This window comes from Catharus ustulatus, chromosome 6, assembly GCF_009819885.2.
Source record: "Catharus ustulatus isolate bCatUst1 chromosome 6, bCatUst1.pri.v2, whole genome shotgun sequence".
In the NCBI taxonomy this organism is placed as follows: Eukaryota; Metazoa; Chordata; class Aves; order Passeriformes; family Turdidae; genus Catharus; species Catharus ustulatus.
In genome coordinates, this window is record NC_046226.1 from 54,912,586 (window position 1) to 54,981,948 (window position 69,363).

General features: G+C 49.3%; 4 protein-coding genes across 10 annotated transcripts; 1 reads left to right on the plus strand and 3 right to left on the minus strand.

Moving 5' to 3' along the window:
• Positions 1–245: 245 nt before the first annotated feature.
• LOC116998060 (mas-related G-protein coupled receptor member F-like) lies at positions 246–12,356 on the minus strand. 3 transcript variants are annotated; one of them, XR_004418292.1, is made up of 2 exons: positions 12,272–12,350; positions 246–483 (listed from the first exon to the last, which is right to left on the minus strand). XR_004418292.1 is itself a non-coding variant. In XM_033063388.2 (2 exons), exon 2 carries the CDS (start codon positions 11,914–11,916, stop codon positions 10,996–10,998), a length of 921 nt encoding a protein of 306 aa, XP_032919279.1. In that variant the 5' UTR covers positions 11,917–11,954; positions 12,272–12,356; the 3' UTR covers positions 10,118–10,995. The 3 variants fall into 3 exon arrangements, 1 of the variants encoding a protein (XP_032919279.1); XM_033063388.2 differs by lacking the exon at positions 246–483 and adding an exon at positions 10,118–11,954 and having other exon boundaries at positions 12,272–12,356; XR_004418291.1 differs by lacking the exon at positions 246–483 and adding an exon at positions 11,945–12,026 and having other exon boundaries at positions 12,272–12,356.
• Positions 12,357–24,739: 12,383 nt separating this feature from the next.
• LOC116997897 (mas-related G-protein coupled receptor member H-like) lies at positions 24,740–26,780 on the minus strand. 2 transcript variants are annotated; one of them, XM_033063099.1, is made up of 2 exons: positions 26,601–26,780; positions 24,740–26,321 (listed from the first exon to the last, which is right to left on the minus strand). In XM_033063099.1, exon 2 carries the CDS (start codon positions 26,281–26,283, stop codon positions 25,363–25,365), a length of 921 nt encoding a protein of 306 aa, XP_032918990.1. In that variant the 5' UTR covers positions 26,284–26,321; positions 26,601–26,780; the 3' UTR covers positions 24,740–25,362. The 2 variants fall into 2 exon arrangements, with proteins under 2 accessions (XP_032918990.1, XP_032918988.1); XM_033063097.1 differs by having other exon boundaries at positions 24,740–26,396.
• Positions 26,781–29,259: 2,479 nt separating this feature from the next.
• LOC116997726 (mas-related G-protein coupled receptor member H-like) lies at positions 29,260–40,654 on the minus strand. Its single transcript, XM_033062805.2, has 6 exons — positions 40,411–40,654; positions 39,172–40,206; positions 30,502–30,508; positions 29,746–29,941; positions 29,383–29,439; positions 29,260–29,328 (listed from the first exon to the last, which is right to left on the minus strand). Exons 2-6 carry the CDS (start codon positions 40,094–40,096, stop codon positions 29,260–29,262), a joined length of 1,254 nt encoding a protein of 417 aa, XP_032918696.1. The 5' UTR covers positions 40,097–40,206; positions 40,411–40,654.
• Positions 40,655–65,021: 24,367 nt separating this feature from the next.
• On the plus strand, positions 65,022–69,130 carry LOC116997175 (mas-related G-protein coupled receptor member H-like). Of its 4 annotated transcripts, none has more exons than XM_033061480.1 (3): positions 65,022–65,238; positions 66,613–66,792; positions 66,995–69,130. In XM_033061480.1, the coding sequence occupies exon 3, from the start codon at positions 67,105–67,107 to the stop codon at positions 68,038–68,040; it is 936 nt and encodes a 311-aa protein (XP_032917371.1). In that variant the 5' UTR covers positions 65,022–65,238; positions 66,613–66,792; positions 66,995–67,104; the 3' UTR covers positions 68,041–69,130. The 4 variants fall into 4 exon arrangements, 2 of the variants coding, with proteins under 2 accessions (XP_032917371.1, XP_032917372.1); XR_004418116.1 differs by lacking the exon at positions 65,022–65,238 and having other exon boundaries at positions 66,145–66,792; positions 66,995–67,110; positions 67,922–67,984; XM_033061481.1 differs by lacking the exon at positions 66,613–66,792.
• The last annotated feature ends 233 nt before the right edge of the window (positions 69,131–69,363 follow it).

The window sequence follows — 69,363 nt, forward strand, 5'->3', positions numbered from 1 at the left end:
TCTCCAGGATGATAAAAGTACTTCCAGCTGGAAGTTTACACATAAAAATAAATTCTAGGAAAATGATGTTTATGTGTTACATAGAAGCTTTTTAATGCCTATGTGTGTTTATGATGGATGAAACCGCTTTTGTAAAGTCTTACCACACACACATCAGGGAGAGATCCTTGTGTGTGTCCTGTGCAGGTAAAGAATTCCTGCTTCTGAATGCGTCCCACTATGTTAAAAAACTAATTCCAGCCAAATTCAATGTCAAGATACAGAAGGGAAGCACAGGGCAGAGGAGGGGGGACCTGGGGAGGGCACTGCGGTCACCAGGAGAGGGTGGCAGGAACAGAGCAGCTGCTGGAGGAGAGGAAGGTGGGGCAGGGAGGAAGGAAAACATTGCACTGACCTGTTCACTGTGGGGCAGCAGCAGGCACAGGGGGTCTGTGCAGATCAGCGGTGCTTCCTGGTACCTCTTGCTCCTTTGGGATCCATGTCCTAAAGTGGATCCTCCCAGGTCAGTAACATGAAGGAGAAAGTGCCCAGATCACCAGGAGCTCCCATTCCTGTCCTGCTGACTCCTCTCCCTGTGCCCTGTCCCGCTGTTGTTTCCAAAATAATCAATGGGATCACGGTGCAGTCGGAACGGGTTTTGCAACTTCGGATCCATCAGAATTCCACAGCCTCTGGCTTATTGACTTTGATTTTTTTCCCCCTACAAAGCAAGTGGTCTGTTTCTTTGTTGAGAGAAACGACGCCGCACTTCATAAAAATTTAAAAGTTTATTAAACCATACCAAGGGAGATAATAATGTAAAAGGAACAGCACTGAGTGCTCATCTGCAGCCGCAGGCACACTGCCACACCAGTATCAGGCCTTATATACTCTGGGTAAGCCAACCCCTGGTAAGCCAAGCCCCACACTCAAACATTTTCCACTCCTCCGACACAGCTCCTCCTTCGTCCCGGAGCTTGTGCATTCCTTGTGGCTTCAGCTCCCCACAATGGTCAGAGATCAGCATTACAGCATTCAGCATGAACACAACACTCACATTAGAAAAACTCCACATCTGAACAGAGCTTCTTTTAACATTATAACACACAAAATATTCATTCAACATTGTGAGAGACAATCACCATACCCCCTGTTTATAACATTTGGGAATGGCTCCTCATTTCCCCCTAATTAGAAACACTCCTTGCCAGGAGAGTGTCCCATTCTCCAACTTCCTTCCCTCACCTGACAGGTTTCTACCATTTCTCATTTCCCTTTCCTGAGGGCTCATTGTCCCTCCAGCAGCAGAGGGATGCTGGTGGTGCTGGTGGCACTGGAATTCTGGCAGTGCTGGTGAAGCATCAGGCTGCAACACCCACCATGAGAAGAGCTCCAGAATCATTGCCGAAACCTCCCCTGGCCTCATGAGAGCACCCCTGGGCCATGAACTCCCATTTCCATCATTCCAGTTCAGGCTCACACAGCCCAAGGGAAGGACAGCAATCAGCTGTTTGCAGCCAGGTTATCAGCACTTGGAGCCCACATTAATTACAGCAATCCCCTTGATGATGCTGTGAAAGCTACACCAGAGCTCCTCCTCAGTCTGGGAACACTTGTGGTTGTTTTTACCTGATCCCAAACTGTCTCTTTGCCAGCAGGGACATCTTCCACTATGCCAGGTTGCTCGAGACTCCATTCAACCTTGTCACTTCCAGGGATGGGGCAGCCACAGCCTCCCTAGGCAACCTGTGCCAGGGCCTCAGCACCCTCACAGGGAAGGATTTCTTCCCAATATCCAATCTGAACCCACCCTCTGGCAGTGGGAAGCCATTCCCCCTTGTCCTGTCACTCCATGCCCTTGTCCAAAGTCCCTCTCCAACTCTCCAGAAGCCCCTTTAGCTCATGGATCATGGAGTGTTTGCAATTGCAAGGATTGTCCTGGTGAGGGGAAGTGAGATTCCATAGCTGGGGACACAAACGCGGTGTCAGCAGGGAAGAGAGGTGACAGTTCTGGTCCCAGGGCCACCACAGGTGCCAGTTTCCAGCAGGAACAGCCCAGATGCCTGAGGCATGTCAGCCCATTTAGTAATCATGTCACCTCAGTTTTCAAGGAATTCCTTGGAATTCACTGTGGGCTGCTCTCTGGCTCCCAGGGGAGTGTAAGAAGACTCTAATGAAAGCTGGAACTTTCTAAGTGTTGCAACCAAGAGAGCAGCATTGATTCACCTCCTCCCCGATAAGTGACATTGCTGAAATCCTGAATCACCCCTCTACTTAGTGCTTGTGCTCCAGCACATGCACAAAAGTTATTATTCCATTAATCTCTTGGAAACTGCCTGGTAAAGGTGAAGTACCACTGAAATTGTGGCACACATGTGGCAGAACTAGATTTGAACTAGAGATCAAAGTTTAGCAGCACATTTGTATTGCAGGGTCCACCCCAGGACAGAAAGGGGGCAAGTTCGGAAAGCTGAAAAGACAAGATTTTGGGATTGGGGTTGCTTTACAATGAAAGAGGATGTTTCACATGGAGACAAACTGCTTTTGCCATAGCTGTCATTGCTGAGGCTCTGTGCTGTTCCTCATTTCCTGGAGAAAGTCAGGAGCAGATTAGAAGCAGAGCCCTGATCCCGTCACAGGCTCTGCAATAGTTCCCTGTCTGTGAGAGCCCTGGAGAACAGGAGCTAGCACGGAGAACAGGGCTTGTGGCAGGAGCTGGGACAGACCCCGTGCCAGACGCTGCTTGGGCTCACCCCGAGGGCTTTGCTCCCCTTTCCCAAGTGACCATTCCAGGGAACCTCTGAAGATCCTGACCCAGGGACAGCAGCTGGTGTGTGTGAGCTGATGTGAGTGCACTGTGGTGAAGTTCTCCAGTCTGGCAAATCGGTGTGTGACCTTACGTGAATCACATAGAGGGATGCTCTCCATGTGAAATGAAATAAATTACCGTGATTTCACACATATAAGGTGCACCCTTTTGACTAAAATTTTGGTCCGAACCCAGAAGTACGCCTTATACCTTGGAGCGCCTTATACGTGGACAAAGTTCGGAAATTTTCCAACCCTGAAGGGCGAGCCATGAGGCGCAGCATGCGGGGGGGCGAGCCGTGCAGTGGGCAGGGGGGCCGAGCCGCGAGGCACAGTGGGTGGGGGGCCAAACCACGAGCCGAACCGCGCCAGCCGGTGCCTGGGGCGGGCGGGAGTGCCGGGGACCGCAGCAAGGGGAGGGCACTTGGGGCTGTGTTTAAAGGGAATGTCAATCTGTGAAAAATGTTTGCAAATTGAGCACCTGCCAGTAAACCCTGCTATCGCATGATTCCGTTACTAATTCGTTACTTTGTTGCGCGCAGATCCTCTCTGAAAAAAAAAGTGCGCCTTATACGCTGGTGCGCCTTATTTATGGACAGAGTTTGAAAATTTGCCGACACCTGGAAGTTCGCCTTATACTCTGGTGCGCCTTATACTCGGGAATTACTGTAATTTTGAGAGCAACCTGAAAAGACGCTTGTTCTCGATGTCTTTGAGAATGCCTGCTCCTCCCTGGACACTAACCCCCTCACGCAGGCTGAGTCAGTTACCAAATTAATTGGCTCCGAGAACTTCTCAAAGGCTCTCACGACTGCAGCCAGTTCGGCTACCTGGGGCCACCCTTCCACAAACTCAACATCAGCTTCCCAATGCTGAGTCTGGGGATTTCTCCAAGTCATCACTGGCTTGTGGGACACCATGGACGCGTTCCTGAGCACTGTGAGAGCTTTGAGCGGCCTATGGCTCCTTTTCTCACGAGGAATGAGGTGGAATTCCTCATTAAACAATTTGTGTGATGGGGCATGGACTGATGTTTGTCCACTGTAGTTGTCCAAAGACAGCTGGAGGTTGGCATTGCTCTGGAGCAAATGCACAAACATGTCTTTGGTCAACCTCTCGGGAGAGTTCCTTCCCTCCTCAGAAAGTTTGACCAGGAGGTGAATACACACAAAGTCACAACCAGCCAGTTCACGCAGCCTTTTCCTGGTCTTTCGGATCAGCTGAGCCATCATCTCTTGTGGCTTAGTGATGGTCTTGGATTGTTGGTGGGAGAGGAAGACCCGCTCTATGATTAAGAGTAGGTCTTTCTGCCCTTTGATCCATTGGAGTATCAAACCATGCAAGTGTGGCAGCTTTCCAAGGACAATGAATTTGAAAGGCAGCTCGGGCTGATAACGATGAGCCTGCCTCTCGGCCAAAGCCTTCTGTGCCTTTTCGATTGCACCATTTGCCTCTGGGGTCAGTTCCCTGGGAGAAACCAGCTCTCTCTCAATAAATTGAGGAGGGGGTCTAGGTCCTCACTGGTGAGGCCTAGCCTGGGCCTGACCCGGTTCAAAGACCCACACAAGGAATGGAGATCTGCTGGGTTTTGGGATCACCATCGATTTCCAGTTTCTGTGGAACAACAGTGGTCTCCAAGCCCAGGTATTTCCAGGGTGATAGCCTTTGGACTGTGTCCTCCTGCAGTTGAAATCCAGCAGAGGTTAAAACTTTAACCACTAGGTCAAGCCTGTGTTGGAGTACAGAGCCATCGGGGGCGCACACAAGCACATCATCCATGTAGTGGAGGATGACAGCCTCCCCTTTTTTGGGTGCTCACCGGGGACAGCAATGGGGCCACGTACCACTGGCAGATGGAAAGGCTGCACTTCATGACCTGCAGTAATACTTTCCAGTGGTAGTGCTTCACTGGGGCTTCTCGATTGATAGAAGGAACTGAGAATGCAAAATTTGGAAGAAACAGTCCTTGATTTCCAGGACAGCCAAGTGCCAATTTTGGGGAGCTTTGTTGGGGAAGGCATCCCAGGTTGGAGTGACCCCATGTCCTTAATCTCTTTGTGCATTTCCTGGAGGTCATGTAGGAGCCGCCACTTATCCTTCCCTGGTTTCTTTATTACAAAGGCTGGGGAGTTCCAAGGGCTTGTCGTCTCTTCTATGTGGCCCTTTGCCAATTGCTCCTCCACGAGCTCCTTGAGCGCCTTAAGCTTCTCCTTACTCAATGGCCATTGTCCTACCCAAACTGGGGTGTCATCCAGCCACATTAACTTGTGGGTAGGGCGCTCTACAGTGGCTGTCTATAAAAATCCTGGGGAGTCTTACGGATAACTAATTTGACTCCCTGCTGGGACGTGGTGTCTCTCCTCCATAGGGGGCACTTGTAGTTGGTGACAAACGGACGGTCAATTTTCCATCTGCCCCTTCGATGTGCACAATGCTTTTTGACAACTTTTCCATTTTGATCCCTCCTACACCTTGGATTTTGCCAGCCCTGAGCTGCACCTCCCAATGCGACGGCCACATCCTCTCGGGTATGATCGTCACATCTGCCCCCATTTCAAGCAAACCTTCCATGTGGAGATGGTCTGATCCACAGGTTAGGTTGCATGCCAAAGAGGGTTTGTCCTCACCAACCACTTCTGCCCAGTAGACTTCAGGTGGTTTTCCATCTACTGGGACCTCCACTGCAATGGGAATGGTCTGGGCGAGGATTTGCCCCTTGGCCAAATTGAAGGGTGGCTGAGGGCAGTGCACCAGGAGAATGAGGTGAGTTATGCCTCCCGTGATGGTCATGGGAGACACCTCAATCTCCAGGGGTGTGTGTGCGGTGCCCCCAATAACAAAATACTCACTGTCCAATTCCATGTAGTTTATCATCATGTCCAGTGAGTTTTCCGGCAGGTACACTGCAATGATTGTCCAATCAGCAGACCTGAAATGAAAGGCTTTGGTAATCACGAGCCTGAAACACCCATGAGGCTGCCAAACTTTGTTAAACATTTGTCATTTTTATTTTCCAGCTGTCCTGAACCCTGCTTCTGTTTCTCCCCATTTTTTTGTTAAGAGAGAGACTTTCATCACTGCAGAGCCCGCTGTATTTATACCATGGCACGCATTTATGTTAGATGCGGGTGTGCACTCTGGTCTCAGTTTTTTTGTTTGTTGGTTGCTCCTTCTTTCTGGTTTTCCTTCTGCTGCTGCTGGCTCTGAGGACAGTCTCTGCCAAAGTGTCCTGGCTTCTTGCACTGATGCAGATGACCTGTTGAAGCTGCTCTGGTGACATCAGTTGCCTGTTCACTCCTGATGTTACAGCTGCCACAGTCTCTGGGTTTGGCAGTCCCAGATTCCTCTCTGGTGCACAGAACAGCTCTCCTTTCTTGGCCTCTGTCATCTGTGCTAGTGTAGGTGCAGGGTCAATGGGCAATCCTAGGATTACCCTGCAGCAGGCTTTGCTGGCATTCCTCTGAGCCACTTCCTTAATTCACACTGCCTGTGCCATTGGATCTTTGACTTGCCTTTCAATTTGCACTTGAAGACAGTCAACAAACTGCAAGAAATTCTCTGAGGCATACTGTTTAATATTAATATAACTACCCTTGGTTTTGACTATTGGTAACTGGTTAAAAGTCTTTTCTGCAACCCTACAGATCGTCTTTAAAACAAATTTGTTAGCCCCTGAGTTTGGTTCTCGGGACTAGTCATGTCCCCTTCACCACATAAATGTTCAAAAGTGATATCATTCCCATCGGCATCATCCTCTCCCTCAGAGCTTTTTGAAGCTCCACTGGGAGTCCCTTCAGAGATCTTTTCCATGTGCTTTCTCACAGAACAAGTTCTGAGGGGGTTAAGAGACACCAGAAAAAGTCTCAGAGGTTGGCTAGGACCAACTCATATGAGTTTAAGGCAGCTGCATCATCCCTTTAAAGATCTCACTGTCTCAGCCAAATTCCATTTGGGTCTTACAAATTTCCTTTTTATTTTGGTATGAGAAAGGCTGATCACTTCTGCTTCATTTCTCCTACCAGAATATATGACAGGAGCAACTGAGGGTAAAGCTTCTTGTTCCTGGTTCTGACCCCTGGGTTCCTGATCCCTGGACTATTGTGTGCAGAGTCCCGTTGCTCTGAGGAGCAGGTGTAGAAACACGGCACTCCCAGCTACGGCCTGTTCGACAGCCGCGTACCATGGCAAGCACAGCTGTGACCAGACCCTTGTCGAGCATCCACCTCGGCCAGGCCAGGACTCCTGCCCAATGTGGGGTCCTCAGAGTCTTAGTCTCTGATCTTGGACAGTCCTGAGGCAGATCAGGGAAACTTTGGATCGTCTCTTACTCAACTGGGTCTACAAAAGAAAAATCACATTCTGCAATTTTAGTAAAGACACAAAGATTTGAATGATTTTTAGCACACACTACTAAATCTTCTATGAAAATGCTATCAGAAGCAGTTCTTAAGCATGCACACCCATTGCCTGTAAACACCAGTACTGTTTCAGGAATCTCAAATGGATGAATTTCAAAGATAAAAACATTTTGTTCTGGGTCTAAACAAATATCTTGAGCTCTGATTGCATTACTTTCACAGATAAACCCTTGTTGTTCCCAGACAATGCAAGTTTCCAAATTAACAGTTTGCCACTTCTCACCAATTTGACAGGCCCATTCTCTGTGATCTAAAGGACAGAGAACAGCTCCATCATGATTCAGCCCTAATGAGAGGGAATATTGAATGCACTGAAGCATTGCGTATCGCCAGTACAAAGGCCGTGTTTGTGCTGGGGTCGTAGGTGAAGTTTACTGAGTTCCGCCAGGATTGGAATTCTCTTTCAAAATCAGTGGCACTATCCCAGATTATTCTCTGAATTTTAGCAGAAAAAGTGCCTTCCTCGCCTTCTCTTATAACTGAGGCAGCAACTGAGTGCATCCACAATTGAGCCTGGATACAGCTGAGAGCTAAAGAGATGTTATTTTATGTAGCGCTGAGTGCACCAACATCAATTTGTGGTCATTTACATTTACCTTTTCCCAATTTGGTAATATGTTTGATAACAACCACTGCTGGGTTCCCAAGGCTGTTAAGGATGCCTGCAGTGATTGCTGTAATTTGGTTAAATCTGCAGTTGCGGTAGCCAATTTATTCATTAATACTTCTGAATCAATACTACTCAAAATTCCCAATCCTGTTCCCACAACACCGGTTGTGTGTCTTGCTGTTCATTTCTTAAAAGGATCCTGCTTTCACAACCAGGTTGACCACCCCTCAAAAGAGGCTTGCAGAAAAGGTGAACAAGCTGGCTGAACTTCTGAGACATTGTTTTGCAATGACAATTTGACTTGTTTAAGAGACCATGCCAGATTAAGCAATATTTGTTGTTGGCCAGTTTTCCTAATTACGTATGGTCCAACTTCAAAAATTTTCGGTTGTGAGGCAGATCAGGGAAACTTTGGATTGTCTCTCACAGGAACATGTCATAAAGTACCACATTCCTGATCATGCACCAGCAGCTGGGAAAGTTGAACGGTGCAATGGCCTGCTTAAAACCACCTTGAAGGCACTGGGCAGGGGGACAATCAAACACCGGGAGATTAATTTACCAAAGGCCACATGAACAGTGAACACCCGAGGTTCCACTAACCCAGTAGGCCCTACCCAATCTAGCCCCTTAGAAACACCAAATACAAATAAAGTTCCAATAGTATGACATAAACATAAAGCATACGATATGACATAAACATATAGCATATGATATGACATAAAAAGTATGCTAAAAACCTGTTTGAATTAAATCTGCCTCCAGCAAAGACAATCCCATCCTTGGGGCTGTCTTCACTCTGGGACCAGGTTGCACCTGGTGGGTGATGCAAAAGTATGGGGAAATCCAATACACACCTCATAGAAACCTTGTTTTAGGGCAAACTATCCATGACTGTGTCTGTATCAGTATCTGCATGTATATATGTATATAATTAAGGTACTGATGTATGTATATCATTTTAAAGTTTAAATTTAATGTAACATGTTAGTACTGGAAAAAATTTGGGGTGGATACTGTTGGGGATTAGTTTTTCCATTCCTCTTTGCCTATGGAGTTTTTTCCCATTGACATGCCAGAAAGTACAGATGGCGAGGTCCTTGAGACAGGGGGAGGGGGAACATCCCTGGTTTCTTGGGAGTTTCTCTCAGAGGGAGGGGAAAGTGGGGAACGTCGAGAGATTAGAAGCAGGTAAAGGAAGGTGGAGGGCAGTTGCTGTCTCTCACTCGCTCTTGGCTTTGGAGGAGGAAGTTTGTTGTTAACATCACCATCCCAATGCTGGGAGCTGCCCCTCTGCTGTTAAACACTGTACCCGTGCCCTTCTAGGATGCCCTCCCACTTTCAGATTGCTGTTTTAAGGTGTCCTGCCTCCCCTCCATCCCTTCCCATCTGGGACACAGCCACCACCACCCCAGTGCCCCTGCAGCCCCAGGGATCATCGCACCTGCCCATCAGGAGCCTGACAGTGCTCACTGCCAGCTGTGACAGTAACTGCACCACGGGAAAGTGCCCGTGGCCAAGAGGACTGGAACTAGGTTCCAGTTCTGTTTGTTGTTAACTCCATAGTTGTTTTGTTGCCCTTGTTATATATTCTAGTTGTTATTCCTATCCCCATGTCTCTGCCTGAAAGGCATCTTGATTTCCAAACTGTACAAATTCAGAGGGATAGGATTTGTTTTCTCCATTTCAAGGGCAGGTTCTGCTTTCCCTGACAGACACCTGTATTTCAAACTCCCTGGCTGAGTTATTCTTTCCTTCACAAGATGTTGTACTGTGGAATATTTCTGCTTTCCAGTGGACAGGAAAATGGGAGAGAGGAAGAAAAAAACATCACAGATGTCAGTCTCTTCTGTTAATTATAAACAACTCTGTTAATAAATGCTTTCTACATGTTTACTGCAATGTGTGTCTTGGGTTTCCAAAGCCTGACTCACCACCCACGGCTTTCACTTTCCCTTTCCAGAAGCAGTGGCACCTTGGTTTACTCCTGGATTTAAGGCAGTAGGAAAAGAAGGGACAACTTCCCTCTGGATAAGAGATGTGGCTGCTGCCCAGGTCTGTCCCAGGAGGAATGAGGAGATCTTGGCACTGCCAACATCATCCCAACCACTGCAGGCACTGCCTTAGGAAGAGCTCTGGTATGAGACAGGTACCTGCCTTCCTCAGAGACAAGCCAGGATCTTTAGAATGGGATAAAATAAGGAAATGAGCCATTTTGGACACTGTTCACCAGGGACAATCTCTGCAGAGAAGCCTGGATGTTGTTTATTCAACAAATTCTGAGGTCAGAGTTATCACATTGGAAACAAACAAACAAAAAAGATATAAACCAAATGCTGCTGTAGGGGTAGCAGCAACTCCTCCTGAGGGTGGCCAGGTTCAGAATGGAGGTGGTCAAAGGCTTCCATGGACACGAGAGGATGGCCCCATTCTGCAGAACAACAGCATAAACCCCCAATTTCCGTGCAATTAAATGGTCCAAGTCTGGTGATGTGAATTTCCATATTGAAAGTGCTTTTTGGTCTCAGGACAAGGGTGCTTTGACTCTGCTATTTAAAAAGAACAATTTAATTCTGGAATTATAGAATGTGACAAATTCCCACTGAAAGTACACGGGAATATTGCTGTCCCTGCCCAGCTCTGCAGCCCTACCGGGTGTCTCTTCCCATCAGCTGGGAATGCAGGGCTGGCTCTGCTGGACAGAAGGGAAAGGAGGCTCGAGGTGATCCCAACACTGCTCCTGCCATCCAGAGTCACCAGCCCCAAAGGGATTGGGAAAATCAGCACCGTGTGCTGGGTGTGTCCCCAGGCTTAATGTGTGCAGGCAAGAGATCCTCAAAACACCAAGAAACTCATCTGGGCAGCCAAATGAGATGGAGTTCGTTCCCTGGGGCGCAGGCAATGAGGGTCATTCCATGGGAATAGAGCTGGGGAACAGCACTGAGCCCAGCTGCACTGCCTGGAGCCATGTGGGCAGGGCAGGGAGGAGGAAAGCCATGCTCCAATGTGCTCCATGGCAAAGCATCCCTCCCACATTGCCCCTGGCAATGCCCCTGCTCCCTTCTCCTGCAGGAGTGCACCAGCACAGGGAGGGTGATGCTGTGGATATTTATTCATCAGGTGACTCAAGGAAAGCTGTGCCGAGGTCCTTCAGCAGAGCAGTGGAAGGGATCAAAAGGCTCAGATCACTGTGTCTGTATTGTCATCATCTCTGCTGGCAGTGTTTTCTTCCTTCTCCACAAAAACCCTGTGGAGGGAGAGCCGGAGGGAGTCCATGGAGCAGGGACTCCAGCACCTCCCTGCCAAGAAGTAGATGAAGGGTTTGATGCTGCTGTGGATGCAGGTGAGCAGGAAAAAAACCTCAAAGGACACATGGAGATATCCGAGTTGCTGCAGGATATTGCAGAAGATGAGGAGGAGAGTGAGGAGCACAATGATGAAGACAATGATGTGTCGCCACTTGAATTGCTGCTTCCTGGAGCCCCTTTTGGCCTTGGTGATGTCGTTTGTGCGGGTAATGACCACGGGGGCAACAAAAAGGAGCAGGATGATGGCATACACAGAGATGAGAGCTGCCCGGCACTGCCCCTGCTCATGGGATGGGCATAGGAATGTCAGCATGGGAATGACAGTGAAAAGAACAAAGAAGACCCAGGATTGGACCATGTCCACCACCAACAACAGGCGCTCGGGAAAGTTGCCACGGCAGCAGAGTGTCCAGAGCTTGTTCATATCCCTGTCAAAGCTGCTGGCCATCAGCCTGAACAACCCCCAGTAGTAGGAGACCATTGACAGCTGAAAAATGAAGCTCAGGTACATCAAGGGCAATATAGGAGAGCAGGACAGGTCCTCCACCAGGAGGAGGAGGGCAGAGGGGACCGTGAAGAGAAGGAAGAGGAAGTCGGCAACAGCCAGGTGAAAGATGGCATAGGTACGGCTTTGCAGGCTGTAGAGGCAGAGGACAGTCCCGTTCCCAGCCAGCCCACAGAGGCAGATGAGCAGTGTCACACTGTGTATGGCCACGTTGGTGACATCTGTCTCACAGAGATTGTCCCCTTCAGTGGATGAGGCAGGAGACGGGGACACAGGGATCACCTCCATGGATGGACACTGGGCAGGCAGTGGGATGTGGTCCCTGGCTGTGGTCAGAGTGGATGGGAGTCAGTGCTTGGAGAATCCAGGGATGGACCATGCAACTCCTCAGCAGCTCCCTGCAGTGGGAAGGATTCAGTGGGGAGGAGTGAGATGTGCAGGGGAGGAGGGCGGTAGAAATTGTGGGGTGAGAGTGGGAAATGGGAGGGCTGGGATGTTCTGCAGGGGATGTGGAAGGGAAGCTTAGGGAAAGGAGGGGGGACCTGGGGAGGGCACTGCGGTCACCAGGAGAGGGTGGCAGGAACAGAGCAGCTGCTGGAGGAGAGGAAGGTGGGGCAGGGAGGAAGGAAAACATTGCACTGACCTGTTCACTGTGGGGCAGCAGCAGGCACAGGGGGTCTGTGCAGATCAGCGGTGCTTCCTGGTACCTCTTGCTCCTTTGGGATCCACGTCCTAAAGCGGATCCTCCCAGGTCAGCAACATGAAGGAGAAAGTGCTCAGATCACCAGGAGCTCTCCATTCCCATCCTGCTGGATCCTCTCTGTGCCCTGTCCCGCTGTTGTTTCCCAAAGACTCGATGGGGTCACAGGGCAGTCAGAAGTGGTTTCACAAGTTTGGTTCCATCAGAATTCCACAGCCTCTGGGGTATTGATCTTGAAATTTTTTCCCCTTCCTAGCATGTAGTCGTTTCCTTTGTTTCGAGAAACAATGCCACATTTGTTAAAATTTCAAAAAGTTTATTAAACTATTATAAGGGACCAAATAAGGCAAAAGGAACAGCGCTGGTCACCTGCAGCCAGAGGCACAGCCACTGGCACACTGCCCACCCCAGTTTCAGGCCTTATATACTCTGGGTAAGCCAACCCCTGGTAAGCCAAGCCCCACACTCAAACATTTTCCACTCCTCCGACTCAGCTCCTCCTTCGTCCCGGAGCTTGTGAATTCCTTGTGGCTTCAGCTCCCCACAATGGTCAGAGATCAGCATTACAGCATTCAGCATGAACACAACACTCACATTAGAAAAACTCCACATCTGAACAGAGCTGCTTTAACATTATAACACACAAAATATTCAGTCAACATTTGTGAGAGCCAATCACCATAGCACCTGTTTATAACATCTGTGAATGGTTCCTCATTTCCCCTAATTAGAAACATTCCTGCCCAGGAGAGTGTTCCAGTCTTCAACTTTGTTTCCCCACCTGACAGATTTCTACCATTCCTCATTTCCCTTCCCTGAGGGCTCATTGTCCCTGCAGCAGCAGAGGGATGCTGGTGGTGCTGGTGGCACTGGAATGCTGGCAGTGCTGGTGAAGCATCTGGCTGCTTGTCAGAAACAACTCCCATTCTGGGAAGAGCTCCAGAATTATTCCCAAAACCTCCCCATGGCCCTTGGGAGCACTCCTGGCCCTTGAACTCCCATTTCCATCATTCCACTGCAGGCTCACACAGCCCAAGGGAAGGACAGCAATCAGCTGCTTGCAGCCAGGTTATCAGCACTTGGAGCCCACATTAATTACAGCCAATCCCCTTGGTGATGCAATGAAAGCTATTAGAGACCAGGGTGCTGTGAACCCCCTTCCAGGCCTTCACCAGAGCTCCTGTTCCTCCTCAGTCCTGGGAACACTTGTGGTTGTTTATACCTGATCCCAAACTGTCCTTTTGGCACCAGGGATACCTTCCAACCGCTAGGTTTCTGCAAACCCTCTCCATCTTCCAGGGATGGGGCAGCCACAGCCTCTCTGGGCAACCTGTGCCAGGGCCTCAGCACCCTCACAGGGAAGGATTCCTTCCCAATATCCAATCTGAACCCACCCTCTGGCAGTGGGAAGCCATTCCCCCTTGTCCTGTCACTCCAAGCCCTTGTCCAAAGTCCCTCTCCAACTCTCCAGAAGCCTCTTTAGCTCATGGATCATGGAGTGTTTGCACTTGCAAGGATTTTCCTGGTATGGGGATGTGAGATTCCATAGCTGGGGACACAAACGCGGTGTCAGCAGGGAAGAGAGGGGATAGTTCTGGTCCCAGGACTACCACAGGTGCCAGTTTCCAGCAGGAGCATCCCAGATCCCTGAGGCATGTTAGCCTGGTAGCAATCATATCACAGAATTCCAGGAATTCTTTGGAATTATACGTAGGCTGCTGTCTGAGTTCCAAGGGAGCGTAGAAGATGAAGGCATCTGGAAAACCCCCGGACTGGAGGAACACCCCACTCCTGCTGGCACTGTGGTATCAGAGCCCAAGAACCCCGGGACTGGTACGGAGACTCGAGAGTAACTGGATAAAAGTGGTGTTGTGGTTTAGCACCTCTGTTAGGTATTTTAAAGGATCTCCTGTAATTTTGTTTAGTGTGGAAGGGCCCCAGGGGCCCAGGCGGAGTTGCTGGTGCTCTCCGTGTCCCCGCTGGTTTTAGGAGAGGCCGCTCTCTGAAGTGCAGGGTCAGATTTCAGTGCTGCTGGCCTGAGCCCAGCGATGGTGTGCTGGGGAAATTCCCTTGCTGTGGCTGTGAAGGGAGGGAGTTTGAATCCTGCCTGCTGCTTGTTCTGCTCCCGCTTCCTGCTTTTTGGATCTCCACGCACTATCTTACTTGTAACTGTTAAGGTATGGCGTGTATATTCTCTTGTGAGTGTTGCAATAATAATATTCCCAGAGACAGCCCTTTGGGGTTAGTATTCAAAATCTGAGGGCACCTAAGAGGGGGGAACTGTTCGTTTTTAAATCCAAACTTATCAAACTCTCAGAAAAGATACAGTCTGCTTATGAACTTAATAACGATGAGGCATTGCCAAAATTCGGCAGTTTTGATAAGAAATTAATATCAAGTTTGATTTCCTGTATCCGTGAAGACAAATACCTCGATGAATTAAAATATGCTGGGCTTTTTATGATCTTGTCATGTAGCAAAGCCCACTAGCAAATAAAATGGAAGGGCATATCTTGGTCTTAAAGAAGAAAGAGGAGAAAAGTAAAAAGGAAAAGCTGATATTGAACAGTAAATGTACAAGTAAGGAGGAGGCGGAGTTGGAGCTCAGGGCCCCTGAGATGGGAGCAGGGACGGCCCGGCCGTGCCCGCGCTGGGCCTGGCTCCGGGAGGGGAGAGAGGGGAGGGAGAGGGGAGAGAGGGGGGAGAGAGGGGGGAGAGGGGGGAGAGAGGGGAGAGAGGGGGCCGAGCCCCGGCAGGTCCCAGCACTGAAGGAGCACGAAGGCCTTGGCAGCCATTCCCCTCAGGGCAGGGGGCGGCGGGCACGGGCAGAGCCGCCCTGTGCAGCCCCGGCACCGCCCCAGAGGAGAGGCCGGCCGCGGGGCTCCTCCGGTGCCGGCCGCGGGGCTCCTCCGGTGCCGGCCGCGGGGCTCCTCCGGTGCCGGCCGCGGGGCTCCTCCGGTGCCGGCCGCGGGGCTCCTCCGGTGCCGGCCGCGGGGCTCCTCCGGTGCCGGCCGCGGGGCTCCTCCGGTGCCGGCCGCGGGGCTCCTCCGGTGCCGGCCGCGGGGCTCCTCCGGTGCCGGCCGCGGGGCTCCTCCGGTGCCGGCCGCGGGGCTCCTCCGGTGCCGGCCGCGGGGCTCCTCCGGTGCCGGGAGGGCCGAGAGGGGCCCTGCACGGGGAGCGGCGGCTTTTCCGCTCACAGCCGGGCAGACGCCGTGGGTACCTGAAGGGCAGGGAGCTGCTTCAGGAGATGGTGTCAGTAAAGTGAGCCGGGACACAGAGCGGCTTCCAAACCGGTGTAAATCTTGCCTGGTGCTTCCTAGAATTGGGATTCGTGGAAGCAGATCTAATACTCCAGCTGAGTGTGCAGAGTCGGACAGCTCTTGCTCGAGTGGTTCTGGGGAAGCGAAGGAGGGGAAAGACAGCTTAAAAGGCAATCAAAGAATGGAGCCAGTAGTGAAACATACTCGATCAAAAGTGCAAAAAGAAAAAGAACCAGTTTCACAAGCCCCATTACAACAAGCAGTTGGCAACCAGGAGCCACACCAGTGAGGCAAAAACAATACCCTTTGAAATTAGAGAACCAAAAGGGAATGGCATCTATAATTGAAATATTCCTACAGCATGGTTTATTAGTACAGTGTGAATCCAAATTCAACACCCCCATTTTAGCTGTTAAGAAAGCAGATGGTAAGAGTTACCTATTAGTAGAGGATTTAGGAGCAATTAACAAAATTACAGAGGACATACACCCTGTGGTAGCCAATCCCTACACCCTTTTGGCCACACTGACAGACGATTTAGGGTGGTTTAGTGTTGTAGACTTGAAGAATGCCTTTTTCTGCATTCCTATACACAAAAACAGCCAAGAGCTTTTTGCTTTTGAGCGGGAAAATCCCGAGACAGGGCGGATAAGTCAGCTTACTTGGACAGTTTTACCCCAAGGTTTCAAGAATAGCCCAACAATATTCTGAAAGCAGCTAGCAAAGGAATTGGAGGACTGGAAAAGACAGGAGCCAGAAGGAGTTATTCTTCAATATGTGGATGACATCCTGATCGTGGCTAGAACCAGAGATGACTGCTTACAATTTACTGTAAGTTTACTAAACTTCTTGGGATTGAGTTTCTAAAGACAAAGCACAGATTGCTAAAGAAGCAGTAGTTTGCCTGGGGCTTGAGATCTTCCATGGACACCAACAGCTCAGCAAGGAATCTGTCAACTCCCAGAGCCCCACAGAGAGAGATGCAAGCTTTCCTGGGAATGGTACGTTGGTGCTATTTGTGGATAGCAAATTATGGACTGCTGGTAAAACCCCTATAATGGAGCATTAAAAGCAGCTGATAAAGGAATTATAACATGGATGAACACCGTAGAGCAGCTTTTATACAGCTGAAACATTCACTGATGCCAGCTCCAGCACTGGGACTGCCAGACTTGACTAAGCCTTTTGAACTTTTTACATATGAGAAACTGAATGTGGCTTTGGGGGTACCAGCACAGCACCTCAGAAAGCAGCAGAGAGCTGTGGCCCACTTTTCCAAACAGCTACACAGTGTTGCCAAGCCTGGCCAGGGTGCTGAAGGCCGTGGCAGCCACTGTCATCTTGATCCAGGAAGGCTGAAATCCCACCCTTGGGTGGCACACTGTAGTGTGTGTACCCCATGCAGAAGCAGCTGTCCTTGAGCAAAAGGGGGAACATTGGCTGTGCGGCAACTGGATGCTGAAACACCAATCACTGTTATTAGAGCAGGATGATGTTACCTGGAAAACAACTTCTGCTGTTAACCTGCCATGTTTCTGTCCTCCACCCTAGCTGATGGGATATCTAAGCATGACTGTTACAGACAATTGAAGAAATCTGTTCCAGCCAACCAGACCTGAACGATGTGCCCCTGGAAAATCCAGATTGGAAGCTTTTTTCAGATGGAAGCAGCTTCATGGAAAATGGTAAAAGGATGTCAGGTTATGCAGTAACCACGCAAGACAAGGTGATTGAGGCACAGACTCTGCCAGCAGATGTCATCACAGAAAGCTGAATTCATTGCTCTGACGAGAGCCCTAGACCTGAGCGGAGAATGTAAATATATGGGCTGACTCTAAATATGAATTTAGTGTTGTCCACGCCCATGGAGCCATCTGGAAAGAGAGAGTACTTCTGAATGCTCAAGGTAATCAAATCAAACACTGTAAACAAACACTCGCCCTCTTAGAGAGTATTAAAAAACCCACAGAAGTAGCTATCACGCATTGTAGGAGATCAGCGATAAGGGAAAACCACTCCAGAACAGGGAAATTGTTTTGCTGATACAGCAGCAAGAGGAATTGCAGAAAAAGGTATTCTCGCAGTAATTCCACAAAAACAGATTGATTTGTCAGGTTTCACCCCAAAATATGACCAAGCAGACAACCTAATTAAGTTTTTTAAAGCTGAAATCACGGAAAGTGGATGAGTTGTTACAACAGCAAATCAGGTTGCAGCCCCACCCTTGATCCTTTGGGAGCTGGGTCAGAGAGAACATGAAAACACACATTTTGTGGTTGTAAATCTTTTGAAACATCTAAAAAGTAGTAATAGGAGAAGGAATGACTGACATTGTACAATCAATAGTGAACAAATGTGAAATCTGCTATAAAAACAACCCCGACACAAGGAGAAGAGTTCTGTCAGGAGTGACAAAGGCAGGGGATCCCCCTGGAGATTACTGGCAATTGGATTTTGCACAGTTACCAGGCACAGAGGGATACTGGTACATACTTGTATTGGCTGACACCATCAGTGGATGGCTGGAGCCTCAGCCCTGTCGTACTAACACAGCCAAGGAAGTGGTGAAATTTTTACTCAATCATATAATTCCAAGGTTCAGGGTTCCCTTGGGGATATCATCAGATAGGAACCACACTTTGTTGCAACACTGGTTAAAGAGGCTAGCCAGATTTTGGGAAATATGTGGGATCTGCATACACCTTACAGACCCAGGTGAGTGGTGAAGTTGAATGTATGAATGGGACTCCCAAAACACAAATTAGTAAAATTTGTCACTAAATGTCCATGACATGGGTTCAGGCCTTACCTGTGGCTTTACTGTGAATTGGCATACAACCCAGACAGAGGGATAACATCAGTCCCTATGAAATACTGTATGGCAGACCATATCAAATCCCACATATTCCAGGTGAAATTCACATGGAGGAGAAATGTGATTTGCAGAGTTCTCCAAGGAACAGCTCCAGCCTGCAGAGCACACAGTTAGTCAAACTCTTGGGACCTCAAAACCGTGTTGCTAACACCCAGCCTTTCCTGGTAAAACCCCCCATAGTCTTGTGGGGAAGAGACATTGTATCCCAGTAGACAATACACCTAGAGATAAATTTCTAACTGAGCCATTGGGCAGAGAGAGTCTTAAATTGACTTAAAAACCCTATAAATCTGTATGGAGAAGGCCACTGCTGCAGCTCTCCAGCTCGATCATCATCAAGAAGAAGATACAACGATACTCTACAAAATACAGAGACTGTTATAATTTGTTCGATTTAAGAGCATTTTCTATGTTAATATGTCCTTTTAATTTGGTTAACTGGTTTTGTTATGCTGCAGGCATCCTTGAGAAAGCTGAAAATTAATTTCTAAAGACAATTGTTAATGATCAGTTTTACCCTTTGTTCAAAATTCTAATTTTTATGTCTTTGCCAGGACTCCTAGCGGAAAGATATACACAAGTTGGCACTCTTGTGGCACAAAGAATAATGTAAGAATTGTAAGATTTGGAGCACTGCTTACCATCAAAGGACTTCATATAGTGCACATATCATGTGAATTGTTTACCCAGATAATGATGCAACAATCTTCTAAATGTTAGTTTACAAGTTATTTAATGTATGTAGCTTTTCTTTTCTCTCTGTTAGAGAATTGTGCATTCATCTAGTCTTCTTCTTTATTCTACATGTCCTTCTTAAATGTAATTCTATCTTATTACCTGCTAACTTTTACTAATCTTGTGATACTCAGCTTTGTTTTCAAAAGATCTTGAAAGCTATTGGGTGTACTGACCAAAAAATTTAGTCCAATTCACTCAGTTCGTGAAACTTCCCTGCCCCCAACACCTGCATCTACTACTCCTGCTTATCTCTCACAACGCCCACTAACGAAAGAAAGGGGGAATAGGGAACCTACCCATAGTAAAAAAGCCATATGTGTATTTTAATTTTTAAAATAATTAAATAATTCCTTTATGGAGCCTAACCCCCAATTATCAGATATTTTTCTACCACCACACAAAGCATGGTTCAAAGAAGGACTGACTGTTCTAATCAAAGATCTAGAATCCAGACCAATTCTAGGGCCTTTTCCACAAATTACCTAGAGAAGTGGATATGTTTGTGTCTTTTCAGGTAGAGGACCCTGCTGGGTTCCAGCAAAAAATGTAACACTGTATCTACGGCCTCTACAGGAACACCAAGATGCTCCATAGGAAGAACCCCAAAAGGATTCTGAAGAGAGGACGTCTTGAGGACAGCCACCAACCTGCTGCAGAACTCTGCTACACTTCCCCAGTTTTCTTAGCTTTCCTACAGATTGTTCCATCAAATAGGACTCCCAGAGCACTCCTGCTCCCTTCTACCATCCTGATCAGCTCCCTGCTCCTTGTAAAGACTTGGGCAGTCCCACAGCCAAAACACAATGTGTGGATAACTCTGGCAAAAGCCATAAAACAAGACACCCTGTGCTTGTCTGTTGCTCGCCCTGATGACCCCTTTTCCACCTGGCTGGCAGGGCTGCCTACAGATGTATGGCCAATAACCAATAACCTGTATGAAAGATAACAATCCTAATGGCTTATGGGAACACAACCCTGAGACCTCACGTTGGGCGCCAGCTGCTGCAATTTCTCCCCCACTGTCCGACCTTTCTGGCTGGCTTTGGGTCAGAGATAAAGGAAATTCAGCATTTACAAAAGCAAAAGACCAAGAGAGGCTCTCTGTCCCAGGAAAATGTCCAGCACTTTATTCCCAAAACACGTCCAGGGAGAAAGAGAGAGAAACAAAGGAATGGAATAGAATTTCAAACCTAGGTGGGGGGAGGGGGAAACCAAGTTGAATCCAATGAGATTGTGCCCGTGGGGAGGGGCTAAGGGAGGGCTGAACCATCTTCACAAGCCTCAGGGAAGTACAGAACAAACAATTTTCAGTGCAATATGAACCATACAATACAACCCTGTAGATGCCTGGGATCTCTGGACCCAGGAGCTCCCACATGCATCACTGGAACCTCAAGAGCTAGAAATTCTTGGCACTGTGAAAATGGATTTTTGTGTAAGGTTTTCTTATAAACCAGAGTGGGAAATCATTGAAAGACCCACAATCATAAAAGAAAGAAAAAATATTAGGAAAGATGTTTCCCCATACCATCCAGCTTGCAAAAATCAGAGCCAATGCTGGAATTCCACCTCGTCCATCACTTCTTGGTCCAGTAATCACCTACTCCAGTTTCCACAGGATGTGTTTCTTATTTGTGGGGACACAGCATGGTCCGGAATACCATCAGATATTAAGGGTGGACCTGGTAGCTTGGGGATACTTTCATTGTGGGCACCCAATATAAAAATGATCCATAGCAAAAAAAAATAGGGCAAAAAATTCTACACATTACTTTGAACCTAGTTGCAATGATGATGTCACATATTAGAGTAAAGACAAAAGAACATTGCATCCCTTTTACTGCCCTGGGTGGCCACAGCAAAGGCTTTAGGTCAATTAGATCACCTCAGGTGCCTCCTGAGTAAACAAACCAGTGCTACCTCCCTTGCATTAAGTGCTTGCTCTCAGATGTGGATGCCATCAGGCACGCCACCTTGAAACCACGGCAGCAATAGAATTTCTACTCTTAGCACATGGGCAGAGCTGCGAGGACTTTGGTGACATGTGTTGAATGAACCTTGCTGATCACAGTGAGTCCATTCATCACAGCATTCAGATTCTCAAAGAAAGATTCCAGAAGCTACACAAAGAAGATGACTTGTTCAATGGACTGTTCAAAAACTGGAACTTGTCTAGTCGGGCTCTATCTGTAATCAAAACAGTTTTAGTAATTTTTGTAGTCCTTCTTATTGTATTTGTGTTGTTACCCTGTTTGTTAAATTGTGTGTCAAGGGTTTTCCAAAATTTTTTACCAAATGTTTTTGCAATTGAGAAAAAAGGAGCAGATGTGGTAATTGGATCAACTGAAATTGGAGACATAAACCTGAGACCCTGGCAAACCAGGCACTGTGAACATGTTAATTAGCACATTCCAAAGGCAATCTTATTCCTAGAGCCTTGATTCTCAATTGGTTCGATACATTTGGCCATAAAAGTTCAAATGTCCTTTGGGATTGGACCTTTGCTCTCAGGTATTCTGTATGTATTATAAATTCAAACCCCTGGCCCTGTGTTTGGTTCCTGCCTATCCTTGGATAACACAGCTTTTGGAAAATGCTTCATGGACAATGTGGATTAAAGAATATCCTGGCAGACCATCGCACCCAGCCCTTTACTATTTTACAGTCACTGTATCACCCGGCTAAACCGGTGAGGTTGTTGCAAGAGGGAGAATTCCTCTGGGATGTGGCATGTCTGCTGGAACCAGCCCGGTGGGAAGGCATCCAAGGGGAGCTGGAATGAGGAGAACCACTCCAACTGGACCCACTGTGCCCACAGCCACTGGAGCAGAGTCCCTGTCACGCTGCTGCTGCTGTGCCTGTATGGAATGGTGGGAACGGGGCTGTGCTCTGGCTCCTCGGCTTCCGCAGCCACAGGAACCCCATCCCCATCTGTGTCCTCACCCTGGCCATGGCTGACTTCACCTTCCTGCTCTCCATCCCCATCGCCCTGGGGGGATTTTCTGTCCCTGAGAGCTTCTGCCACCAGCTGGGCCCATGACAGGGCTGTGACAGCTGGGCTGAACGTCTCCATCCTCTTGGCTTTCCCTGCTGGTATCTACTCTGTGACAGCCTTCAGTGCTGGGACAGCTCTGTTTGTCCTCCCCTCATTTTGGGTTCTGGCCCTTGCTGAGGGCGTTTGACTTCTCTGCCTTTGCCCTCAGCACCTCTCTCCCACTCACCTGTGCCAACAGCAGTGCCCACCCTCTGATTGACTTCCTGGCTGGGAGCTGTGCAGAGGAATTCACCCTCTCTGTTGGTGTTGCCTTCCAGAGGGCTTTTGAGGATGTGCCAGAGCCAGGGAATAGGGACAACACTGTGGAATCATCATCAATGGTATCATCATGAATTAGAGTCACAGTATCACAGCATAACTTGGTTGGAAGAGACCTCCATGATCATCAAGTCCAACCAACCCGGTGACTAAACAATGGCACCAAGAGCCACATCCAGTCTTTTTTCAAATACATCCAGGGATGGTGACACCACCTCCTACTCAGGAAAACCATATCAATACATTTTTATTCTTTCAGTAGAAAACTTTTTCCTAATATCCATCCTGTATTTCCCCAGGTGCAGCTTGAGACTGTGTCCTCTGGTTCTGTCGGTGCTGCCTGGTGCAAGAGACCAACCCCACCTGAGCACAGGAAGTTGTAGAACCTTTCAGGAAGTTGTAGAGAGTGATAAGGTCACCTCTGAGTCTCCTTTTCTCCAGCCTAAAAGGAGTCGTCATAAAATAGAACCATAAAATATCCAGAGGTGGAAGGGACCCACAAGGATCCTGGAGTTCAGCTCCTGGCCCTGCACAGGACATCCCAACAATCCCACCCTGTGCCTGAGAGCATTGTCCAAAAGCTCCTTGATCTCTGTGAGCCTGGTGCTGTTTGCAGCAGGGGAACTCCTGCCTGGAGAGGATTCTGGATGCCATGAGGAATCATCATGGAATGGATTGGGTTGGAAGGAACCTTAGAGATCATCACATTCCAACCCTTCTGCTATGGGAAGGGAAACCCAGGAAACCTCTTACTTTGAAATCCTTGCTTTGAGTCTTTCCTGTTTAACAGGTCTGAGCTTTCTCTGTCTCAGAAATGAGCTTCCCTAACCTGTGGAATATTAAAACTGAGTCACCAAGGCTGAGAACTTTTCTCAATGGATTTTCTTGGTGTGTATCCTTAAAAACAGCATGCAGGTGGATAAGAGATCTCGGCACTGCAGTACAGAACAATTCCTGGGCAAATCCATTCCATCTCCCACAGGTCCTGACACATGGGAAGACCCTGTGGAGCCTTCACACTGAGCTGTGTTGTGCAGGGCAGTGTGCAGGTGTTTGGGATGGCCCCTGGAAGGCTTTGCCCAAAATGCACACTGAGTTTGGGGCTGTGGGCTGTTCTGTGAGTTGAAGGATGGTCTTTAATGATCCTTCCAACCCAAAACATACTAGGATTCCATGGAAAACAGGAAGCTCAGGTAGGGAGTGGCCTGGGTGACACAGGAGACAAGAATGTGCTTGGAAGGAGAAGTACATTGGAGGATCATGATCCTTCTGCACTTGTCTTGAGAGGGACTCCCTAAGTTGTTCTCTCCTAGACAAGATGTTGTGCTGTGGAAAGTTTCTGCTTTACATGAAAATGGGAGACAGGAAAATGGGAGACAGGGAGAGAAAAACCCCTGTCAGGTGTGGAAGTTGCTCTGCTCTGTTAATCATTAACAACTCTGTTAATAAATGCATTTTAGATATTTTACCTCATGTGTGTGTCCAAAGTCTGACTCAGCATCCACAACTTTCACTCTCCCTTCCCTTTCAGAAGCAGTGGCACCTTGGTTTCCCCTGTATTTAAGGCAGTGGGAAAGGAGGGACACCTTTCCCCTGGGTAAGAGATGTGGCTGCTGCCCAGGTCTGTCCCAGGAGGAATGAGGAGATCTTGGCACTGTCAACATCATCCCAACCATTGCAGGCACGTGACTTAGGAAGAGCTCTGGTATGAGACAGGTACCTGCCCTCCTCAGAGACAAACCAGGATCTTTAGAATGGGATAAAATAAGGAAATGAGCCATTTTGGACACTGTTCACCAGGGACAATGTCTGCAGAGAAGCCTGGATGTTGTTTATTTATCATATTCAGAGTTCAGAATTATCACAATGGAACCAAACCAAAAAACCAAACCCAAACCTGATGTAGGGGGTAATAACAAAATGACAAAGATCAGTACAAGATGGATTTTGGGTGCAGCTGCTGTGCAGAGTCCCTGTTCAGCTCCTCCTGAGGGTGGCCAGGTTCAGAATGGAGGTGGTCAAGGGATTCCTTGGACTTTGATGCTGGGGAACCAGAGGGTGGCCCCATTTTGCAGAACAGCAGCATAACCCCTAATTTCTGTGCAATTAAAGGGTCAAAGCATCTGGTGATGTGAATTACCATGTTGAAAGCTCTTTTTGGTCACAGGAACAAGGGTTCAGAAGAGGCCACCTTCGGTCCTGCACTTTATTCAGAAGGATTTAATTCTGGAATTAAAGAATGTGACAAATTCTCATGGAAAGTACAAGGGAATGTTGCTGTCCTTGCCCAGCTCTGCAGCCCTACCTGGTGTCTCTTCCCATCAGCTGGCAATGCAGGGCTGGCTCTGCTGGACAGAAGGGGAAGGAGGCTCCGTGTGATCCCAACCCCTCTCCTGCCATCCACAGGCACCAGCCCCTCAGAGATTTGGGAAATCACTACCACTTTGTGCTGGGTGTGTCCCCAGGCCTTAATGTGTGAAATCCTTTGCAGGCAAGAGATCCCTCAAAACACCAAGAAACTCATCTGGGTAGCCAAAGGAGATGGAGTTCATTCCCTGGGGCCCAGGCAATGAGGGTCATTCCATGGGGAATAGAGCTGGGGAACAGCACTGAGCCCAGCTGCACTGCCTGGAGCCATGTGGGCAGGGCAGGGAGGAGGAAAGCCATGCTCCAATGTGCTCCATGGCAAAGCATCCCTCCCACATTGCCCTGGCAATGCCCCTGCTCCCTTCTCCTGCAGGAGTGCACCAGCACAGGGAGGGTGATGCTGTGGATATTTATTCATCAGGTGACTCAAGGAAAGCTGTGCCGAGGTCCTTCAGCAGAGCAGTGGAAGGGATCAACAGGCTCAGATCACTGTGTCTGTGATGGCATAATCACTGCCGGCAGTGTTTTCTTCCTCCTCCTCACAGACCCTCTGGAGGGAGAGTCGGAGGGATTCCATGGAGCAGGGACTCGAGCACATCCCTGCCCAGAAGTAAATGAAGGGTTTGATGCTGCTGTAGATGCAGTTGAGCAGGGTAACAACCTGGGTGGACACAAGGATGTAACCGAGCTGCTGCAGGAAATTGAAAAGGACAAGGAGGAGAGTGAAGAACACAATGATGAAGATAGCAATGTCTCGCATATTGAGTTGCTGCTTCCTGGAGCCACATTTGGCCCTGATGATTTTGATTGTGCGGATAATGACCATGGGTGCAGCAAAGAGGAGCAGGATGGTGGCATATATGGAGATGAGAGCTGCCCTGCAGTGCCCCTGTTCGTGGGATGGGCACAGGGAAGTCAGCGAGGGAATGACAGTGAAGAGAGCAAAGAAGGCCCAGAATTGGACACCATCCACCAGCCACCACAAGCGAATGGGAATGTCGCAGCCACAGCAGAGTTTGCACAGGTCGAGAATATTGACCATATAGCTGGTGAGCATCAGCCGGAACAGGCCCCAGAAGTAGGAGACCTCTGACAGCTGGAAAAGGAAGTTCACGTACATCAAGGGCATGATAGGAGAGCAGGACATGTCCTCCACCAGGAAAAGGATGGCAGAGGGGACCATGAAGAGCAGGACGAGGAAGTCGGCCAGAGCCAGGTGTAAGATGTCGTGGTTACCAGCATCCAGGCTGAGGAACCAAAGGACAGCCCCATTCCCAGCCAGCCCACAGAGGCAGATGAGCAGTGCCACACTGTGTATGGCCACGTTGGTGCCATCTGTCTCACAGAGATCGTCCCCTTCAGTGGGTGAGGCAGGAGATGGGAACACGGTGGTCACCTCCATGGATGGACTCTGGGCAGGCAGTGGGATGTGGTCCCTGGCTGTGATTGTCAGAGTGGATGGGAGTCAGTGCTTGGAGAATCCAGGGATGGACCATGCAGCTCCTCAGCAGCTCCCTGCAGTGGGAAGGATTCAGTGGGGAGGAGTGAGATGTGCAGGGGAGGAGGGTGGGAGTTGGGAGGGATGTGGAAGAGAAGCACAGGGCAGAGGAGGGGGGACCTGGGGAGGGCACTGCGGTCACCAGGAGAGGGTGGCAGGAACAGAGCAGCTGCTGGAGGAGAGGAAGGTGGGGCAGGGAGGAAGGAAAACATTGCACTGACCTGTTCACTGTGGGGCAGCAGCAGGCACAGGGGGTCTGTGCAGATCAGCGGTGCTTCCTGGTACCTCTTGCTCCTTTGGAATCCATGTCCTAAAGTGGATCCTCCCAGGTCAGTAACATGAAGGAGAAAGTGCCCAGATCACCAGGAGCTCCCCATTCCCATCCTGCTGGCTCATCTCTGTGCCCTGTTCCAGTGTTCACTCAGTAGGGTCACAGGGCAGTCGGAAATTGTTTTACAACTTTGACTACATCGGAGTTCCACAACCTTAGGGGTTACTGGGTTTTTTTGTGGGTTTTTTTTTTTTTTTTTTTTTTTTTTGTTGCCACAAAGCAAAGTGACCTTTGTCTTTGTGAATGGCTCAGCATTTCCTCTTGATAAGAAACACTCCTTCCCAGGAGAATGTCCCTTCTCTTACTGGCTTCCCTTTACCAACAGTTCCTTGTTCTCTCCCCTAAGAGGAGAGCTGCTGTGCCTCCAGCAGCAGAGGGATGCTGGTGGTGCTGCTCACACTGCACTGCTGGCAGTGCTGGTCAGACAGCTGGCTGCTTGTCAGAATCAACTCCCAATCTGGGAATAGCTCCAGGATCATTGCTAAAAGATGCCCTGGGCCCAAGGAAGAACAACTGATCTGCTCCCCATTCTATTCCCATCTCATCCTCATCCCTGCTCCCCACCGCGCTGCCCATCCTCACCCCATCCCATCACATCCCACAGGTTTCCCAGGAGGCAGCCACTCCACCACTGACTGTGGTAGGTCAGGCTCTGCTGTCCTCCAGTGGGGAGATGTGGGATTGCCGGCATCCAGATCACCTCCAGCCCTCTTCTGACCGTCTCCTGACCCTCTGAAAGTGCCTCCAACACCCCAAACCATACTCTAGGCCACCTGTTTCCCCCCAATTCCCTGATCCTCCCCAGCCCACCAGGGACCCCAACAGTGTTTCTGCTCCTCCTGGCAGAGGAGCCAGAGGAACCAACTCCTGTAGAGTTCTAGGATCCAGGTAGGAGGAGGGAAGCCCAGATCCAATGTGCTGACAGGAGAACACAGGATGATAAATGGGGCTGGAGCCAGTGGAGAAAAGCATAAGGAGGTCTGCAGTGGTTTTTGGGTGAGTCCTGTAACAAGAACCAAGAGCACATGGCCAAAGGGAAAGTTCAAGGCAATGTCACCTTTAATATCACAGCACTCAGTGAATATGACCAGCAGAGACCCCTCTGAATGATTCTCCAGGGCCATGAAAGGGCTTTGAGAAGGAGATTAATTAATGGAAATGAGTCCTAGGAAAGTGATATTTAGGTATTAGATAAGAAATACACTTTAATGACTGTGTGTGGTTGCAATGGATGAAGCTCATTGTAAAGTCTCACCACATGCAGAGCAAGGAGAGATCCCTCTGTGTGTCCAGTGGAGGTAAAGAATTCCTTCTTCCTGATGCTTCCCATTGTGTTAGAAAATTTATTCTGGCTGATTTTGGTATCACTCCCAATTCCCATCCCATCCCATCCCATCCCATCCCATCCCATCCCATCCCATCCCATCCCATCCCATCCCATCCCATCCCAAGGCCACTCCCTGCCTTGAAGTACAGCCTGTTGGGCTCTGCTACCCTCCAGTTAGGACATTTGGCACCAGCAGCCTCCAGAGCCTTCCCAACCACATCCAGACTCTTCCAGAACCCTCCAGACACCACTGACAATCTCCTGACCCACTCTGGGGCTGCCTTTTCCCCTAAGTCATTCAGGATCCTGCTCCGCTCCACCAAGGACCATGAGCAGTGACTCTGCTTCTCCCAGCCATTCATGCTTTTGCAACTTAAAATCAACAATTTAGCAAAGAAATGACAGTTAACAGCATTTAGCTGAAAATGTCTCTCCTGACTTACCCTCACTTACAGGCCTGACTCACTGAGATGTCTCAGGCACTGAAACTCCTGGGAGAGCAGCATTGCTCCCACATTTGCCATGGCAGATGCACACGTGTGTGCACACAGACAGAGTCAGTGCAAGGTCCCTGTGAGAAATTCCCCTCGGAGGCAGGGAAATGCTCACTCTGGATCCGTTTGCATCTCCTCACTGTGCCAAGGGCTGAGCCTCGAGCACTGGGGGATCGGCCCAGGACCCGTCGGTGTTCAGGGATCACCCGAGGGCAGCAAACGGGAGAGATCCCGGCTGGGAGAGGCCCCACTCCCAGGGAGGTTCTGGTCAGCACTGCTGGGGCCAGGAGAGCTCCAAGGGTCTCCTTTTGGAATGCTGTTTGCAGGGCCCCAAGAGATGGGCTTCAGTCACAGCCATGTTTCATCCTGGCCACACTTTGGGTTGGCAGCTTTCTGTGAAAGTGTGAGAACAGGGATGCTGTGCCATCCAGGGAAGTGAAATAATTCCCAAGGGTGTCCATAAAACCCAGGAGGCTGTTGGAGAGCAGCAGTTCCTGGGAGCAGAGGGTGTTTCTGATGAGCTGCAGAGGAGCTGAGCCCAGGGGCTGCTCCTCAAGGCTGATGGCTAAGGAGCATTTCTGAGATCCCAGTGCAGCCTGGAAAGGGGGAGGGGATGCACCAGCACAGGGAGGGTGACACTGTGGATATTTATTGATCAGGTGGCTCAAGGAATCCCTCAGCCACTGTCCCAATGTCCCTCAGCTGTGCAGCAGGAGGAATCACCAGACTCAGAGCGCAGCATCCACGGCAGGATCATCGATGCCAGCAGGGTTTTCTTCTGGCTCCTCAAAGATCCTCTGGAGGGAGAGCCAGAGGCACCCCACAGAGCAGGGCCTCCAGGAGCTCCCTACCAAGAAGTAGATGAAGGGTTTGATGCTGCTGTGGATGCAGGTGAGCAGGAAAAAAAACTGGGAGGAGAAAATGATATAGCTGAACACCTGCAGTAAATTCCTGAGGCTGAAGGGCAGAGTGAGTAGCACAGAGAGGCAGATAACAATGTCCAGCCTCTTGAGTTGCTGCTGATGGGAGCTAGACCTGACTTTAATGAAGATGATTGTGCTGGAAATCAGCATGAGGGGAGTACAGAGGAGGAGATCAAAGGCATACTTTGAGATGAGAGGCACCCAGCAGTGCTCAGGTAGATGGGATGGGCACAGCAAAATTGCAAGGAAAGTGAAGACAATGATGGATAGTGCCCAGAGTCTAACACATACCACCCATGTCAGGTGCTGGGGACGGTGGCAGCAGTACCAGAGTGGGCAGAGGATGGACCTGCACCTCTTCATGTTGATGAATGTCAGCAGGTACAGCCACAGGCTGCAGGACACCAGAGGCAGGCGCAAAACCAGTGACACGTATTGCAAGGGCATGATGGCAGAGCAGGACACATCCTCCAGCAGGAAAAGCAAACTGGAGGGGACCAGAAACAGGAGGAAGAGGAAGTCAAAAAAAGTCAGAATGAGGATGTAACGGGTGGTGCTGTTCCTGTACAAATGGCGGGAGAAGAGGAGCCAGAGGACAGCCCCGTTCCCAGCCAGCCCACAGAGGCAGATGAGCAGTGTCACACTGTGTATGGCCACATTGGTGACATCTGTCTCACAGAGATCGTCCCCTTCAGTGGGTGAGGCAGGAGATGGGGACACGGTGGTCACCTCCATGGATGGACACTGGGCAGGCAGTGGGATGTGGTCCCTGGCTGTGGTCAGAGTGGATGGGAGTCAGTGGTTGGAGAATCCAGGGATGGACCATGCAGCTCCTCAGCAGCTCCCTGCAGTGGGAAGGATTCAGTGGGGAGGAGTGAGATGTGCAGGGAAGGAGGATAATTTGGGAGGGATGTGGAAGGGAAGCACAGGGCAGAGGAGGGGGGACCTGGGGAGGGCACTGCGGTCACCAGGAGAGGGTGGCAGGAACAGAGCAGCTGCTGGAGGAGAGGAAGGTGGGGCAGGGAGGAAGGAAAACATTGCACTGACCTGTTCACTGTGGGGCAGCAGCAGGCACAGGGGGTCTGTGCAGATCAGCGGTGCTTCCTGGTACCTCTTGCTCCTTTGGGATCCATGTCCTAAAGCGGCTCCTCCCAGGTCAGTAACATGAAGGAGAAAGTGCCCAGATCACCAGGAGCTCCCATTCCTGTCCTGCTGGCTCTCTCTCTGCCCTCTCCTGGTGTTGTTTCCCATGGCTCGGTGGAATCATGGGAGAGTCGGAAATTGCATTTTTGGCTACGTCTGAATTTCACGTCAGAATTTCATCAAAATATCCTCGGATATTTTTCTTTTTTTTTTTCCTGCCACAGAGGAAGTAGCTCGACACATAGATTTCTTTCAATGGCTCCTCATTTCCTCCTGACTGGAAACACCCTTCCCAATGGGACATTCTCCAGCTGCCTTCCCTCTCTCAGCAAATTTCCACCATTCCTTATTTGTCTTCCTTGAGGGGTCATTGTCCCTCCAGCAGTAGAGGGATGCTGCTGTTGCTGGTGGCACTGAAATGCTGGGAGTGCTGGCAGTGCTGTTGAAGAATCCGGCTTCTTGTAAGAAACAATTCCCATTCTTGGAAGAGCTCCAGGATCATTGCCAAAACCCTGCCTGGGCTCAAGAAAGCATAGCCGAACCTGGAATCCAAGAACTCCAAGAACACTGAGCCAAGAATTTCTGTAATTCTTCAGCAGACTCACGCAGTCCAACAGAAGGACACCCATTATCTGCTTGCAGCCAGGTTATCAGCACTTAGAAGCCACATTAATTACTGCCAATTCCCTTAATGATGCAATGAAATTATTAGAGAACAGATTTTGAGGTGCTATGATCTTCTATCCAGCCCTTCATGAGAGCTCATCCTCCCCCTTCTCAGACTTGGAATAACATGTGGTTGATATTACCTGACCCCATCCCTCTGGGCAATCTGTGCCAGGGCCTCAGCACCCTCACAGGGAAGGATTTCATCCCAATATCCAATCTGAACCCACCCTCTGGCAGTTAGAAGCCATTCCTCTTTTCCTGTCACTCTATGACCGTGTCCAAAGTCCCTCTCCAACTCTCCAGAAGCCCCTTTAGCTCATGGATCATGGAGTGTTTGCACTTGCAAGGAGATTCCATAGCTGGGGACACAAACGCGGTGTCAGCAGGGAAGAGAGGTGACAGTTCTGGTCCCAGGGCCACCACAGGTGCCAATTTCCAGCAGGAGCATCCCAGATCCCTGAGGCGTGTCAGCCTAGGTAGGAATCATGTCAGCTCAGCCTTCCAGGAATTCCTTGGAATTCACTGTAGGCTGCTGTCTGACTCCCAGGGGAGTGTAGAAGATGAGTCAGATGAAACCTGCAACTTTCTAAGGGTTGTAGCCAAGAGAGCAGCATTAATTCACAACTTCTCAGAAGAAATGAGATTGCTGAAATCCTAAATCTTCCCTCTGCTGTGTGTATGTACTGCAGCAAAAACACAGAATTTATTATTCCATGAACCCTCTTGAAAACTGCATGGTGACAGTAAAGTACTGCTGAAATTGTGGCAAAACTAGATTTGAAATAGAAATCAAAGTTCAGCAGCATATTTGTAGTGCAGGATCCTAAGGATCCACCCCAGGGAAAAGAGGGGGCAAATTCAGGCAGTTCAAATGACAAGATTTTGGGATTGGGGTTCCTTTAAAATGAAAGAGGATGTTTCACATGGAGACAAACTGCTTTTGCCATAGCTGTCATTGCTGAGGCTCTGTGCTGTTCCTCATTTCCTGGAGAAAGTCAGGAGCAGATTAGAAGCAGAGCCCTGATCCCGTCACAGGCTCTGCAATAGTTCCCTGTCTGTGAGAGCCCTGGAGAACAGGAGCCAGCACGGAGAACAGGGGTTGTGGCAGGAGCTGGGACAGACCCCGCACCGGACGCTGCTCGGGCTCACCCCGAGGGCTTTGCTCCCCTTTCCCAAGTGACCATTCCAGGGAACCTCTGAAGATCCCGACCCAGGGACAGCAGCTGGTGTGTGTGAGCTGATGTGAGTGCACTGTGGTGAAGTTCTCCAGGCTGTGAGTGGAAACAAGGTCAGACTCTTTTTGAACTTAATCAGTGCCTCCTCCTTGGCTGGAATGTGGTCATCCCATATTTTTTTCAGGGAATACCCATATGTAGGGTATTAAAAGCTATAAACCTTGTGGGAAAATGGAGGGAATATTGAAATGAGTGTCCTGCTGAAGGAATGCAGCAGCTCAGTGATATCAGCTGACACCTGAGAATCCAGGCTGGATCCATGCCAAAGCCATTTGCTCTCTGATATCTCCATGGGCAATTCCTTCCTTCCCCAATGGTTTTCCTCCTCCAGCTCTGTCCTGTCCACAGCCAGGAAGGAGGTATCTCCCTGGCTTTTGTGCCAGGCATGCCAAACCATTCTCCCATGTTCTTGCTTACCATCTGTCCTGTGCCTTGCCTCTCCCTGTGCTGCTCCACATGGAAGCTCTGGGTGGGAAAAGATGGGCAAAGCCACATTTGGGGGACAGCAGGGTTTCTATGGTGTGTCTGTTTTTCAGCCCTGCAGCTGTGCGAGGGGAAGGAGAAGCAGCAGAGGTGTCACAATGAGCACATTGTCCCCGGCCACGGAGGGATCCAGCCGGTGGGAAGGCATCCAAGGGAGGTGGAATGAGGAGAGCCACTCCAGCCGGACCCACTGTGCCCACAGGCTCTGGACCCCGCTCCGTCCCTGCCCGGTGCCGCCCATCCCGCTCTTGCCCCGCTCCAGCCCCGATCCCGAGCGCTGCTGGCTCTGCCCCATCCCGGCTCCCGGGGCAGCTGCGGCCGCACCGGAGCCTTCCCCGGCTCCTGCCAGAGCAGCGACGTGCCCTAAACCCAGCAAAGAGCCCGTGTGTCTGCCTTCCCCCTCTTCCTCCGAAGAGGATTTGAGTTTATCAGATTAGAACAATTCCACCGAGCCGTGGGAAAAGATCCGGGCGGGGCAGTAAAGGAAAAGGATTGGGAAATTGCTTCTAAGATCGCGGCTTTCCCACTGACAAACAGGAGGGGGAAGCTGGCCTGAGATGGGAACTTCTCGTGTTCGGGGCGAGAAAAGAGCTGTGCAAAGCTGCTGAGGATTAGAGAAGAGGTTCTCCTTTCTTTAACAATCCGGTCAGGGCTCCCTTTACAGCTGGTACCCACCCTGATAACCGGGCTGCACGGCGCGGGTCTGGCACGGGCTTGGTGTCTCTGTCCCCCACCCTCCTCTGAAAAGCATTTACAGGGAGGGAGGTAAAATGTATTCAGGGAAAACTGTTTGTCCAGTAAGATACAGGAAGGGATAAACTGATTTTAAAGAAAATCCCCTAACCTATCAAGAGGGGATGAAACAATGCAATACTATTAAAAAAACCTAAAAATAAATGGAGGGATTTTAATTCCTTTGGCAATCAAATGCAAGCTAAAATTATTGCATATGTGTTAACCCTCTGTAATCTGAAACACAAAGCATCTGTGCTGCTGTCCTCAGCTGGGTTCACCCTGAGTAAAGGAGAGTGGAAAGAGCTGTTAATATCCAAACCCCGAGCTGAGAAAAGAATCAATACCCTGCCAGACAACCAGGCTGGTAACACACCTGCACAGGACTTTGTGGAGATGAAACAGGGGGCCAGTGAACTCCACATGAAATCCAACCTAATTGCTGAGACTGTAAGGCACTACCAGCCTCAAACTGCTTGCACACTGGAACTCAAGAACAAAAAGATTGTTGTGTTAGGAATTACTGATACAGGTGCTAATGTAAGAGTCATCTCAGAATCCAAGTGGCTGCTGAATGGACTCTTGAACCTGCTCCAGGGAACAGCTCCAGCCTGCAGATCACAGTTAGTCAAACTCTCGGACCTCAAAACCATCTTATAATACCAGATGTTTCATGGTAAAATCCCCCATAGTCTTGTGGGGAAGAGACACTGTATCCCAGTGGACAACACCCCTAGAGACAAATTTCTGATTGAGCCATTGGACAAAGAAACACTCTTAAACTTAAAAACCCTATAAATCCTTATGGAGAAGGCCACTGCTGCAGCTATCCAGCTTGAGCATCACCAAGAGGAAGATACAAAGATACTCCACAAAATACAGAGACTGTTATAATTTGTTTGATTTGAGAGCATTTTTTATGTTAATATGTCCTTTCAATTTGGTGAACTGATTTTGTTATGTTGCAGACATCATCGAGCTAGCTGAAAATTCATTTCTAAAGACAATTATTAATGATCAGTTTTACCCTGTGTTTAAAATACTGATTTTTATGTCTTTGCCAGGACTCCTAGCAGAAAGACATACACAGGTTGGCACCCTAGTGGCACAAAGAATAATGTAAGAATTGTAAGATTTGGAGCACTGCTTACCATCAAAGAACTTCATATGGTGCACATATCATGTGAATTGTTTACCCAGATAATGATGCAACAATCGTCTAGAATGTTAGTTTAGTCCTGTTCTGGTCTCACCCTGCTGCCCAGGCTCCTGTGCTGCTCATGGAAACAGCCCCCACGGCAGCTCTGTGCCCTGCTCCTGCTGCCTGTCGTCTCCTTGCCCTTCTTCACCGCTCATTTTGGGTACTGGCTCTTGCTGAGGGCGTTTGACTTCTCTGCCTTTGCCCTCAGCACCTCTCTCCCACTCACCTGTGCCACAGCAGTGCCCACCCTCTGATTGACTTCCTGGCTGGGAGCTGTGCAGAGGAATTCACCCTCTCTGTTGGTGTTGGCTTCCAGAGGGCTTTAGAAGATGTGCCAGAGCCAGGGAATAGGGCCAGCAGTGTGGAATCACCATCATGAAACAGAGTCACAGTATCCCAGTATAACTCGGTTGGAAGACACCTCCATGATCATCAAGTCCAACCCACGCCGTAACTAAACAATGGCACCAAGAGCCACAGGCAGTATTTTTTCAAATACATCCAGGGATGGTGACACCACCTCCTATGCAGGAAAAGCATTTCAATACTTTTTTATTCTTCCAGTAAAAAACTTTTTCCTAATATCCAACCTGTATTTCCCCTGGTGAATCTTGAGACTGTGTCCTCTGGATCTGTCAGTGCTGCCTGGTGCAAGAGACCAACCCCACCTGAGCACAGGAAGCTGTAGAAGCTTTCAGGAAGTTGTAGAGGGTGATAAGGTCACCTCTGAGACTCCTTTTCTCCAGGCTAAAAGGAGTCATCATAAAATCTAACCATAAAATATCCAGAGTTGGAAGGGACCCACAAGGATCCTGGAGTTCAGCTCCTGGCCCTGCACAGGACATCCCAACAATCCCACCCTGGGCCTGACAGCATTGTCCAAAACTTCTTTGAGCTCTGTCAGGCTGGCACTGTGTGCAGCAGGGGAACTCCTGCCTGGAGAGGATTCTGGATGACATGAGGAATCATCATGGGATGGTTTGGGTTGGAAGGAATCTTAGAGATCATCACATTCCAACCCTTCTGCCATGGGAAGGGACACCCAGGAAACCTCTTGCTTTGAAATCCTTGCTTTGAGTCTTTCCTGTTCAACAGGTCTGAGCTTTCTCTGTCTCAGAAATGAGCTTCCCTACCCTGTGGAATATTAAAACTGAGTCACCAAGGCTGAGAGCTTTTCTCAATGGATTTTCTTGGTGTGTATCCTTAAAAACAGCATGCAGGTGGATAAGAAAAATTCCTGGGCAAATCCCATACATCTCCAGCAGGTTCTGATACATGGGAAGACCCTGTGGAGGCTTCACAATGAGGTTTGTTGTGCAGGGCAGTGTGCAGGTGTTTGGGATGGCCCCTGGAATGTTTCCCCAAAATGCACACTGAGTTTGGGGCAGTGGGCTGTCATGTGAGTTGAAGGATGGTCTTTAATGATCCTCCCAACCCAAACCATTCTAGGATTCCATGGAAAAGAGGAAACTCAGGTAGGGAGTGGCCTGGGTGACACTGGAGACAAGGAATGTGCTTTGAAGTGGAAAAAGTACAGTAATTTCACGATTACAAGCGGCACCATTCTGAGTAAAATTTTGGTACCAACTCAGAAATGCGGCTTACATTCAGGAGCGGCCAATATATGAACAAAGTTCTGAAATTTCCCAACCAGGAAGTGCCAAGCCGAGCACCTGCCAGTAAAACCCGTGACTGCGCGATTGTTACAAATTGGTTACTCTGTTGCGCGGCGGGTGGAGGCGGGGGGCTCCGTGCTGCCAGCCATGCAGTGGCAGGGGGAGGTGTAAACAGGCTCCGTCCCTGTCTCCCGTCGCCGCCGCGGGTGAGGGCGGGCTCCTGCCAGCACCACGGGGCAACGCCGAGCTGGGCCACCCAACCTCATCGACAGCCCCGAGGGGGCTGAGAGCACCCGGCCCCGAGCCGAACAGTAAACCCCATGATCCCGTTACTAATTCATTACCTTGTTGCACGCGGGTCCTCGTTGTGAATGAAAGTGCGGTTTATAATCCGGTGCGGCTTATATATAGACAAAGAGCTAAACATTGCCGACACCCGGAGATGCGACTTATAATCAGGTGTGGCTTCTAATCGTGAAATTACTGTACATTGGAGGATCATGAACCTTCTGCACTTGCCTTGGGAGGGACTCCCTGTCTAAGTTGTTCTCTCCTTGACAAGATGTTGTGCCATGGAAAGTTTCTGCTTTGCAAGAAAGAGGTAGACAGGAAAACAGGGGACAGGCAGAGAAAAAACCCTGTCAAGTGTGGAAGTTACACTCATCTGTTAATTATAAACAACTCTGTTAAAAAATGCTTTTTAGATAATTTAACTCACATGTTTCTCCAAAGCCTGATTCCACACCCACGGTTTTCACTCTCCCTTCCCTTTCCAGAAGCAGTGGCACCTTGGTTTTCCACTTGATTTAAGGCAGTGGGAAAAGAAGGGAAAACTTCCCCCTGGGTAAGAGATGTGGCTGCTGCCCAGGTCTGTCCCAGGAGGAATGAGGAGATCTTGGCACTGTCAACATCATCCCAACAATTGCAGACACTACCTTAGGAAGAGCTCTGGTATGAGAAAGGCACCTGCCCTCCTCAGAGACAAGCCAGGATCTTTAGCATGGGATAAAATAAGGAAATGAGGCATTTTGGACACTGTTCAACAGGGACAAGCTCTGGAGAGAAGCCTGGATGTTGTTTATTCAACAAATTCTGAGGTCAGAGTAATCACAGTGGAAACAAAACAAAAAACATAAACCCAAATCTAATGTAGGGGTAATAATTAAATGACAAAGATCAGTTCAAGATGAATTTTGGCTGAAGCTGCTGTGCAGAGTCTCTGTTCAGCTCCTCCTGAGGGTGGCCAGGTTCAGGATGGAGGGGGTCAAGGGATTCCTTGGACACTGATGCTGGGGAACCAGAGGGTGGCCCCATTCTGCAGAACAGCAGCATAACCCCTAATTTCTGTGCAATTAATTGGTCCAAGTATCAGGTGATGTGAATTTCCATGTTGAAAGCTCTTTTGGTTGGCAGGCACAAGGGTTCATTGGAAGTCACCTTTGAGCCTGAACTTTGTTCAGAAAGATTTAATTGCGGAAATTAAGAATGTGACAAATTCCCACTGAGAGTACAAGGGAATGTTGCTGTCCCTGCCCAGCTCTGCAGCCCTACCTGGTGTCTCTTCCCATCAACTGGGAATGCAGGGCTGGCTCTGCTGGATGGAAGGGGAAGGAGGCTCCGTGTGATCCCAGCCTCTCTCCTGCCATCCAGAGGCACCAGTCCCGCAGGGATTTGGGAAATCACTGCCACCCTGTGCTGGGTGTGTCCCCAGGCCTTAATGTGTCACATTCTTTGCAAAGAGGAGATCCCTCAAACACCATGAAACTCATCTGGGCAACCAAAGGAGATGGAGTTCATTCCCTGGGGCCCAGGCAATGAGGGTCATTCCATGGGGAATAGAGCTGGGGAACAGCACTGAGCCCAGCTGCACTGCCTGGAGCCATGTGGGCAGGGCAGGGAGGAGGAAAGCCATGCTCCAGTGTGCTCCATGGCAAAGCATCCCTCCCACATTGCCCTGACAATGCCCCTGCTCCCTTCTCCTGCAGGAGTGCACCAGCACAGGGAGGGTGATGCTGTGGGTATTTATTCATCAGGTGACTCAAGGAAAGCTGTGCTGAGGTCCTACAGCAGAGCAGTGCAAGGGATCAACAGGCCTCTCCTCTCCTCTCCTCTCCTCTCCTCTCCTCTCCTCTCCTCTCCTCTCCTCTCCTCTCCTCTCCTCTCCTCTCCTCTCCTCTCCTCTCCTCTCCTCTCCTCTCCTCTCCTCTCCTCTCCTCTCCTCTCCTCTCCTCTCCTCTCCTCTCCTCTCCTCTCCTCTCCTCTCCTCTCCTCTCCTCTCCTCTCCTCTCCTCTCCTCTCCTCTCCTCTCCTCTCCTCTCCTCTCCTCTCCTCTCCTCTCCTCTCCTCTCCTCTCCTCTCCTCTCCTCTCCTCTCCTCTCCTCTCCTCTCCTCTCCTCTCCTCTCCTCTCCTCTCCTCTCCTCTCCTCTCCTCTCCTCTCCTCTCCTCTCCTCTCCTCTCCTCTCCTCTCCTCTCCTCTCCTCTCCTCTCCTCTCCTCTCCTCTCCTCTCCTCTCCTCTCCTCTCCTCTCCTCTCCTCTCCTCTCCTCTCCTCTCCTCTCCTCTCCTCTCCTCTCCTCTCCTCTCCTCTCCTCTCCTCTCCTCTCCTCTCCTCTCCTCTCCTCTCCTCTCCTCTCCTCTCCTCTCCTCTCCTCTCCTCTCCTCTCCGTGTTGGCATTATCACTGTTGGCAGTGTTTTCTTTCTTCTCCACAACGACACTCTGGAGGGAGAGCCGGAGGGGCCCCCCAGAGCAGTTCTTCCAGCACCTCCCTGCCAAGAAGTAGATGAAGGGTTTGATGCTGCTGTGGATGCAGGTGAGCAGGAAAAAAACGTGGGTGGACACAGAGATGTAACCGAACCCCTGCAGGAAATTGAAGAGGCTGAAGAGGAGAGTGAAGAGCAGAATGATGCAGACAACAATGTGTCGCTGCTTGAGTTGTTGCTTTTTGGAGCCGTGCCAGGCCCTGATGATGTAGATTGTGCAGGAAGTGAGCATGGGGGCAGCAAAGAGGAGCAGGATGATGGCGCACATGTAGATGAGACCTGCAAGTCCCTGCTCATTTAATAAGCACAGAGAAAACACCACAGGAAAGAAAATGAAGAGAGCAGAGAAGGTCTTATCGTGGACAGTTTTCGCCACCAACCACAGGCACTGAGGAAGATGGCAGCTGCAGCAGTGTATGCACAGGAGGTATATTTTGGTCATATTTCTGCTGAGCATCAGCTGGAACAGCCCCCAGAAGGAGGTGTACACTGACAGCAGGAAAATGAAGCTCATGTACGTCAGGGGCATGATAGGAGTGCAGGACAGGTCCTCCACCAGGAAGAGGATGGTGGAGGGCACCATGAAGAGAAGGAAGACGAAGTCAGTGACAGCCTGGTAAAAGATGTTATAGGTACGTCTTTTCAGCCTGAAGAGCCAGAGGACAGCCGCATTCCCAGCCAGCCCACAGAGGCAGATGAGCAGTGTCACACTGTGTATGGCCACGTTGGTGACATCTGTGTCACAGAGATCGTCCCCTTCAGTGGGTGAGGCAGGAGATGGGGACACGGTGGTCACCTCCATGGATGGACTCCGGGCAAGCAGTGGGATGTGATCCCTGGCTGTGGTCAGAGTGGATGGGAGTCAGTTCTTGGAGAATCCAGGGATGGACCATGCAGCTCCTCAGCAGCTCCCTGCAGTGGGAAGGATTCAGTGGGGAGGAGTGAGATGTGCAGGGGAGGAGGGTGGGAGTTGGGAGGGATGTGGAAGGGAAGCACAGGGCAGAGGAGGGAGCACCTGGGGAGGGCACTGCGGTCACCAGGAGAGGGTGGCAGGAACAGAGCAGCTGCTGGAGGAGAGGAAGGTGGGGCAGGGAGGAAGGAAAACATTGCACTGACCTGTTCACTGTGGGGCAGCAGCAGGCACAGGGGGTCTGTGCAGATCAGCGGTGCTTCCTGGTACCTCTTGCTCCTTTGGGATCCATGTCCTGAAGTGGATCCTCCCAGGTCAGTAACATGAAGGAGAAAGTGCCCAGATCACCAGGAGCTCCCATTCCCGTCCTGCTGGCTCTCTCTGTGCCCTGTCCCGCTGTTGTTTCCCAAATACTCAGTGGAGTTAAGGGAGAGTCGGAAATTGCATCTTTGGCTACGTAATAGTTTCACTTCCTCTGCGGAATTTATCTTGGGGTTTTTTAGCTACAGAGGAAGTGACTTTTGTGAAAAGCACCAAATGTAATATTTTGCAAATAGTCCTCATTTTCTCCTGATGAGAAACATTCCTCCCTTGCAGAATGTCCCATTCTTCAACTGCCTCCCCTCTCCTGACCGGTTTCTAATATTCTTAATTTTTCTTCCCTGAGGGGTCATTGTCCCTCCAGCAGTAGAGGGATGCAGGGAGCGCGGGTGAAGCAGCTGGGTGCTTCTCAGAAGTAACTCCCATTCCGGTAAGAGCTCTGGGATCATTGCCAAAACCTGCCATGAGCCCAAGGGTGCACAACTGCTCCTCCTCCCCTCCCCTCCCCTCCCCTCCCCTCCCCTCTCCTCTCCCCATCGCCATCCCCATCCCTATCCCACAGATTTCCCAGACAGCAGCCGCTCCCCCACTCTGAGCGTGGCCTGTCAGACTCTGCTCTCCTCTGGCTCTCCCAGCATCCAGACCCCTTCCAGCCCCCTCTGACCCTCTCCTGACCCCCCCAGCCTGCTCTGACACCCCAGAACCCACCCAGGGCTGCTTGTTTTCCCCTGACAGCCCCACTGCTCCCTGCTCCACCTGGGACCCCAGCAGTGTCTCTGCTCCTCCTGGCCAGGGGGTTCTGGGACCCAGGAGGGAGGAGGAAAGCCCAGCTCCAGTGTGCTCACAGGATGATAAAGGTGGCTGGAGCCAGTGCACAAACACATAAGGAGGCCTGCAGGGGTTTTGGGGCAAGTTCTGTAACAAGGAGCAAGAGCACATGGCCAAGGGAATAGTTCAAGGCTGGGTCACCTTTAATATTGCAGCACTCAGTGAATATGACCATGAGAGACCCCTTTGAATCAACCTCCAGGATCATAAAAGTACTTCCAGTAGGAGGCTTACTCATGAAATAAATTCCAGGCAAATTATGTTTCTGTGTTAGATAAAAAGTTTTTAACATCTCTGTGTGGTTATAATGGATAAAACCCCTGCTGTAAAGTCTCAGCACACAGAGATCAGGGAGAGATCCTTCTGTGTGTCCTGTGTAGGTAAAGAATTCCTGCTTTCAAATGCTTCCCAATGTGTTAGAAAGTTTATTTCAGCCAATTTCAATGTCAAGACAAAGATGGGAAGCACAGGGCAGAGGAGGGGGGACCTGGGGAGGGCACTGCGGTCACCAGGAGAGGGTGGCAGGAACAGAGCAGCTGCTGGAGGAGAGGAAGGTGGGGCAGGGAGGAAGGAAAACATTGCACTGACCTGTTCACTGTGGGGCAGCAGCAGGCACAGGGGGTCTGTGCAGATCAGCGGTGCTTCCTGGTACCTCTTGCTCCTTTGGGATCCATGTCCTAAAGTGGATCCTCCCAGGTCAGTAACATGAAGGAGAAAGTGCCCAGATCACCAGGAGCTCCCCATTCCCATCCTGCTGGCTCCTCTCTGTGCCCTGTCCTGCTGTTGTTTCCCAAAGACTCGATGGGGTCACAGGGCAGTCAGAAGTGGTTTCACAAGTTTGGATCGATCAGAATTCCATAGCCTCTGGGTTATTGATCTTGAAATTTTTTCCCCTTCCTAGCATGTAGTCTTTTCCTTTGTTTCGAGAAACGATGCCACATTTGTTAAAATTTCAAAAAGTTTATTAAACTACAGTAAATTCACAAATACAAGCCGCACTGAGTATAAGCCGCATCTCTGGGTGTTGGCAAATATTTCGTTTTTTGTCCATAAATAAGCCGCACCTGAATATAAGCCACTCTTTCATTTGCAGCGAGGACCCGCGAGCAACAAAGTTCCCAAATACTAACGGAACCGCGGCAGGGCGGGGTTTACTGGCTCGGCTAAGGCTGTGCAGGCTCGGCCTGCTAGGGGCTGCTGATGGGGCCAGGTAGCCCAGCCCGGCGCTGCCGCTCGGCGGGGCCACTGGGGGCCAGCCGCCGCTGCCACTGGGCTCGGTCACCACAGCCCGACGCTGCCCTGTGGTGGCAGGCAGGGACGGAGCCCCCCGCCGCCTCCCAGAGCCGCGGCAATGGCGGTGTGGGGCCCCCCCGTCTCTCCCCCGGGCTGCAGCAGAGGAGGGAAGGAGGGAGCTCTCCCGCCTCTCTCCCCACCCCCCCGTGCTTCGTGCAGGGAGCCAGGCTCCACCCGCGATGCAACAGAGTAGCAATTTGTAACAATCGCAAAATGCCGACTTTGCAGCTGCTCGGCTCAGCACTCTGGCTGGCACTTCTGAGGTTGTAAATGTCAGAAAATTATTCACATATTAGCCGCTCCTGAGTATTAGCCGCATTTCCGGTTTAGGAGCAAAATCTTAGTCAAATTGGTGCGTCTTGTATTCATGAAATTACTGTACTATAAGGGACAAAATAAGGCAAAAGGAACAGCGCTGGCTGGTCACCCACAGCCAGAGGCACAGCCACAGGCACACTGCCCACACCACTAACAACCTTTTATACTCTGGGTAAGCCAACCCCTGGTAAGCCAAGCCCCACACTCAAACATTTTCCACTCCTCCGACACAGCTCCTCCTTCGTCTCGGAGCTTGTGCATTCCTTGTGGCTTCAGCTTCCCACAATGGTCAGAGATCAGCATTACAACATTTAGCATGAACACAACACTCGCATTAGAAAAACTCCACATCTGAACAGAGCTTCTTTAACATTATAACACACACAGTATTTGTGATATATGTTGTTATAATTAATGTTCATATATAAGAAGGTTGTATAAAATAAATAAAGAGAACTTTTCAGCCACTGCCACCCACACCCTGAGCCCTAAACAAAGGCCTTAACTAGCGTATCAACAAACCCAGCTCAACTACCCTGAAACAACCAGACAGAAAGATAATCTATAAAGAACTTGTCAAGTACCACATATCAGACAGCCGATCACCTCTACTGGTTCCGGTCAGCAGCACTCCCAATGAAAATTACACATCAATAGAGAGCAGACACAACCCATTGACATCGACTTTCTTTCGTCCAGGGCAGCACCACTAAAAGGATTGAATCTAAATATGAGAATCTGCAGCAGAAACAAAGGAAACTCTCGCCTCAGGCCAGAAAAACTGTATAAAACCTGGGCTCCCTGGGATGGCAGCGTGAACATAGGGGGATCTGATGTGATAGAGGTCAGATCAGCGTGTGTAATCACCCAGCACCGAGCCTGGGCTTGGCTCAGCACTGTCCTGTTTCATTTGTGGTTTCCCAAGACCATATTTTCGGTCACAAAAATAAAAATTGCTGTTTTACTATTTAATTTGGCTTGATTCGGTTATTATCTATAACAATCTGGTGACCCCGATGCGATCCTGATTTGGGGTTTGGGGGGGACCCCCTTTTCCATCCAGGAGGCGCCTCGCTGACTTCAGTGACCTGGCGGGATCAGGGATCTCCCCAGTACCATTCAGGAACCCGAACTAAAACCAGAAGCCACAATCGAAAAGGGGGGAAACGGGCCCAGAGCTCTTGGATAACCATGGCAACTTTGTTTCACTCATAAAACTCGACGTGCACGAAGAACCCACGCAGGAAAAGGAACCGTAAGTATTGCGTGGTTGAGTGAGGTGTGACTGAGCACATGGGTGAGACGTGATTTATCACGGAGCGAGTGCGGACCCCGAAATCGCAGTTCCACCATCCCGCGAGGGACGTGGTCGGTTGAGGGGGAAGCGAACCTTATGTGTAAGAACGCTTTCTCGTGTGTCAAGCCTAAAACTAAGGGTGTTTTGGGGGTCGGTCACGGGGGGATCGGCTCCTTTTGAAAAACTCCATGGAACGGTTCTATGTGTGAGGTGAGTAAATTGGAAAAATTGAAATAAATAAAGTTTAAACTGCAGTTCAATACTTCTCAGATTCGGAAGGTCCCGGCATGAAACACGGTAAGAAGGTATACTAAGGTAGCTTGGGATTTTTATTTGTAAAATAAATAGGACAGAAAAAGAGCAAACCCCAGGAAAAACCCTGGAGAAACCGAAAAAGAAAAAAAAGGGGTAAGTTGCCCGAAATAATAAGGGACAGCCCACTGGGTTGGATCATAGAACATTTGGGGGGGGAGTCCCGATAAGAAAAATAAGTCTAAAGAAAAATTAATCCATTATTGCATAGAGAAGAGGAGGGGGGCAACTGCGGGTCCCCTGTGTCCTCCACTTCCAGAGTGGGCGGGGGCCGGGCAGTGAAGGCGATCGGGAGCGTGTATCGACAGCGGCAGTGGGGGCGAGTGGTGTCTGTGTGTTAAGCAGCCAGACCGAGCGCGGAGGTGCGGGTCTGGGAGCGTGGCCTGTGGGGGCTGGGCGAGGCTGAAAAGCCCCGGGGACTCAGTGTTGGAGCAGGAGCGGGGTGGCCGCTGGTCCCTGCGAGGCTGCGGGATGCCCTGGCCCTGTGCTGCTGCCCGTGCTGCTGCCCGTGCCGCTGGGAGCACTGGTGGGGGAGGAGCGGTGTTTAAACTGTAACAGGACAGAGACTGGCCCTAAAATACAGTGTCTGACAGAGAGAGAACAAGGGTAGAGAAATATCTGGGAAATGCAAATTGTAAGCTTCTGTTTTCTTGTGAATTCTGCTAGAAAATGAGAGTAATACAGAAAAAGCCGTGAAAGTTTGCTGAATGTATGAAATGAGTTTGAAAAGCATGAGTTTCTGATTGTGTTTGTAATTTACCGGGAAAGTATTTAACGGAACATTGAAGAGTGTGGTGAGGAGGTGGAAGAAAGGGGGAAGAGAAAGATTCCTTTGTTCCAAGTTGGGATTTTGAGTGCTTGGGAGAGCGGTTGAGGCAATCTGGGGAGATGATGTGGAGTTCGCGCTTCTCATGTGTACTGTTCTCTGTGAATCAATCCTGCTGCCCGGCACACGTAAAGAAAAATGCCTGAAAGAACAGAGAGAGAGACCTGGCCCTTCCCAGGAATGTGTGCTGGTGCTTTATGCTCAGGGAGAGCGCTGAAGTGATTTAAGGTTGTGAGCAGAGCAGCTGGAAAGGGTGTTACTGTTTTATTTTGCTCCTCTCAGAAAAACTCAGCCCCTTTTGAGGAGAGGGGCGTCCTCACGGATGGTGCTCGGAAATGTCCTGATATTTAAAATGAAAACCGATGGTGCTGCTCCACTGTGGTCAAGTGTGGGGATGCAACCTCATTCCCAGGTGCTGTGTGAGTGCAGGGTCCCAGCTCCAGCAGCTCTTCCCAGCCCTCTGGAGCTGTGTGTGCAATGCTGGTAGTGACACTAGTGTCCCTGTACTCCCCAGGACTGTCAGAGCCAGTGGGACACTTGGATTTCTAATATGGTCTAGTTGAATTAACCTTGTTCATTAACAAAAGCTGAATTAAGATGTTCTTAGGAGTGTTTCACGTGTAGCTATCCCTAAACCAATGAAGTTGCAGTTGTTTTTGATATGTGTGAAAAGGGTGTAGAAAAGAGCATTCTGCTCTGTGTCTACTTCCTCCCACCATCCTGAAGGAATTTCATCTTAAATCCAGAACTGTCTGGATGTGATGTGTGGCAGGTGCAAAGCAAGTTGTAGAGCTAAAGTGTTTACAGGAGCTGTTGGTGTGTGAATTTTCCCTTCTCAAAAGCCTGTGCTTTGGTTTTTCCTTTTCTTTAACCTGTTTAAGTTAAGAAGTGATGTATGTTTTAGTAAAGTAAGATGGCCCAGGAAAAGATCTGGGGGGCAGAGGTCAGAAATAGGATGTTTGGGCCTGGGAGAGGATGTAGTGTCTGTGTAAAAGTAGAGAAGTTTCATCGAGATATGCAAACATAGATGGGAAAACAAGAGAAGTAATTAAATCAAGACTCTTAAATGCGAGTTGGTCAGCTCAGGCATGTGAATTGTATGCAGTTTTAGGGGCATTAAAAAGATTAAAAGGAAAGAGAGGAACGATATTTACAGATTCAAAATATGCCTTTGGGGTGGTTCACACTTTTGGAAAAATTTGGGAAGAAAGAGGACTAATAAATAATCGGGGACGGGGACTGGTCCATGGAGAAATAATAAAACAAATCTTAGAGGCTGTCCGAGAGCCAGAAGCAATCGCAGTCGTGCATGTGAAGGGACATCAAACAGGAATACAATTTCAGATCAGAGGAAACAATTTAGCAGATAAGGAAGCGAAAAGTGCAGCACTACTAACAGTAAGTACCCCAGAATTCGGGGAAAGCGGGACTCAGGGATATCCCCCTTGTCCCTCCCAAAAAGAGATTGAGGAATACAAAAAGATAGGAGGTATCTTAGAAGAAGGTAAGTGGAAATTACCAGATGGGAGGGAATTAATATCTAAGGATTATACCAGAAAAATTCTAAAGAGACTACATTTGCAAACACATTGGGGATCACAGGCTCTGGCAGAACAATTTCTGAGATTCTTCAGGTGTAAAGGGATTTATTAATTAGCTAAACAGGAAGTGCAGGGGTGCCTGATATGCAAAAAGGTTAACAAAGCCAGGACACGACAGGTAATTTGGGGTAGTCGCCCTATAGCCTATCGTCCATTTGAAAGAATGCAAGTGGATTTCACTGAATTACCAAAGGCTGGGAGGTATAAATTCTTGCTAGTACTAGTAGACAAATTAACTCATTGGGTAGAAGCTTACCCATGCTCAAGGGCTACAGCCCAGACAGTATCTAAATTTCTTCTGGAAGAAATCATCCCCCGGTATGGTATAATCAACTATATAGACTCAGACCAAGGAACACATTTCACCTCAAAGGTTATTAAACTGGCTGAAGCCCTAGGAATTCGGTGGGAATATCATACACCATGGCATCCCCAGAGTTCTGGACAAGTTGAGAGAATGAATCAGACCTTAAAGGCTCAACTATCAAAATTAATGATAGAAACAAAAATGTCCTGGCCAAAATGCCTCTCCTTAGCATTATTAAATATTAGAACGATGCCTCACCCTGAGACAGGGCTATCTCCTTTTGAAATATTATATAGGATGCCGTATGATCATGGGATGCCAGTAAGACATCAAAAAAATAGAAGATGGACGAATACAACCCTACTTGATAATAAAAATTTAAAATTTACAGAAATTGCGAAAACAGAGAATTGTCACACAAAATGCTCCTTTGGGGTTCGCCATACACAAAATACAGCCAGGAGATCAGGTCCTCATTGCAACCTGGAAAGAGGTTCCTCTCTCTCCTCACTGGGAAGGTACTTTTCTTGTCCTTTTAACCACAGACACAGCAGTCCGGACAGCAGAAAAAGGCTGGACGCATGCCTCCAGAGTGAAAAGGATAAAGACAACCGAAGAAACACTCAAGTGGAAAGTGGCTTCCTCCCCTGGAGACCTCAAGATAAAATTGCGCCGAACATGCCAATGAGCACCTAGATCGAATACAGTGCATAGTTTCCGGGTGCAGGAAAATTTTGTTCATTTCAGGTGCCAGATCTGTCGCGGGGTTTGGGTTACACATTGTGTACGGGGGATCCAACCTGGAGGGCTCTGTACTAAGTGTTTTGAAAAGAACTGTCTCTGACTGACCAAATTCTCGTACTTGCCACTGAAATTGAATATCGTTGAAGTAAATTCTGTAGAGTAGTTTCTCTTATACCAACATGGGATTAGCGGAAAACTAAATTGCAGAACTGAAATTTTAAGAGCGCTGGAGAACAAATAAGGTACCTTGTTGGACGGACACGATAAAATTATCGAGGTGGGATGTCTTTAAGAGGCAATATGCAGCTCGGACTTTGCGTTGGTCCCCTGAAGAATACCTCTGCTGCCAAGAAGATGGTTTCCCTCGCCGCTAACAGCAAACTAGTGAGCGTAGGCAGAGGCAGAGAAGTACACCTGTGGGGAATCCTGGTGAGCCTGAGCCTAGTCATGTTCCCACTGATTAACGCATACCCAAGGAATTCTGTAAGCCCTGCAGCACAAAGCCGTAACAATGAGTGTGGGGGATGCCCACTAATTAGCACCCCGACTCACTCTGCCCTGGCCAACTGCACCCATAAAGGAAAGGAGGAGTACTGTACCTTTAACGGCACTCAGTATGTGAGGTGTAAATGGGGAAAGAAAATGATATGTTATGATCTCAAGGCAAGACATGGGAAAGGGCAGTCAGAGACATTTGCTCACAATATCCAGAAGAGAAATGCCAATCAAACACCTCTTCCCACTTGTGGACAATGCAATCGCTCAATGTGGATAGGGGGAAAACAAAAGTCGGTATTTGTAGCTTATTTTCAAGTGAATGAGTTATGCTATGGCAATACCCAATTAGCTATGTATGTCATGAAAGACAAAACATATTGGGTGGGCAAAAATCTTAAGTTTGAGAATAGATTGATCTCTGACAGTAAACCAATCATCATCGACCTACTTAAAAAAATGATGAACAGGTATGTGCCCAATACAATAACACTTTTTGTTTCTCCAGAAACAAGGAAAACATAAATCCTAAAAGCAAAATAGAACAAATAGCCTTAGAACAGAATGTTGTGTTGAAATTGATTATCGAGAAACTATAAGGGATCTTGCTCAGAGAAAAAAAGGGTGGCACATGTCCCTGTCCAAAAGTGGAATTCAATTCTCCAGGCATCTTGGTGGGAACAGTTATTCTCGGGAGCATGGTGGAAAAAGGTTGTGTTCTTTATCCTGTGATCAGTAGCTGGAGTCATCGTCCTACCATGCTTGATACCTTGTTTCATCAGATTAATACACTCAGTAGTGCAAGGCATGCAAATAGCTGCTATGCCCATGGACCCAGAAATTGCATCTGGGTGAGCGAATGGTAAAGCATCCAAACTACGAAAATTGGGAGAAGGGGAGGTAGATACTAGTGCAGTAGAGGCACTTGCAAAATTTGAAGAGCAAATGGGGAAAAATAAACGCCCTTACATAGATTATCGAGAAGAGTCAATGGAAGAATGGGATAGCAGTGATGAATCTGAAAAAAACTGAGAGGAGAACACAAATTAATTTAGTTATATAGAAGGGGAGGAATTGTGATATATATTGTTATAATTCGTGTTTATATAATATAAGAAGGTTGTATGAAATAAAATAAAATAAAATAAAATAAAATAAAATAAAATAAAATAAAATAAAATAAAATAAAATAAAATAAAATAAAAAGAACCTCTTAAACGCCAAGCACCTGGGGCCATAGACAATGGTTGTAATTAACATATCAACAGACCTAGCCCGGCAATCTCAACAACTGATGGGAAACGGTCACCTTATCAAGTACCACATATCAGACAGCTGATCACCTCCGCTGGTTCCCAAGGAAAATTACATTTCAATGTGAAGCAGACACTGCCTTCATCAGCACGCAGGAAGGACCTTTGTCCAGGGCATCACCAGAAAAAGGATTTAATCTAAATATGAGAATCTGCAGCAGAAACAAAGGAAACTCTCGCCTCAGACCAGAAAAACTGTATAAAAGCTGGGCTCCCCGGGATGGCAGCGTGAACATAGGGGAATCTGATGTGATAGAGGTCAGATCAGCGTGTGTGTTCACCCAGCACCGATTACCTGGGCCGGTGCTGTCAAGTTTTTTTTGTTTGTGGCTTCCCAGGACCATATTTTCGGTCGCAAAAATAAAAATTGCTGTTTTACTATTTAATTCGGCTTGATTCGGTTATTATCTATAACACAAAAAAGAGCTACAGTTCCTTTAGTGATAGGGCCCATGTTCAGTAAGGGCTTGCAAATGGGAGAGATATATCTGTGATCATGTGCAGCCCAAACAAGGTTAAACTGGACCACATGTTGCTAGCACACAAAAAAAACCAACCTTAGGCAACTGAGGAACTGTTATTCCTTTTTTACCCTCTTTTCAATGCCCTCAGGCCCTACATCTGGGCGCCAAGATCTGTCCTGGTTTGGAGGACAGGCACTGCCAAGAAAAAGGCAAGAGCTCCTCCTGAAAAGGAGAGTGAAAATCCCCACCCTCCAATTTATTATAATTTGGAAATTAAAGGCTCTCAGGCAAAGATATGGGTTTATGAATAACAGTTCTTTACTAATATATCTACAACACAAACAAAACCAACATCAGCTATGAAAATCAAAGACAGAACAGAAGAGTGTAACTCAGTCCCAGTCCTTCTCGGCCGCAGACACAGTCTGCTGCTCTCAGTCCCAGTGGTGGTGGCAGGGCCGGTCACCCAGAGATGCCGAGGGCACGAACAATGGCAGGGGCAGCCCAGGAGGCAGAAAGATAGAGGAGGGACTCCCCTGCTCACCCTGTGGATTGTGGCGCTCGGCTGGGGTCCAGAGCTGGCAGGCTGGATTGGGAAACAGTAGCAGCCCAGCAGCCAGCAGTGACAACCGTGGTTCCCTCGCGTTGGGAATGGCGTTGGGAATGGCAGAGGGTTGTAGGTCGCAGCTCCAGGACGTTTTCCTCCAACGAGGACCAAGCACCGTTGGACGAGTGTCCCCCAGAGCACACTTAGCTCTCTCTCCACCTTCCCCCACCCTGCCCCCTTTGTCCTGAGCAATCAAAAGCTAGGGGAGCCACCTGGCAGACTTCCTTAGCATGATAATGGGAAAAAAATTCTCCACAGAGAGGGGAAGAGTAAGGGAACAACCCCCACCCCCGCCAACCCACAACATTTACCCAGATAATGATGCAACAAACTTATAGAATGCTGGTTTAATTTGTATTGTCATATTGTCATTCTAATCAAGTTGCTTTTCTTTTCATTCTCAATTAGAGAACTGTATATTCATCTAGTCTTCTTGTTGTTCTTTATTCTATATCTTTCTTAAATGTAATTGTATCTTAGGTATTATCTGGTAATTTTTACTGACCTTATGATACTCAGCCTTGTTTTCAAAACATCTTGAAAGCTGTTGGGTGTACTGACCAAAAAATTTAGACCAATTCACAAAGTTACTGAAACTTCCCTACCCACAACACCTGCATCCACTGCTCCTGCCTATCTTTCACAACACCCACTAACAAAAGAAAGGGGGAAAAGGGACTCTAACCAAAGTATAAAAGCCATATGTGAATTAATTTTTTAAATAATTCCTTTATGGCACCTAACCCCCAATTATCATGTATTTTTCTAACACCACGCAAGTGTGGTTCAAAGAAAGACTGACTGTTCTAATCAAAGATCTAGAATCTAGACCAATTCTAGGGCCTTTTCCACAAATTGCCTAGAGAAGAGGATATGTTTGTGTCTTTGCAGGTAGAGGACCCAGCTGGGTTCCAGCAAAAAATGTAAAACTGTATCTACAGCCTCTACAGGAACACCAAGAGGATCCACAAGAAGAACCCCAAAAGGATTCTGAAGAGAGGAGGTCTTGAGAACAAGGGCCATGCTGTGTCCCCACAAATATGAAACATACATTGCAGTAACTGGAGTGGGTGATTACTGGACCAAGAAGTGACGGGAGAGGTGTAATTCCACCATCAGCTCTGATTTTTGTAAGCTGGGTGGTATGGGGAAACATCTTTCCTAATAATTTTTCTTACTTTTATGATTTGTGGGTCTTTCAGTCATTTCCCACTTTGGTTTATAAAAAAACCTGACACAAAAATCCATTTTCACACTGCTGAGAATTTCTAGCTCTCAGGGTTCCAGTGATGCGTGTGGGAGCTCCTGGTTCCAGAGATCCCAGGCATCCACAGGGCTGTGTTTCCATAAGCCATTAGGATTGTTATCTTTCATACAGGTGACATTATTGGTTATTGGCCATACATCTGTAGGCAGCCTTGCCAGGCAGGTGGAAAAGGGGTCACCAGGGCGAGCAACAGACAAGCACAGGGTGTCTTGTTTTATGGCTTTTGCCAGAGTTTTCGACATGTTTTGTTTTGGCTCTGGGACTGCCCAGGTGTTTACAAGGAGCATGGAGCTGATCAGGATGGCAGAAGTGAGCAGGACTGCTCTTGGAGTCCTATTTGCTGGAACAATCTGTAGGAAAGCTGAGAAAATTGGGGGAGTGTAACAGAGTTCTGCAGCAGGTCGGTCACTGTCCCCAGCAGTGAACGTGGCTCCTGGCATTGGGATGGCCAGGGGTGGTAGCAGCACCAGACTTGTTCCTCCAGTGACCACAGGTGTGAGACAGAGAGACAGCCCAGCTACCCCCACCTCCTTTCCTCCCTCCATCCCCCCCATCCTCGAGGTGTTCCCTCTCACACCCCTCCCCCTTTTTGTCTCTAGCCACCTGTGCCAGGGTGTAGCCAACAAGTTTTCTTAACATCACAATGGGGAAAATTCCACAGAGAGAAGGGAAAACCCAATCCCAACACCCAGCCAGCCTGTAAGCAAGCAGGTACCTGTTTATTTGAGCTACACGATGCAGTTATTCTATTGCAGAGATAAAACAAAACCAATTAGCTTTGTGAGTCAGGCAGGAACAGGGTGGGGCTTCCTTCCTTGTTGAGTGGCTGATTGTAAGAGGCCTCTGGGGAGCACGGTGAACAGGAGTGGGCAAACGGGGTGGCACATCTCTGGGGCGTGCTAGGCAGGGCTGCAGGCAGGGCTGCAGGCAGGATTGCAGGTTTTCTCACCAGTAAGATTTGCTGTGTGTTGTTTGCAGTGTTTCTGTTGGCTGGTTGGCTTTGGGGTGTCTCTTAGTAATGGTTTTTACACAACCAAAAACTTTGGTTAGCACAAGTGTAACCAAGTGGAACCCTTCAGAAAGGATGTGTCTATCCTGACCCATTCCTGCCTGGAGTGTTTGAGTTATCAGTGGTTTCAGGGGTTGTTGTGGAGGAAGCCTGCCTGCGGTGTAAAGAGGTGAATGATCTCCTTTCACTGGTGGCCAAGCTTAGGGAGGAATTGAAAGACTAAGGAGTATCAGGGAAAGTGAAAGGGAAATAGACTGGTGGAGTTCTGCCCTTCCATCCTTGAGGGAGGTCCAACAAGAGCCAGAGGACTCCCCAGCCTCCCCCTGCCAGGAACAGGAGGGCACCTGGGGGATGAAGGGGAGTGGAAATGAGTCCCTGCTCAGGGAAGTAATAATAAAAATTCCTCCCCATCCCCAACCCCTAGCCAGGTGCCAGTTCAGAATAGGTGTGAGGCCCTGGATCTGGAGAGTCAGACAGATGATTTAGAAGACAATTCTCTGCCCAGTGAGCCTCCCCATTATGGTCCATCTGTCAGAGAGATCAACACCTCTAGCACTAAAAATAAAAGAGAGCAATCATAGTGGGTGACTCCTTCTGAGGGGAGCAGAGGGTCCCATATGTGGACTGGATCTATCCCACAGGGAGGTCTGCTGCCTTCCTAGGGCCCAGGATATCACTGAGAGCCTCCCCAGACTTATCCAGCCCTTTGATTATTGTCCACTGCTGATACTCCAGGCTGGCAGTGATGAGATTGAAAAGAGGAATGTCAGGGCAATTAAAAGGGACTTTAGGGCCCTGGGTCAAGTGGTCAATAGGACAGGGGCACAGGTAGTCTTTTCCTCAGTCCCTTTGGTGGCTGAGAAAAACAGTGAAAGGAATGGGAGAACTCACATCATTAACCAGTGGCTCAAGTGTTGGTGTCATCAGCAAAATTTAGCATTTTTTGATCATGGGGCAACTTTTATGGCACCTGCCCTGCTGGAGCCAGATGGGATCCATCTCTCAGTTAAGGGCAGAAGGTTTTTAGCTCATGAACTGGCAGAACTTGTTGAGAGGGCTTTACACCAGGTTTGAAGGGGGAAGGGGATACAGTTGGGCTCTCTGAAAGCAGGCCCAAGGGTGATAAACCTGAGTTAGGGGTGAAATCAGTAGCCCAGCAGGGGTAACAAACAAGAGGAGCTGGAAGCCACGGTGCAACAGCAGAGCTGTGATGTAGCTGCCATCACAGACACATGGTGGGATGACTCACACAGCTGGGGTGCTGCACTGGATGGCTACAAGCCCTTTAGAAGAGACAGGAAAGGGAGATGAGGTGGAGGGGTGGCCCTTTATATGGGGTTGAATGCTTATGGGTAAGAATTAAGGGGAAGGCCAACCAGGCTGACATCCTACTGGGAGTCTGTTACCATCCACCCAACCAGGGAGAAGAGGTGGGCAGTTTATTCTATGAGCAGCTGGAGAATGTTTCAGGATCACCAGCCTTGTTCTTGGAGGTGACTTCAACCTGCCAGACATCACCTGGGAACTTAATTCAGCAGAAAAGTGGCAGTCCAGGAAGGTTTTAGAGTGTGTGGAGGACAACTTTTTGTCACAGCTGGTGAGGGAGGGCCTTTGTTAGACCTGTTGTTCGCAAATAGAGATGGGCTGGTGGGAGATGTGGTGGTTGGAGGCTGCTTGGGGCACAGTGATCATGAAATTATAGAGTTCTCGATATTTGGGGATATCAGGAGGAACATCAATGAGATTTTTACATTGGACTTCTGGAGGGCAGACTTTGGCCTATTTAGGAGACTTATTCAGAGAGTTCCTTGGGAAGCATCCCTTAAAAACAAAGGAGTTCAGGAAAGGTGGGTGTTCTTCAAAACAGAGATCTTGAGGGCACAGGAACAGACTGTCTCTTTGTGCCAAAAGGTGAATCGATGAAGCAAACATCCAACCTGGATGGGCAACAAGGTTTTGGAGGAACTTGGGAATAAAAAGAGGATGTATCATCTTTGGAAGGAGGGTCAGGTCTCTCAAGAAGTATTTAAGGGAGCTGCTAGAGTATGTAGGAAAAAAATTAGGGAGGCCAAAGCTCTGAACTAAAAATGGTAAAAAAAATGTTCAGTAAAAGAGAATAAAAAATATTTTTACAAATACATTAATGGCAAAAGTAAGGGTAAGTCCAGCCTTTGTTCTGTATTGGATGAGGGAGGGAACTTAGTAACTGCAGGTGAGGAGAAGGTGGAAGTGCTCAATACCTTCTTTGCCTCAGTCTTTAGTGGGAAGAGAGCTTGTCCTCAGGACAGCTGTCCTTCTGGCATGGCAGATGGTGTCAGGGAGCAGAATGGTCCCCCTGTTATCCAGGAGGAAGCAGTCAGAGAACTGCTGAGCAGCTTGGATGTTCATAAATCCATGGGCCCAGATGGGATCCATCCCAGGCTGATGAGGGAGCTGGCAGATGAGCTTGTGAAGCCTCTCTCCATCATTTACCAGCAGTCCTGGCTCACTGGGGAAGTTCCAGATGACTGGAAGCTGGGCAGTGTGACACCCATTTGTAAAAGGGTGGGAAGGAGGATCCTGGTAATTATAGACCAGTTAGCCTGACCTCAGTACCGGGTAAGGTTATGGAGCAGTTTATAGTGAGTGCCATCACACAGCACTTACAGGATGGCCAGGGTATCAGACCCAGCCAGCACGGGTTTAGGAGGGTTAGGTCATGTTTGACCAACCTGATCTCCTTTTATAACCAGCTGACTGCCTGGTGGATGCAGGAAAGGCTGTGGATGTTGTGTGCCTGGATTTCAGCAAGGCCTTTGGCACTGTCTCCCACAGCAAACTCCTGGAAAACCATGGCAGCCCGTGGCTTGGACAGGAGCACTCTGTGCTGGGTTAAGAACAGAGAGTGATGGTGAATGGAGCTGCATCCAGCTGGGAATCTGTCACCAGTGGTGTCCCTCAGGGGTCTCTGCTGGGGCCTGTTCTGTTCAATATTTTCATTGATGACATGTGTGAGGGTGTTGAGTCCTTCATTAGTAAGTTTGTAGACAACACTAAGCTGGGAGAGTCAATCTGTTGGAAAGCAGGAGGGCTCTGCAGAGAAGCCTGGAATGGTTGGTTGGATGGTTAGATGGATGAGCAGAGTCCAATGGGATGAAGTTTAATAACTCCAAGTGCCGAGTCCTGCATTTTGGCCACAATACCCCCTGCAGTGTTATAGGCTGGGGATGTGTGGCTGGACAGTGCCCAGGCAGAAAGGGACCTGGGGGTGCTGCTCAGCAGCAGGATGGACATGAGCCAGCAGTGTGCCCTGGGGGCCAAGAAGGCCAATGGCCCCTGGCCTGTGTCAGGAATGGTGTGGCCAGCAGGAGCAGGGAGGTCACTCTGCCCCTCTGCTCAGCACTGGTGAGGCCACACCTCGAGTGCTGTGTCCAGTTCTGGCCCCTCAGCTCAGGGAGGACCTTGAGTCACTTGAGCACATCCAGAGGAGGCACCGAGGCTGGGGAGGGGCTGGGAACACAAACCCTGTGAGGAACAGCTGAGGGAGCTGGGCTTGTTCAGCCTGGAGAAAAGGAGACTCAGGGGTGACCCCATCACTCCCTACAGCTCCCTGAAAGGTGGCTGTGCTCAGGTGGAGTTGGATCTTTCTCCAGGCAGCACTGACAGAACCAGACTGGACAGTCTCAAACTGCGACAGGGGAGATACAGGTTGGGTATAAGGAAAAAGTTTTTCACAGAAGGAGTGATAAAGTACAGGAATGGTCTGCCCAGGAAGGTGTTGGAGTCAGCATCCCTGGATGTGTTTAAAAAAAAGACTGGATGTGGTACTTGGTCACTGCAGGTAATGCAGACTCTGGGTGATCGTACAGTATTTAGGGAATTGATAATACATTGATTAGTTCACCATACTATCTTCTGTGTATTACTAATCACCTGTACTATCTAATTTATTGTTGCTTGGTGTGAATTTATTGTTTTGCCACGTTATTTTTGCTTTTTATGTTGCCTTCACATTCAATGATGAGAGACACGTTCTTAAAAAACAGAAGAAGGGGGATATGGCCCCTCAAGAATGTTTAAATAATGCAATATTTATACTAAGAATTTTGAAATGAAATGCAATCAAATTTAATCCCAGGCAGAGTGATACTGCTTTGAAGATTTACATGTGCAGAGGGAATTTCTAAAAGTTTCTAGGTGAAGATCTTTACCTGAGTGTACAATGATGAAGCCTAGCTGATTTACTGACCTAGAGAGAAGGTATGCAAGTGTTTTATCACCAACAGGTCTGAAATTACCTCCTCGTCTGAGCAAAAGGAATAAGGCTCAGAGGGAAGAAAAATTACTTAATTGCCATCCAGCCATGACATTGATCTCTGAAGATGTGTGATTTTACCCTCTGGGGAATGCCTGTGAGAAGAACATCATCAGCACCTGTTTGGCCTCTGACAGACTTATGGACTTAGTAAATGGATTAGAAATTGATAGTAGGGTGATTAGAAATTAGGCATTATAATATCTATTGTTATGGTTATTCCTTGTATTTTACAGTGTGTTAAAAAATGAATAGACAAGTCGCTTAAGAGTGTATTTTTAGTTGAAAGGAATGGGGGAGATGTGGGAGCTAAGAGAGATAGCACAGTGGATTTAATTAGCATATGCAGTTTGATAACCAAGATGCCTTGGCAAGAACAAACAGAGCTTTGAAGATTACAGGAAGATTGGATCAAGACAGGTGACGGGGAGGAAGATTGAATCAAGTAGAAACATTAAGTATGTCTGTGTGATGTTTAACCCAATGATTGTGGTAAAAAATTACTAGCCTTCCTAAAAATGGTATGTAAGCGTATGGAGCTCACAGTAAATCTGAATTCTGATCACGAGTCAGTAATCCCCATCTCCATCTCAATTGTCGATACAAAATCTTGTCATTTGAACTGCCAGAGCTCCAAATCTTACAATTCTTATGTTATTCTTTGTGCCACAAGGTTGCCAACTTGTGTATATCTTTCTGCTAGGAGTCCTGGCAAAGACATAAAAATTAGAATTGTAAACAAAGGCTAAAACAGATCATTAATAATTGTCTTTAGAAATGAATTTTCACCTTTCTCTACAATGCCTACAACATAACAAAATCAGTTCACCAAATTGAACGGACATATTAACGTAGAAAATGCTTGAATAAACAAATTATAACAGTCTCTGTATTTTGTGGAGTATCTTTTTATCTTCTTCTTGGTGATGCTCAAGCTGGACAGCTGCACCAGTGGCCTTCTCCATAAAGATTTATAGGGTTTTTGAGTCAACTTAAGAGTGTCTCTTTGTCCAGTGGCTCAATCAGAAATTTTTCTTTAGGTGTGTTGGCCACTGGGACACAATGTCTCTTCCCCACAAGACTATGGGGGATTTTATCACCAAACATCTAGTGTTACAACATGGTTTTGGGTCTCAAGATTTTGACTAACTGTGCTCTGCAGGCTGGATCTGTTCCCTGGAGCAGGTTCAAGAGTCCATTCAGCAGCCACTTGGATTCTGAGATGACTCTTACATTAGCACCTGTATCAGTAATTCCTAACACAACAATCTTTTTGTTCTTGAGTTCCAGTGTGCAAGCAGTTTGAGGCTGGTAGTGCCTTACAGTCTCAGCAATTAGGTTGGATTTCATGTGGAGTTCACTGGCCCCCTGTTTCATCTCCACAAAGTCCTGTGCGGGTGTGTTACCAGCCTGGTTGTCTGGCCGGGTATTGATTCTTTTCTCAGCTCGGGGTTTGGATATTAACAGCTCTTTACACTCTCCTTTGCTCAGGGTGAACCCAGCTGAGGACAGCAGCACAGATGCTTTGTGTTTCAGATTACAGAGGGTTAACACATATGCAATAATTTTAGCTTGCATTTGACTGCCAAACAAAAGAAAATCCCTCCAAATTTTTTATAGCACTACATAGTTACATCCCCTCTTGATAGTCTAGAACCTTTTCATTAAAATCAGTTTCTCCCTTCCTGTATCTTGCTGTAAAAACAGTTTTCCCTGAATGCATTTTACCTCGCCCCCTGTAAATTCTTTTCAGAGGAGGGTGGGGGGACAGAGACACCAAGCCCGTGCCAGACCCGCGCCGTGCAGCCCGGTTATCAGGGTGGGTACCAGCTGTAAAGGGAGCCCTGACCGGAGTGTTAAAGAAAGGAGAACCTCTTCTGTAATCCTCAGCAGCTTTGCACAGCTCTTTTCTCGCCCCGAACACGAGAAGTTCCCATCTCAGGCCAGCTTCCCCCTCCTGTTTGTCACTGGGAAAGCCGCGATCTTGGAAGCAATTTCCCAATCCTTTTCCTTTACTGCCCCGCCCGGATCTTTTCCCACGGCTCGGTGGAATTGTTCTAATCCGATAAACTCAAATCCTCTTCGGAGGAAGAGGGGGAAGGCAGACACACGGGCTCTTTGCTGGGTTTAGGGCACGTTGCTGCTGTGGCAGGAGCCGGGGAAGGCTCCGGTGCGGCCGCAGCTGCCCCGGGAGCCGGGATGGGGCAGAGCCAGCAGCGCTCGGGATCGGGGCTGGAGCGGGGAAGAGCGGGATGGGCGGGCACCGGGCAGGGACGGAGCGGGGTCCAGAGCCTGTGGGCACAGTGGGTCCGGCTGGAGTGGCTCTCCTCATTCCAGCTCCCCTGGGATGCCTTCCCACCGGGCTGGATCCCTCCGTGGCAGGGGACAATGTGCTCATTGTGACACCTCTGCTGCTTCTCCTTCCCCTCACACAGCTGCAGGGCTGAAAAACAGACACACCATGGAAACCCTGCTGTCCCCCAAATGTGGCTTTGCCCATCTTTTCACATCCAGAGCTTCCATGTGGAGCAGCACAGGGAGAGGCAAGGCACAGGACAGATGGCAAGCAGGATGTGGGAGACAGGTCTGGTGTGCCTGGCACAAAAGCCAGGGAGATCCCTCCTTCCTGGCTGTGTACAGGACAGAGCTGGAGGAGGAAAACACTTGGAGAAGGAAGCAATTGCCCATGGAGATATCAGAGAGCAAATGGCTTTGGGATGGATCTGTCCTGAATTCTCAGGTGTCAGCTGATATCACTGAGCTGCTCCATTCCTTCAGCAGGACACTCATTTCAATATTCCCTCCATTTCCCAACAAAGTCTATACATTTTGATACCCTACAACTATTCCCTAAAAAAAAAAGGGATGACCAGGTTCCAGCCAAGGAGGAGGCACTGATTAAGTTCAAAAAGAGTCTGACCTTGTTTCCACTCACAGCCTGGAGAACTTCACCACAGTGCACTCCCATCAGCTCACACACACCAGCTGCTGTCCCTGGGTCAGGATCTTCAGAGGTTCCCTGGAATGGTCACTTGGGAAAGGGGAGCAAAGCCCTCGGGGTGAGCCCGAGCAGCGTCCGGCGCGGGGTCTGTCCCAGCTCCTGCCACAACCCCTGTTCTCCGTGCTGACTCCTGTTCTCCAGGGCTCTCACAGACAGGGAACTATTGCAGAGCCTGTGATGGGATCAGGGCTCTGCTTCTAATCTGCTCCTGACTTTCTCCAGGAAATGAGGAACAGGACAGAGCCTCAGCAATGAGACCCATGGCAAAAGGAGTTTGTCTCCATATCAGCTTCTTCTTGCATTTTAAAGCAATCCCAATCCCAAAATCTTGTCTTTGGAAGTGCCTGAATTTGCTCCCTCTCTGTCCTACAGTGTGATTCTTAGGATCCAGCATTACAAATGTGGTATGAAATTTTGGTTTCTATTTCCAATCTAGTTTTGCCACTAGCGTGCCACAATTTCAGTGGTACTGACATTCACCACACAGTTTCCAAGAGGATTCATGGAATAATAAATTCTGTGTCTGAGCTGCAGCACAGGCACACAGCAGAGGGATTCTTTAGGATTTCAGCAATGTCATAGATCTGGAAAGAGGTGAATCAATGCTGCTGTCTTGGCTACAACACTTAGAAAGTTGCAGCTTTCATCTGAGTCATCTTCTACAGCCTACAATGAATTCCAAGGAATTCCTGGAATGCAGAAATGACATGATAACTAAATGGGCTGACATGTCTCAGAGATGTGGGATGCTTCTGCTGGAAATTGGCACCTGTGGTGGCCCTGGGACCAGAACTGTCACCTCTCTTCCCTGCTGACACCGCGTTTGTGTCCCCAGCTATGGAATCTCACATCCCCTCACCAGGACAATCCTTGCAAGTGCAAACACTTCATGATCCATGAGCTAAAGGGGCTTCTGGAGAGTTGGAGAGGGACTTTGGACAAGGGCATGGAGTGACAGGACAAGGGGAATGGCTTCCCACTGTCAGAGGGTGGGATCAGATTGGATATTGGGAAGAAATCCTTCCCTGTGAGGGTGCTGAGGCCCTGGAACAGGTTGCCTAGGGAGGATGTGGCTGCCCCATCTCTGGAAATGAAAAGGCCAGGCTGGATAGGGTTTGGAGCAACCTGGCATAGTGTAAGGTGTCCCTGCTGGCAAAGGGACAGTTTGGGATCAGGTAAAAACAACCACAAGTGTTCCCAGACTGAGGAGGAACAGGAGCTCTGGTGAAGGCTTGGAAGGGGGTTCACAGCTCCCTGGTCTTCAACAGCTTTCACTGCACCACCAAGGGGATTGGCAGTGATTAGGGTGGGCTGCAAGTGCTGATAACCTGGCTGCAAGCAGCTGATTGCTGTCCTTCCCTTGGGCTGTGTGAGCCTGCATTGGAATGACAAAAATGGGAATTCTTCTCTCAGGTTTCTTCTTTTACGTGAAGAGGAGCTTTTGGCAATGATTCTGGAGCTCTTCCCAGAATGTTGTTTTAACAACCAGTTGGTTTTTAACAACCAGCCAGATGCTTTATTACCACTGCCAGCATTCCAGTTCCACTAGCACCACCAGCATCCCTCTACTGCTGTAGGGACAATGATCCCTCGAGGAGGAGAAACGTGTATGTCCCAGCTACCTGAGCACTGCTGCTGTCTCTCATCTCCATGTACGCCTTCAACCTCCTCCTCTGTGCTCTATTCATGCTCATTTCTGGCACAATCCTTTTCATTGAGGTCAAGTCTGGCTCCCACCAGCAGCAGCCCAAGAGGCTCAACATTGTTGCCTGCCTCACTGTGCTCTTCACTCTACCCTTCAGCCTCTGGAAATTACTGCAGGAGTTCGGCTATAGCATTTTCTCCTCGCAGGTGTTTTTTCCTGCTCACCTGCATCCACAGCAGCATCCAACCCTTCATCTACTTCTTGGCAGGGAGGTGCTGAAGTCCCTGCTCTATGGAGTCCCTCTGGTTCTCCCTCCAGAGGGTCTTTGAGAATCCAGAAGGAAACCCTGCTGGAATCCATGATCTTGCCATAGACACTGTGCTCTGAGTCTGGTGATTCCTCCTGCTGCACAGCTGAGGGACCCTGGGACAGTGGCTGAGGGATTCCTTGAGCCACCTGATCAATAAGTATCCACAGTGTCACCCTCCCTCTGCTGGTGCATCCCCTCCCCCTTTCCAGGCTGCACTGGGATCTCAGAAATGCTCCTTAGGCATCAGCCTTGAGGAGCAGCCCCTGGGCTCAGCTCCTCTGCAGCTCATCAGAAACACCCTCTGCTCCCAGGAACTGCTGCTCTCCAACAACCTCCTGGGTTTTATGGACACCCTTGGAAATTAGTTCACTTCCCTGGATGGCACAACATCCCTGTTCCCACACTTTCACAGAAAGCTGCCAGCCCAAAGTGTGGCCAGGATGAAACATGGCTGTGACTGAAGCCCATCTCTTGGGGCCCTGCAAACAGCATTCCAAAAGGAGACCCTTGGAGCACTCCTGGCCCCAGCAGTGCTGACCAGAACCTCCCTGGGAGTGGGGCCTCTCCCAGCCGGGATCTCTCCCGTTTGCTGCCCTCGGGTGATCCCTGAACACCGACGGGTCCTGGGCCGATCCCCCAGTGCTCGAGGCTCAGCCCTTGGCACAGTGAGGAGATGCAAACGGATCCAGAGTGAGCATTTCCCTGCCTCCGAGGGGAATTTCTCACAGGGACCTTGCACTGACTCTGTCTGTGTGCACACACATGAGCATCTGCCATGGCAAATGTGGGAGCAATGCTGCTCTCCCAGGGGTTTCAGTGCCTGAGACATCTCAGTGAGTCTGGCTGTAAGAGAGGGTAAGTCATTTACCTTTTCAGCTAAATGCTGTTAAGTGTCATTTCTTTGATCAATTGTTGATTTTAAGGTGTAAGACCACAAATGGCTGGGAGAAGCAGAGAGACTGCTCATGGTCCTAGGTGGAGCAGGGAAGTATGGAGCTGTCTGAAGGGACCAGGGGCCCCTGGGGAGGATCTGGAGATTGTCAGTGGTGTCTGAAGTGTTGGAGGGTTCTGGAGGGCTCTGGAGGAGGTTGGGAATGGTCTGGATGCTGCCGATCCCAACTGTCCCAACTGGAGAGCAGCAGAGCCCAATGAGCATCTCTTCAAGGCAGAGAGTGGCCATGGGATGGGATGGGATGGGATGGGATGGGATGGGATGGGATGGGATGGGATGGGATGGGATGAGACGGGACGGGACGGGACGGGACGGGACGGGACGGGATGGGATGGGATGGGATGGGATGGGATGGGGAGTGGAGATGAGGATTGGGAGTGATATCACAATCAGCCAGAATAAACTTTCTAACACAATGAGAAGCATTAGGAAGAAGGAATTCTTTACCTCCATGGACACACAGAAGGATGTGTCCTTTTCTTGCATGTGCTGAGCCTTTACAAGGGGTTTCATCCATTACAACCAGGCACACTCATCAGAGTGTGTTTCTTACATCTTTCATAAACATCACTTTCTTAGGACTCATTTCCATGAATTCATCTCCTTCCCAAAGTACTTTCATGGCCCTGGAGGATCATCCAGAGGGGTCTCTGCTGGTTGTATTCACTGAGTGCTGCAATATTAAAGGTGACCTTGCCTTGAACTTTCCCTTTGGCCATGTGCTCCTGCTCCTTGTTACAGAACTCACCCCAAAACCACTGCAGGCCTCTCAATCTGTTTTTCCACTGGCCCCAGCCATGTTTACCATTCTATGTTCCCCTGCAGAGCTCATTGGAGCTGGGCTTTCCTTCTCTGTCCTGAGTCCTAGAACTCTACAGCCAAGAGGAGCAGAGACACTGCCCAGTGTCCAAGTGGATCAGGGCAATATTGGGCCTGTTGGGGGAAAAAGGGGCCCTGGGGTCTGGGGTGTTGGAGGCACTTTCGGAGGGGTCAGGACACGGTCAGATGGGGTCTGTAGGGTCTGGATGCCAGCAATCCCACATGTCCCCACTGGAGGAAAGGCTCAGCAGAGTCTCAACGACCATGCTTGGAGTGGGGGAGCAGCTGACTTCTGGGAAACCTGTGGGATGCGATAGGATGGGCAGAGGGGTGGGGATGGGGAGCAGGGATGAGAATGGCATGGGGAGGGGTTGGGGAGAAGCTCAGTTGTGCTTCCTTGGGACCAGGGCAGGTTTTGGCAATGATCCTGGAGCTGTTTCCAGATTGAGAGTTACTTCTGAGAAAAACCCAGCTGCCTCCCCAGCACTGCCAGCATTCAAGTGCCACCAGCACCACCAGTGTCCCTCTGGTGCTGGAGGGACAATGACACTGAGGGAAGAGAAATGAGGAATGGTAGAAACCTGTCAGGAGAGGAAAAGCAGTTGGACAATGGGGCATTCTGCAGGGAAGGAATGTTTCTCAATAGGAGTAAATGAGGAGCCATTTGCAAAATATTTCATTTCGAGCTTTTGACAAGTCACTTCCTCTGTAGGGAAAAAAAAAAAAAAAAAGATAACTATGAGGAAGTGAAATGCTGACGTAACCAATGATGCAATTTCCATCTGCCCCGTGACTCCACTGAGTCTGGGAGAGTAACAGGGGGACAGGGCATGGAGAGGAGCCAGCAGGATGGGAATGGGGAGCTCCAGTTGATCTGGGCACTTTCTCCTTCATGTTACTGACCTGGGAGGATCCACTTCAGGACATGGATCCCAAAGGAGCCAGAGGTACCAGGAAGCACCGCTGATCTGCACAGAGCCCCTGTGCCTGCTGCTGCCCCACAGTGAACAGGTCAGTGCAATGTTTTCCTTCCTCCCTGCCCCACCTTCCTCTCCTCCAGCAGCTGCTCTGTTCCTGCCACCCTCTCCTGGTGACCGCAGTGCCCTCCCCAGGTCCCCCCTCCTCTGCCCTGTGCTTCCCATCTGTATCTTGACACTGAAATTGGTTGAAGTAAACTTTCTAACATCATGAGTACCATTCAGAAGCAGGAATTCTTTACCAGCACAGGACACACAGAAGGTTCCCTCCCTGATCTGTGTGCTGAGACTTCACAGCAGGGGTTTTATCCATTGTAACCACACACAGACGTTAAAAGGTTTTATCTAACACGTAAACATAATTTTCCTAGAATTAGTTTTCATGAGTTTCTCTTCCACTGGAAGTACTTTTATGATCCTGGAGGTTGATTCAAAGGGGTCTCTGGTGGTCACTGAGTGCTGCAATATTAAAGGTGACCTTGCTTTGATCTTTTCCCTTGGCCATGTGCTCTTGCTCCTTGTTACAGAACTTCTCCCAAAACCACTGCAGACCTCCTTATGTGTTTGTGCACTGGCTCCAGCCACATTTATCATTCTGTGAGCACACTGGAGCTGGGCTTTCCTCCTCCCTCCTGGGTCCCAGAACCCCCTGGCCAGGAGGAGCAGAGACACTGCCGGGGTCCCAGGTGGAGCAGGGAGCAGTGGGGCTGTCAGGGGAAAACAAGCAGCCCTGGGTGGGTTCTGGGGTGTCAGAGCAGGCTGGGGGGGTCAGGAGAGGGTCAGAGGGGCTTGGAAGGGGTCTGGATGCTGGGAAATCCAGAGGAGAGCAGAGCCTGACAGGCAATGCTCAGAGTGGAGGAGCAGTTGCTGTCTGAGAAACCAGTGGGATGGGATGATAGGGATAGGGACAGGGATAGGGGTAGGGATAGGGATAGGGATAGGGATAGGTTACAATTAGGCTAGGCTAGGCTAGGGAGCAGCTCAGTTGTGCTTCCATAGGCCCAGGCCATGTTTTGGCAATGATCTCGGCACTGTTCCTGGAATGGGAGTTCCTTCTGACAAGCAGCCAGCTGCCTGACCAGCACTGCCAGCATTCCAGTGCCACCAGCACCACCAGTATCCCTCTGCTGCTGAAGGGACAAAGACTTCTCAAGGAAGAGAAACAAGGAATGGTAGAAACCCGTTGGGAGATGTAAGGAAGTTGGAGAATGGGACATTCTGCAGAGAAGGAATGTTTCCCTTCAGGAGTAAATCAGGAGCCATTTGCAAAATATTTAATTTCAAGATTTGACAAAAGCCACTACCTCTGTAGCAAAAAAAACCCAAGATGAGTATATCTGAGGAAATAAAATGCTGACGTAGCCAAAAATGCCATTTCTGACTATCATTGAGTCTGGGGGTTTAACAGAGGGACAGAGCCAGCAGGATGGGAATGAGGAGCTCCTGGTGATCTGGACACTTTCTCTTTCATGTTACTGACCTGGGAGGATCCACTTTAGGACATGGATCCCAAAGGAGCAAGAGGTACCAGGAAGCACCGCTGATCTGCACAGACCCCCTGTGCCTGCTGCTGCCCCACAGTGAACAGGTCAGTGCAATGTTTTCCTTCCTCCCTGCCCCACCTTCCTCTCCTCCAGCAGCTGCTCTGTTCCTGCCACCCTCTCCTGGCGACCGCAGTGCCCTCCCCAGGTCCCCCCCTGTGTCCTGTGCTACCCTTCCACATCCCTCCCAACTCCTGCCCTCCTCCCCTGCACATCTCACTTCTCCCCACTGAATCCTTCCCACTGCAGGGAGCTGCTGAGGAGCTGCATGGTCCATCCCTGGATTCTCCAAGCACTGACTCCCTTCCACTCTGACCACAGCCAGGGACCACATCCCACTGCCTGCCCAGAGCCCATCCATGGAGGTGACCACTGTGTCCCCATCTCCTGCCTCACCCACTGAAGGGGATGATCTCTGTGAGACAGATTTCACTGATGTGGCCATACACAGTGTGGCACTGCTCATCTGCCTCTGTGGGCTGGCTGGGAACGGGGCTGTCCTTTGGCTTCTCCGCTCCTACGTTTTGTGCAGGAACAGCACCACCTATTTAATGTTCTTTCTGACTTTTTTCGACTTCCTCTTCGTCCTCTTTCTGGTCCCCTCCCCTCTGCTTTTCCTGCTGGAGGACATGTCCTGCACTGTCATCATGCCCTTGCAGCATGTGCGGTTACTTCTTTACCTGCCTCAGATTTCCAGCACCCTGTGGCTGTACACACTGACATTGATCAGCATCAAGAGGTGCCAGTCCATCCACTGCCCACTCTGGCACTGTTGCCACCATCCCCAGCACCTGTCAAAGGTGGTGTGTGCCCTGCTCTTGGTACTCCCCATCACTTTCACCACTGTGCTTGCCACAAGGATTTCCCTGTGTATGTCCCAGTTTCCTGAGCAGTGCCGGGTTTCTCTCATCTCCATGTACACCTTCAACCTCCTCCTCTGTGTTCCCTTCATGCTCACTTTCAGCACAATCCTCTACATTAAGTTCAAGTCTGGCTCTATCCAGCAGCAACCCAAGAGTTTTGACATTGTTATCTGCCTCATTGTGCTCTTCACACTCCCCCTCAGCCTCTGGAATTTACTGCAGGAGATCGGGTATAGCATTTTCTCCTCGCAGGTGTTTTTCCTGCTCACCTGCATCCACAGCAGCATCAAACCCTTCATCTACTTCTTGGCAGGGAGATGTTGGAAGAACTGCTCTGTGGGGTCCCTCCAGCTCTCCCTCCAGAGGATCTTTGAGGAGAAGAAAAAAAAAACTGGCCGCAGAAATGATGCCTCTAGGGACACAGGGATCTGAGCCTGTTGATCCCTTCCACTGCTCTGCTGTAGGATCTCGGCACAGGTTTCCTGGAACCACCTGATGAATAAATATCCACAGTGTCACCCTCCCTCTGCTGGTGCATCCCCTCCCCCTTTCCAGGCTGCACTGGGATCTCAGAAATGCTCCTTAGGCATCAGCCTTGAGGAGCAGCCCCTGGGCTCAGATCCTCTGCAGCTCATCAGAAACACCCTCTGCTCCCAGGAACTGCTGCTCTCCAACAACCTCCTGGGTTTTAGGGACACCCTTGGAAATCAGTTCACTTCCCTGGATGGCACAACATCCCTGTTCCCACACTTTCACAGAAAGCTGCCAGCCCAAAGTGTGGCCAGGATGAAACATGGCTGTGACTGAAGCCCATCTCTTGGGGCCCTGCAAACAGCATTCCAAAAGGAGACCCTTGGAGCACTCCTGGCCCCAACAGTGCTGACCAGAACCTCCCTGAGAGTGGGGCCTCTCCCAGCCGGGATCTCTCCCGTTTGCTGCCCTCGGGTGATCCCTGAACACCGACGGGTCCTGGGCCGATCCCCCAGTGCTCGAGGCTCAGCCCTTGGCACAGTGAGGAGATGCAAACGGATCCAGAGTGAGCATTTCCCTGCCTCCGAGGGGAATTTCTCACAGGGACCTTGCACTGACTCTGTCTGTGTGCACACACGTGTGCATCTGCCATGGCAAATGTGGGAGCAATGCTGCTCTCCCAGGGGTTTCAGTACCTGAGACATCTCAGCGAGTCAGGCCTGTAAGTGAGGGTAAGTCAGGAGAGACATTTTCAGCTAAATCCTTTTAAGTGTCATTTCTTTGATCAATTGTTGATTTTAAGTTGCAAAAGCATGAATGGCTGGGAGAAGCAGAGTCACTGCTCATGGTCCTTGGTGGAGTGGAGCAGGATCCTGAATGACTTAGGGGAAAAGGCAGCCCCAGAGTGGGTCAGGAGATTGTCAGTGGTGTCTGGAGGGTTCTGGAAGGATCTGGATGTGGTTGGGAAGGCTCTGGAGGCTGCTGGTCCCAAATGTCCTAACTGGAGGGTAGCAGAGCCCAACAGGCTGCGCTTCAAGGCAGAGAGTGGTGATCGGATGAGATGGGATGGGATGGGATGGGATGGGATGGGATGGGATGGGATGGGATGGGATGGGATGGGATGGGATGGGGAGTGGAGATGGGAATTGGGAGTGATACCACAGTCAGCCAGAATAAACTTTCTAACACCATGGGAAGCATCAGGAAGAAGGAATTCTTTACCAGCACAGGACACAGAGAGGGATCTCTCCTTGTTCTGCGTGTACTGAGACTTTACAATGAGCT

What these genes read in the sequence shown, in the direction of transcription:
- LOC116998060 (XM_033063388.2), bottom strand. Translation starts at nt 11,916, where the DNA reads ATGGAGGTGATCCCTGTGTCCCCGTCTCCTGCCTCATCCACTGAAGGG.
- LOC116997897 (XM_033063099.1), bottom strand. Translation starts at nt 26,283, where the DNA reads ATGGAGGTGACCACCGTGTTCCCATCTCCTGCCTCACCCACTGAAGGG.
- LOC116997726 (XM_033062805.2), bottom strand. Translation starts at nt 40,096, where the DNA reads ATGGAGGTGACCACCGTGTCCCCATCTCCTGCCTCACCCACTGAAGGG. An exon ending in CCCAGCACCTGACATGGGTG is followed by an intron (nt 29,440 to 29,745) that starts GTATGTGTTAGA and finishes TTCTCCTCCCAG; the next exon opens with TTTTTTTTCCTGCTCACCTG. An exon ending in AACCCTTCATCTACTTCTTG is followed by an intron (nt 29,329 to 29,382) that starts GTAGGGAGCTCC and finishes CTCTCCCTCCAG; the next exon opens with AGGATCTTTGAGGAGCCAGA.
- LOC116997175 (XM_033061480.1), top strand. Translation starts at nt 67,105, where the DNA reads ATGGAGGTGACCACTGTGTCCCCATCTCCTGCCTCACCCACTGAAGGG.